The sequence below is a fragment of the Lathyrus oleraceus genome, chromosome 6, assembly GCF_024323335.1.
Source record: "Lathyrus oleraceus cultivar Zhongwan6 chromosome 6, CAAS_Psat_ZW6_1.0, whole genome shotgun sequence".
Taxonomy (NCBI): Eukaryota; Viridiplantae; Streptophyta; class Magnoliopsida; order Fabales; family Fabaceae; genus Lathyrus; species Lathyrus oleraceus.
Genome location: NC_066584.1, coordinates 514,839,421 through 514,911,509, shown reverse-complemented (window position 1 = coordinate 514,911,509; position 72,089 = coordinate 514,839,421). Strand labels below are relative to the sequence as shown.

The following is a 72,089-nucleotide window of genomic DNA, read 5'->3' as shown; positions in this document are numbered from 1 at the left end:
TGTCAAAAGCACGCTTCATCCTTTGCTGGTACAATTGCCCATGACAAATGGCTGCTAGCCTCTTTTCCTCAATCAGGCTCAACTCTTCATATCGGGTCCTTACCCATTCAGCCTCTTGCAATTTCACGTCCATCAGGACTCTCAAAGAGGGAATCTGAACCTCAACAGGTAATACAGCCTCCATCCCATATACCAACGAGAAAGGAGTTGCCCCAGTAGATGTGCGTACCGACGTTCTGTACCCATGCAAGGCAAACGGCAACATCTCATGCCAATCTTTGTAGGTTACCACCATTTTCTGCACAATCTTCTTTATATTTTTGTTGGCTGCCTCAACCGCCCCATTCATCTTCGGACGATAGGGAGAAGAATTGTGATGCTCGATCTTGAATTCCCGGCACAGCTCTGCCATCATCTTATTATTCAAATTAGAACCATTATCAGTAATGATCCTCTCGGGAACCCCATATCTGCAAATGATGTCTCTCTTCAGAAATCTAGCCACAACCTGCTTCGTCACATTCGTATAAGAGGCTGCTTCAACCCACTTGGTGAAGTAATCGATAGCCACTAATATGAATCTGTGCCCATTCGAAGCTGTAGGCTCAATCTTTCCAATCATATCAATGCCCCACATGGCAAACGGCCATGGAGACGACATTAAGCTCAACGGATTTGGAGGCACGTGCACCTTGTCAGCATAAATCTGGCATTTATGACACTTCCGCACGAAATTAAAACATTGGGCCTCCATCGTCATCCAATAATAACCCGCTCTCAGCAGCTTCTTTACCATTGCATTCCCACTGGCATGGGTACCGAACGATCCCTCATGAACCTCTTTCATCAATTGGCTTGCTTCTGCATCATCAACACATCTGAGCAAAACCCAATCAAAATTCCTCTTATACAAAACCCCATCCTTATTCAGGTAGAATACCATGGCTAACCTCCGCAGAGTCTTTCTATCCTTCTTAGATGCTCCCTCAGGATACTCTTGCGTCTCAAGATAGCGTTTGATATCATAGTACCACGGCTTCTCATCATCAGATGCTGTATCGACAGCAAACACATAAGCCGGCCTATCCAGACGTCCCACTTCAACATTGGGAAACTGATTCCACCTCTGCACCTTAATCAAGGCGGCCAAAGTAGCCAAAGCATCTGCCAAAGGATTCTCCTCTCTGGGCACATGATGCAACTTCACCTTGGTGAAAAACGTCAACAATCTCCTCGTATAATCTCGATACGGAACCAAATGAGATTGATGCGTATACCATTTTCCGTTAACCTGATTTATCACCAGAGCTGAATCTCCATATACGACAAGGTTCTTGATCCTCAAATCAATTGCCTCCTCAATCCCCAATATGCAAGCTTCATATTCAGCTACGTTGTTGGTGCACTCAAATGTTAGCCGGGCAGCAAAAGGAATGTGGGATCCTTTCGGCGTAACCAAAACAGCACCAACACCGCTTCCATTCACGTTAACGGCCCCATCAAACATTAGAATCCATTCGGATTCAGGGTCAGGCCCCTCCTCCGGGATCGGTTCCTCGCAATCTTTCGATTTGAGAAACATGATGTCCTCATCAGGGAATTCAAACTTCATCGGTTGATAATCATCAATAGGTTGCTGGGCGAGGTAATCAGACAATACACTCCCCTTAATTGCTTTCTGAGAGGTGTACTGAATATCATACTCGGTCAAAATCATTTGCCACCTCGCAACCCGTCCGGTCAATGCTGGCTTCTCGAAAATGTACTTGATTGGATCCATCTTGGAAATCAATAAAGTGGTATGAACCAACATGTACTGCCTTAGTCGGCGAGCAGCCCAGACCAAAGCACAGCAAGTTTTCTCGAGCAGTGAATATCTTGTTTCACAGTCGGTAAACTTTTTGCTCAGGTAGTATATGGCATGCTCTTTTCGACCAGACTCGTCATGCTGCCCCAATACACACCCCATAGACCCCTCGAGGACTGTCAGGTACAGAATTAATGGTCTTCCCTCCACAGGAGGCATCAGAATCGGAGGCTCCTGCAAATACTCTTTTATTTTTTCAAATGCCGCTTGGCAATCATCATTCCACCTGACCGTTTGATCTTTCTTTAGCAACTTGAAAATTGGTTCGCACGTGGCTGTTAGATGAGATATGAACCGTGAAATGTAGTTCAATCTACCTAAGAAACCACGAACCTCCTTCTCTGTTCTCGGTTCAGGCATTTCTCTTATTGCTTTTACTTTTGCAGGATCAACCTCGATTCCTTTCTCACTTACAATGAACCCCAGCAATTTACCGGACCGCACTCCGAACGTGCACTTGTTCGGATTCAACCTTAGTTTGAATTGTCTCAGCCGGTCAAACAACTTGGCCAGATCAACCAGATGCCCCTCTTCTGTTTGGGACTTTGCTATCATGTCATCAACATAGCATTCAATTTCATGATGAATCATATCATGAAACAAAGTCACCATGGCTCTCTGATAAGTAGCACCGGCGTTCTTGAGACCGAATGGCATCACCTTGTAACAAAAGGTACCCCACGGTGTAATGAACGTTGTTTTCTCCATATCATCTGGCGACATCTTGATTTGATTATAGCCAGAAAAGCCATCCATGAAGGAAAACACCGAGAATTGAGCTGTATTATCTACCAACACGTCAATGTGAGGTAATGGAAAATCATCTTTCGGACTAGCTCTGTTCAGATCTCGGTAGTCCACACACATTCTCACCTTCCCATCTTTCTTCGAGACTGGCACAATGTTCGCAACCCACGGCGGATAATTAGTGACAGCAAGGAAACCAGCATCCCACTGCTTCTGCACTTCTTCCTTAATTTTCATTGCCATGTCAGGTCGAGTTCTGCGCAACTTCTGCTTCACTGGAGGACAATCAGTTCTCAATGGTAGTTTGTGCACAACGATATCGGTATCCAACCCTGGCATATCCTGACACGACCAGGTGAAGGTATCCACATACTCCTTCAACAAGGCTACCATTCTGCTCTCGACTCGCCTCTGAAGCGGCTCCAATTTTCATTCTTTCCTGACCTCGGCAGTGCTTGGAATAACAACCTCAACCCGCTCCTCGTGCGGCTGAATCACCTTCTCCTCTTGTTTAAACAACCTGGCTAATTCCAGCAGATCACAATCTTCTTCGCCTCCTTCTTCGGCATGATTGCTCGGTTTGTCGAAGTCATATGAGGTGTAACCAAATTGTTATCAACGAGATCCGGAGCATTATTTTTGAAGTTGGGACGAGACAAATCAAAAAGGAAAAATGAAAATAAACATTGCCATTTTTATTTGTTTTTAAACTGCAAAAATAAATGAAAAACAGGGAACACCGCTTTTTGACTGAAAAACATCCATTTATTTATGATGCAGAAATGTTGCAAATGTAAACATGAGGTGGCCCTTACAATGGACCATTACGTGTCGGGCAACACGTATGGCTTTCATGCAGATAAAATCAAAACAGAAATCATTACTCTTCAGGATGAGTGACAGTGCTGATCTGTTTAAGCCTTCCAGCTTCCTGGTACGCACGGCTTTATCCAACCACTGAACTTGCAGTCATTGTCAGTCTCTCCACCTACTGCACAGGCGTGATCTGAATCTTCAACAATTGCACTCACCATCGCCTGACCATGTGCCGGCATGGGATTGGCATTAACGTTGGGAGATGGAGCGAAGTTGATTGCTTTTGAATCCACCAGGTCTTGGACTACGTGCTTAAAAGCTTTGCAGTCCTCTACACCGTGCCCGGGAGCACCCGAATGGAATTCACATTTGACATTTTCATCAAAATTAGCCGGCCTTTGATCAGGTCTCATAGGCGCCAAAGTCCTCAACTGTACCAGCCCCATATCTTTCAACTTCTTCAATAGGAAAGAGTATGTCACAGGCGGCCTGTCAAAATGCCGATCACTCATTCTTCTCCTGACTGGATATTCTACCCTCTGAGACCTTTGCTGGAATGGCTGACGCTGCTGTTGCTGCTGTGTAGGCTGATTGCCAGCAGGAATAGTTACCGCAGCGGTGTGCTGGTAGTAACGACCCCTACCGTGTCCTCTCTGGGCGTACCCAGCACTCGATCCACCCTCATCCTTGCACTGGTCATTACCAAAGAATTTCTTCGGTCCAGACAACGAAGCGTTTCCTTGCATGTTCCCCATCTTCAGCTAGTCTTCAATCCTCCTCACCTTTTCGGCAATTACTTTCTGCTCTAAGGCGAACTCTTGCATGACACTGATCAGTTCTCCCATCCTCTCTTTCAGCTCGAGAATATCTGCACTGGGAAGTTCCATGAGTCTGGGCGTATTGCGTCTGGTGTAATATCTGTGAGGTCGGGTTGAGTGCAAAGGTACAGTTCTACGAGCGCGAGCAATGATTCCTGCAAAACAGCAAACAGGTTAATATGCATGAATGCAACGTCTATCCATATGAGGAAGATTCTGTCTTTTGATTCTGGTTTCATCGAGACAGATAATATTTCACCAATAACGTTTTGACATTCAGATGTCTCTCAACCAGATTCTCAATCCATCATACTCCCCATATGGCTAGACGTAGATTTGGTGCAGATGAATGCAAAATGAGAATGATGCAGATGTATGCAATGCACTGGGCCATCCTCCAAGTCATCTAATCATCTGTTGCTCTGAATCACAGCCCTGATTTCTGAACTGATCATAACCATCTGAGGAGTGTACAATCATCAATCAGACCCACGGGTTCCGAAATAAACGGAAGAAAGATACATCATCATCATCATCATCAGTCTCTGAGCAGACACTCACAACCATCTGAATCGGCCCGGGGAATCCTGAAATAAACTGATCCCCACTGATAAATATCTCGGCCCGGGGAATCCTGAAATAAACGGATTCCCACTGATAAATGCCACGGACAGCACTCCGGCGTCTCAAAAATAAACGGCCATAAATCCGACTTATAAATATGACTCGGATCCACGGAACAAAAATTCACCATCTGAGTCACCATCAATCACCAACAGTCACCATCTGTACCTGTTAAAATGATCATTCCCTCCCCACTCACGGGTGTCATCTAGGCCAGGGTAAAGTCGGAAGAAACGCAGCATAAATAACCTTTCGCAGAATACCATCATATACACACCCGAAGTATGTAACGATAATATCCCACCAGGGTCTGAACTGCTCGTGATGTCAATGTTCCGCTAAGTGGCGCCATACCACCCGCTTCCCATGCATCACTCTATTCCTAGGTTTCCTAGATTTCACTCATAGCCTGGGTATTGGGCCTTTTACCTCGAGTAACTCCCACCCCAAAACAGTGGAACCACCTGTACAGAGGACGGCAACAACATGATAGTATGATGCATGCAAATATTTATGCAAATATATACATACTGGTTAGAATAATAAATGCAATAAATCACACAACAAGCAACCTAAACTAATCCTAGAACGCTAGGAAGGACTCGCTTAGGGAAGATGGACCAGCACAGGTCGACATCATGCGTCCCCAGCAGAGTCGCCAGCTGTCGCATCCTGTGAAAAATCAACCGGCGAGCCTCGAAAATAAAAACACACAGAGCCGCCACTAAACGTTATTTATCCCAAGATAGGGAAAGGAAACGCTCAGAGAAACCTGGAAAGGAACATGGTCTCGCGACCAAAGAGACAGGGTAAGGGAGTCGGTTACGCAAGGGGAAGGTATTAGCACCCCTCACGTCCGTCGTACTCGACGGGATCCACGTCCTAGAATAAAGAAAAGGTTGCTAAACATCACACACACACACGGGGAACGCAGGTGGGGTTAAGAGGAACGAGCTCGATAAGGTATCGCACCTTATGCCTACATATCTTGTCTGGAACAAGAATCAGAGCCACTGTAGTTCGGCTTACTCACGCCAAACAACACAAAACAACACAAACAGATGGCAAACATGGAGCCCGACAACCACTGGATGGAATTACGTCAGCATCCGAACCAAAACACACAAAACGGCAAACGAGGAGCCCGACTGCCAATCAATGGTCTTACGTCGGCATCCGAGCCCAAACATACAATAGCATACAACAAACAAACAAACAAAAAGGAAAAAGTTTGCCCGGAGAGGTCTCGCACGACCCCCTGCCTACATACCTCGTCTGGAACGAGGATCAGGGCGATGTAGTTCCCCTGAAAGGGAATGAATTGCTAACCAGAAACCGGGGAAAGACACACGACTAGGGAGCTGAGACTCGAGCCTAATGTTGTCATGCATCGTTCACCTAAGTTCGGTTTTCTATCCTACTTGCATAAGCAAACTATTCCTATCCAGGAAAGAAGCCAGCACATAAGCATACAGAATAATTCAAGCATACATCAAATGAGAACAAGCATCTCAAACAGATATCCACACAGCACGCACTATAACCAAACAAGTGGCTCACACAATAGGTTTGACTGCCGAAGCGAGTCGTCTGTACGGGCTGGATTTGCTCTTAACCTTGCCATTACGAGGCTAAGGTGAAGCAGATGAAAGGATGAAGTGAGGATCAGACCTCACAGCTCTTATCCCTAACCAGGGAGAGCATCTGACAAATGAGCATGGGTCCAGAATAGGGGAACCCTTCTATACTCAGTGACTCAGACTCGATTGTGCACTGCACAGATCTTGGGCTTTTGATCTCAATGCTACAACCATGTAATGGGAGCAAGGAGAAGACTCACAGAATAGTGGGGGGTAGACTGCATACCCCTACCTTCCACCAATTGCCTTATTTAAAGGACTTTCACCTGCTTAGGCACAAAATTAAACAAACACAATCATCGCCTCTTAAGGAGGACTTCAGACATTTATTTGCCCGGCCCGGTAACAGCCGGGTCTCCAGACTACATGAAGTCGAGAGGACTTACCTCAATGCAAGTTGCTTAAGAAAAGCAAAGCAAAAGTTCACAAGGAACTGAGCAACTAAAAGTACCTGGAAACAGTCAAACACAGTTAGTATTCAGACAGACAAAACTAAACAGCAAGTATCAACCAATTAATCTATACAGATCAATGCACAACAAAGCAAGCTCAAAGCTTAATCCCAAACTTCACAACCTACAAAACAATGTTATGTTAGTGTACAAACATCAAACAACATCAATTGCATTTAACTTGATTCATTCTCCATGTGCATTATGCTTTTGATCCTGAAAAATCAAGCAAACATTAGCAACAAGACCACTAGGCTAAGCCTAGGGTCCAAAGGCAATAAAAATTCCTAAACAGCAAGGTATCCACCAACCAAACTCAAATTAAAGTCAAACAAGAGCAAACATCATTGGTCTCACGTTTATATCATTCATCATGCTCATGTTATGCACAAAACAATCCACATTGGTTCAAGTGAAGCACCAAACATGCAAACAGAACTATTGCATTCAAATTCACATCAAAACACTTCCAAAAATTCTCAAATAAATTACACCTAAACAGGGGATATTCAAGGACTACCATGTCAAATTTGAGCTCAATTGGGCAAATGGAACCATGTCAATGAAAATCAACAAAAACAGACACAATTATAGGCTCCAAATCACAACATCAATATATACATCCACTTCAAAAATTCATAACTCAATGAAAACAAAAAGAAATGGATGAGACCAAAACAGGGAGGTCCTAACATGTGTCTACTACAAGCATATCAAATTTCATGATTATACAGTACAATATGAGCATTTCTCAATCAATCTACCAACCTATGTCACACAAGCTTGCACAATTGGCCAACAGAAATGAAAAATAGCAATCAATTTGAAAATGCCACCTAAAATTCCACAAAAATTCACATAGCATCTTAACATGTTACTCAACCATCATGCAAAATTTCACATTAATCCAACAAGTATAGACCAATCAGAAAAATCCAGCAAATTGACATCAAGAGGTGTGACACAAATTGTCACACCTAAGTTCTAAAATTCATAACTCCATGGCCAGGTATCAAAAATGCATGAAATTTACATGGAAATAAACCTCAATGAGTCAACATTCATCACAAAAATTTTCAGACATTTATTTTATGATATGTGCATTTCACAATGGAATTAGTCAAAGGTAGCAAAAATGGACATGTATGAAATAACCCTAGGGCAAATACTATTTACACCAAGCACAACTTTGACCAATAGGTCAAAAAATTCTACACAAGTCAAGGAAGTCAACACAACAACTCTCACATTTTTAGGAATTTTCTACATTTTTCTATGATTTTTTAAAGGTGTTAGCAATTTTTTATGAATTAAAATGAAATTAATTAAATTAATTAAAATGCCAATGGCATTTTTGTAATTAAAGCTGGCGCGGGAGGGAAACACCGGATTTGAATTTTCAAACACATTTTTGGATCAAACAGCACAAACTTCATCGTTCCAAACCAACATTTTCCAGATTTTCAGAAAAACCTCAAGAACACGCATCCCTCAAATCCTAACCAAAACGGACAAATGGACATCCGTTGGAACCGTTACAACATGTGCAACACGAATATGAGCTCCAATTAACCTAACAGTTCTTCTATCATGCAAATCGACTCACTTAGGGTTTGTGTTCATAATTTCGAATCGCGATTTCTCTCCCTAGGTTCATCCATTTCTAAAAGCAAATACATCATGCTAATCTACGTTCATCACTCTTCAAAACGCATATGAATAATCAACAAATCATGAGGTTCGAATTTTTGCAAACCTGTAATGGCAGTGTTAATTCTTGTATCCTTTGCGTGTGAAAGTCCAAAACAGCTCGACTAGAAGCTCCAGGAAGATGAAGGATGTGCTCAAGTTCAATTGATGTTGCTCCTATTGTCCACAATTCGGATTTGCCATGGAAGATGCTTCTTGGAACAGTCACGATGCAAAGCTTGATTGATGATGAAAAGCAAAAACAGTCCTAGCACATGATGATACAAGATCACAGCAAAAAGAAATTCGAGTTTTGGTTCAAGGATGATGAAGTTTGGTGAAATTGAAGTTCTTGAGTTCTTGATGAAAATTTGAGAGAATGAGAGGTTTCTAGATCTGAATTTGGTAATTGTGAAATTCTGTTATGTTTAGAGAGTGATTAGACTTATATATGTGACCTTAATCCATGCTTAATCCATCAATTAACCAAATTGGAGTGTTAAGTGAAAATGGTTAGTTTACAAGAGAGGGTAAAAATGGAATTTCACCATGCCAGCTCAATGACACCTGTTGACAGCTCATGCAAACTCTAAATAACATGTGTGATCCATTGCCACTGGTCCCATTCTCATTGGATGCTTATTTCTCAATTTCACTATGTGGTAGCAAAATGTCCAATTTTAACCATTGCACTTTTCAAGCCAAACTCCAAACTACATGCCTTAGCCATGAAATGATGCTTCCAACAAGTTTAAAATGCCAATTATGAGGTGTAGCAAAAAGTCCCATCTCAAAATTCCAATTATTTTGAGAGTTGGACAATTTTGCCCCTGGTCCAATTCAGCTGTCCAGTTGAAAAATGACTTTTTGCCTTGGCCATTTTTGGACAAATCCAATTATGCACCCTCAAAGTACATGTCAAATGGAGTTTGTGCATATAAAGAACTTGCACTTTGGACAAAGTATGTGGAAATTATGGCCTCCTGATTACAGGTCATTTTTGAATTTCACTGAGCCCTAATTTTCCAACCATACATTGGATTTTCAAGTTCTTGGACTTTTTGGAAAGGTGAGAATAAGATCTACAACTTTCATGTTGAACAAATTTTCATTTGAAGCTTCCTTGGACACGTGGTCTTGAGGTCCAAAACTTTCCATTTTTGGAAACTTCAGTTACAAGTCACTTTCTATTTTTGGCAGTTTTTATCCTGACTTGATTTTCTTCAGTTTTAAGCTTTGCAATGTCATTCAACACTTGTTCCAACATGAATGAAGTGTATCCAACTCCTTTCCACCTCCAAATTCACCAGATCATGTACAGTTGACCACAGTTGACTTTTCATCTGACAGATGAATTTGGCAATGCATAGATCAAATCAAGCCCCAATCTCCAACTGAAATGGCTCAAGGGTGATACCCTAGCCTCAACAAACACAATACAATCACATTATGAACCCCACAACCATCATAGACCCCATCTCCTGACTAAGCCCTGCTTGGCCCAATGCAGCTGATTAGGGTTGACCAGTGGTCAAAACCCTAATCCCAAGGTATCTTCTTCAATCTTCTGATGACATCCAACCATGATGATGATGATGTATCATTACAATCAAGATGAAGACCAACATCCATTGGAGAATCATGAAACCCTAATTCATAGCCCAATCCTCAGATGGCCAATGATCAGTCAATAAACCCTAGGCTTGCACTTTTGACTTCCTCATCTCCTGATCAAGACTTGGGAAGATAGCTTGCACAATGTAACCACATGATATGCAATATGCAATGCCTAATGCCCTAAAATGATATGCAAATATGTTAATGCTAGTCCCAAGAAAGGAGGGCAAATTTTGAGGTGTTACAATAAGCAATTCATATTATTTTCAATTTTTGTCCTTTAGTGCTTTTATCATGGTTTTATTATATGCGTGTTCTATATGCTTATTTACCATGTTTGACTAATATGTTTTAGAGTCTGAAACATGAGGAGTATTTTACTGATTAAATTTATGTGAATTGCTTAGATATTTTAATTGTAACAAGAATTAATGTGTTATTTTGAAATCTTTGTTTTGGAAAGAAAAGTCTTGCTACGAAAGTAGTATCGCCGAGATACTGTTTACACGCCAAAAGGATGGAAACAATATCCGACCTTGAAATTAAATTTTTTAATTTTGAGATAGTGAAAGCATATTTAAATTAATTGAGAAATTATTTTCAACTTGTAAAATAATTTTAAACTTAATATTTACATTGTGAAACCTGGTATTTTGCGGGTTTAAGGTCTGGTGACGTGCCAACGAAAGTTGGCGTTACTAATAACTTAGTATTTTTTACATATAACAAGATTCTCATTATGATTAGGTGTTTCATTTTATAAAAATAAAATTGGTAAATACAAATCATTGTTTCGGTCTCTTACATTATTATTGGATTAAATTCATTATTTCCTTTTTCGCACAAAAAACAAGTTCTTCGCATAGCCTTAGATACACATAAAAGCAATAGATAATGATACTTATCATTTGGTATCAGTGGATATGATAACTTGTTATACTACATTTATATAGTCGTATGTTTGCGGCCTATCAAGTATTTAGTGTCATTACCAGAAATCAAAATTTTCAATATTGTAATTTTGTTATTTCGCCATATAGACTAAGGCAAATTTTATGCTTTTAATAAAATTTTCCTACTTTCAGTTGTATGTGAAAAACCCAAAGCACCAAGAATCTCGCTCAGTCGATTAACAAAATTAAGCACTACCACCATGTAAGGCGCTGATTATAGCAAATTCAGAGAGAGATGGAAGAGAACGATGTCCTAGCTCGATATTTTCCACCGAGTAAGTGTAGCGGTAAATTCATGATCATCAAGCTATGGATAAGCTAGAGATCAAATAACAAGAGTTGCCACCGCGCTTTTATTGTTTCCAAGGGAAAAGGGAAAAAGTACGAACAAAACCCAAAAAGTAAGAAGTTTTCAAATCAAAACTAATAAAATGTCAGAGATTACAAGTAAGGGGGTTGGTTACACAGAGGGAAGGTGTTAGCACCCAAAGTGTCATAGGTACTCCTAGGGAGCCCTTTTTGTGTGCATATGTACTTGGTATAAAGTTCAATGACATCGATCCAGAAGCCATTAGACTTTGTTTATTCCCATTATCCTTTAGGGATTGAGCCATAGCATGTCTACAGTCCCTCCCGTCAAATTCCATTATGACGTAGAATGAGTTTAATAAAGTGGTCCTAGCTCGATATTTTCCACCGAGTAAGTGTAGCAGTAAATTCATGATCATCAAGCTATGGATAAGCTAGAGATCAAATAACAAGAGTCGTCACCGCGCTTTTGTTGTTTCCAAGGAAAAAGGGAAAAAGTACGAACAAAACCCAAAAAGTAAGAAGTTTTCAAATCAAAACTAATAAAATGTCAGAGATTACAAGTAAGGGGGTTGGTTACACAGAGGGAAGGTGTTAGCACCCAAAGTGTCTTAGGTACTCCTAGGGAGCCCTTTTTGTGTGCATATGTACTTGGTATAAAGTGATGTTTACAAACAAATAGAATGGGGGGATGAGAAAAGAATTCATTAATTATATTTTCGTGTTTAGCAAGACCTTCGGTCTTGTGCCTACGTACCAACATAAAAATGAGGGATCAAAACCTCGTAGTTCGTGATACAAATTTCAAAGTGGATGCATTGCTTTTAACAAAAATTAAGTTTGAAAGGCACAAAGGCCTAAAAATGTTTTGAATGAGTTAGTTCTTTTTGGCTTTTTGAAAGTTTAAGTCAAGTATAGTTAAGTTTATTTACAAGTTTGATTTAAGAAAAGAAGTTTGAAAATGCAATGGCATAAGGCCAAGGTTTCTATCTTTTTTACAAAGTGGTCAAAGTTTAGAACAAAATAAGTTCAATCAAAGAAGATTTTTGAAAAGGGAGGGAGAGATTTTGAAATTAAAGAAATGGGGAGAAGATAGAGAGACTAATCCTAAGTACAAAATTAAAAGTTAAGAGTTGAAAAGATTTAACCAAATGGGTAGCAATCCAATAGACAAGAATGTCAATAGAAATCCAGAATTCCCTTGGACTTTTAGAATCAAGCAACACACAAATGCACAGTTATATTATCTTGAAGAGCAATGAATCAAATAAAGATGGTCACATCCAAGCTTATCCATTCCATGATCTTCTTCAAGGTAGCCCATGTAACAGATGAATTTCACAAGTCACGGGTTCAAAATAACAGCTTCACAATGATCATGTTGCAGATGAACTTAGAGAGATCTTGAATGATGTATCAGATGAAATTTCAAATTGCAAGCACTTGGTTTATCAATAAGTTGGCATTGGCCAAGTCCTTTAGCATAGGAATGTTGCCTAAGTTCTAAGTCCATTTGTCCAAGATCATGCCAACAGTCCATACAAAAGTTTTTTTAGGGTTTTTTGTTGTTATTATGTACATTATTGGTCAAAGACCATACAAACAAACAAAGTATACACAAACAAAATATATCACACAATATGGTCCAAGTGGACAAGGTGAAAATTGCATTAACATAAACAATTAGAATGATATGAACAATGGCAAATGTATAAAAGCTAGACTTAAATGACATTAAAGTAAATGGCTTGAAATTAAAAGTTAGTAGTTAATAGGTTAGAAGTTAGTATTGTTTTGTTTTTGCTTTTCATTCTTAGACATTCTTTGGAGAACACTCAACCCACTTATCACAAGCATGAATCCTTGAGCCAAAACATCTTCCAAAGAAAGGAAAGAAGGCCAAGTTTCCACACAATACCATGAAAGAGGGGAAACTTACAATCTCACTAACTAGAATGCTATGTGTCATACCCCAAAATTTGCCCGTTGATATTACAAGGCATCTTTCAAGGCATTCCGACTTATTCTGCAAGGCACTGATCTTAAAGGAACAAAAGCCCAGCTCACAACAGACCCAATCCAGAAGAGGCCCAAACTAGCTTGCTCGCTAGGCGAGCAATTCCTTCGCCTAGCGAAGCTTGCGATTACCAGAATGGTTGGGCTTCATCCTGAGCCCATTAGGTCATAAACTGCATGCTCGCTAGGCGAGCAAATCCTTCGCCTAGCGAGCCTTCGCTACAGACTCGCCTAGCGAAGCTTGCGAATATTATAATTTTCGGGCTTCAGTCTGAGCCCATTAGGTCACCACTACCACTATAAATACCAGCTCTTCAGCCACGAAAATGGACAGAGGCAAACGGAGAGACCAAGACGGACAGAGAAGGACAGAAACCCTGCTAACCCGGAGAATTCAGAGTAAGGAAACCCTGAAGGCAGCTCATCCGCACCGAAGCTACCGCCGCCCAACTCAAGCCGACATCCAGAGTGATCAGTCCCTTTCAACATTGCAATCCAACATCGCAATTGCACACAGGTTTGCGTATCACCACTGTTTTGCGTTTCCAATCGATATTCTTTACATACATGATGCATTACGATTAAAGTTTTGATATGTAATTTGATTTCACATGTGAATCTAAATATGTCTGAATATCCTGTATAATTGTCTATGCTATGCCTGTAATCCAATGCCATGAAAGTTCAGGTTTCCGGAGATCATGCTGCCATCAAATCCACAACCCGTGGCCACTCGCTAGCACATCGCTAAGCGAGCCTGCAGCGAGCATTCGCTGAGCCTTCGCTAGGCGAGGCAGGAGCGAACGAAGCAGTGGCTGTTTTGTTTCTTTGCTGCGGTGCCTTGTGTTTGTCCGATCAATGTTCATGATAATTCTGCATTATTTGGCCTGATTTAGGGACTGTTATGTTGTGGTGCAATTGCCAATTGTATTTTACCTCGATACTCTAACCCGTGTGTTGAATTGTGTAAAGGCTACATATTCTCGAAGAAACGGCTGGCCAGGTGTTCCACCTTATGTGTGGGATACCCTTATGGAAATTCACTCTGGATTACTCAATTAATTTTAATATAGTACTTTTAATGTATTATTGTTAATGTATTGATTTTAATGTGGAGATTCATCATAATTACCTAATTAACTTTAAAATATGGACTTCAAATAAATGATATCGGACCTCTCTTTGTTACCCCACGATTACGTAATACGGTCATGTCCCGCGAATATGGGGATACCCTTAGCAAAGACCCTTCGGTTAAATCATCATAAAATAAATCATGGTCCCTCGGATGTTGCCTTCGAAAATACGATTTTGTCCCTCGATGACCCTTCGGTGTAGCCTATGGATAAATGATGATAGTCCCTTCGAATGCTAAGGTATCCTCACAACTGTTGCCTTCAATGACCAGCCGATGACCCTACGATGACCCTTCTACATCCCAAGGATAAAACTACTTACTTCTCAATAGTAAGGACAGTTTTACCCTCACAAGGATAGGAAATACCCGGAAAGACCTCGGACAGGTATACTCTTAATTGCTCATTCATAACTTAAAATATTTTTCACACCTTACACAACATCCCCCTTTTTTTAGAAAATCACCACTTATCATACATCCGTACTAGGATCATTGCCGAGTTATATTTTTCTAACAACTTCCAAAAACTAAACGAGATAACCACTTTGTATACATTCATTCGAGAATCATTCCAAAGTTAAATTCTCTTTTTTCCAAACATCTTCCATACCTTTCTCAAACACTTTTTCAACCAAAGAAAACATAAATGATTGAGCAATTAAGAGCTCATGGATAACCATGGATACAAAGGGTGCTAACACCTTCCCTTTGTATAACGTACCTCCCGAACCTAAGAATCTAAATTAAGGTCTTTCCTGTTCTTTTCCACCTTTCCTTATGGGATAAAAGAAAAGTCGGTGGCGACTCTTGCTAACCGCGACATTGCGATTAAAAACACAATAAAGTCAGTTCATTGTATGACACTATGCCTTTTATGTCACAAATTTAGCGCTATGTTAAGCAATCGTAATTGGACTTATGTAGAAGTCACAACTATTTGAGACCGGGAAATAGAATTTTAGTGTTAATGCATGTTAGAGACATAGTATTATGAACTATGCTCATGAAACATACCACACACACACAAAATATGCAAAAGGTGTGGCCTAATCTCATCCATACTCATGTTAATTTTTCTATCAACTAGCATTAGGACTTTGAGATATCATAGGCCAAATGAGATGAATGCATAAAGAAGGGGAATGAGATGAAGAGGGAGGGGAATAGATGAAATCTCAAATTGATCAAAGGAGGACGTTTACCAAATTAATATCATTCATTCAGATTTGGGAGATGGAATGTACATTCCATCAATCCCCTAAATCCAATGATATTAATTTGACAAAGTCAAATTAACCTTGATCAATGCCCAACAACAAGAGTCAAACACCAACAAATCATCACAATTGGTCAACAAATTTATTTGACATTTATTCCAATTAAATACTACAATAATATATTTAAATTAAATATGGTTTATCAAATTCCTAAAACCTCATCAAAACACCAAATAAATGGCTATGAGATTTACCATAGGTCAAACAAGGTCAAAGGACCTTGGAGAAAAAATTTCAGATTTTTTAAAGACTTCAAATTATTTTTAAATAATTAAAAACAAATGAAAAATCAATTAAATCATGAAAAATATTAATAATGATCCAAAAAATAATTTTAATTCAAAATATGAAAGAGGAAAATATTTGAAATTTTTTGGTGAAACTCTCATATTTTTTGGATCAATATTAAAATTAATAGGAATTAATGAAAATAAAGCAATTAAAATGAAATTCAAATAATCAGAAAAAACGTGGACCACTTGATCTCCCTCATTAATTGAGGTGGCAGATCAAGTGGTCACCAGCGCGCGTTCCATGATGCGCCTGAGTCAAACGTCCACACACTTGGTAATTAAAATGCACACTCATGATTAAAACAATTTAAATCAATCCAAAGGCTCAGGACCACGCCACATCATTGCCGGAGGAAAGCGCCGATCGTCTTCTCAGGCGACCTTGGTCGGACTGGTCCATTCATCACCTTATCAAAAATGAAAAAGAAGGTCATGATCTGAAAGAAAAAATGGTGTAGATCACGAATATCACCTCAATTTTAACTAACTCCTCACATATATAAAGATATGAGGAGTTGAAATTTGAGGTATGTCAACTGAGTTGCTTCGATTTGACCTCTAAGCAACTCAATGGTATAGGTCAAAAGTGATCTATAATGTAGCCTCATATCACATGCTCATAAAAGTTGAATTAGCTCTCACTCCAAACATCAAAGTTGAAGTAGACATATTTAATTTGATTATTAAACTTGGAAATCTTTTATCTCATAAAAATGGAGTAAGTTATGGCCTCGGGAAGTTGACTTTCAAATTAGGGTTTAGACAAAATGACCTATAATGTTTCAACATAGAAAATGATTTTCCAAGCAAAACTAGATCTAGGTCTCAACATGAAAGTTGTTTGGAATGTCATTTATAGTATGTTTGCTCTTGGAATCATTTTCATATGGTGAAAATTGTAGGAGATAGGGTCTAGGGAGACCCAGTTTTTATCAGATGAATTCATCTGGCCAACTACCATCAACCTTCTTGCTAACCTTCAATTCTCTTGACTTTATATCTGAAGACTCTGCAACAGAATATCTAAACCTCAACTCTGAAGACTGCAGAGACATATGAAGACTACAAAGATATATAAAGATAGAAAAAATATATTTGAGCTCCAACTCTAAAGACTCTGATCATGTTCACTCTGATACATGCTCAACATGCCATCAGATTTCAGCCAATCAGAAACTTACATTGGAAGTATTCAAAGTGTAGTATAATTATTTTTAAGGAAATAATGGATTATACTCCAAGACTGCTATGGAAAGGATAAGAAAATTGACTACCTTTAACTCCCACAGCTGGCACGAAATCTCCTGTGATTTCCCCCTAACGGTATCATCTTAAGTACTATATAAAGGCCCCTTACAACTTGTTGATACTACAATGAGATAGAACAATACAACCTCCATACTACAACACTCTCTTTTTGAAATACTTTTCACTATCATTATTGTGAGAAATAGTCTCCATACAAGAGTTGTTGCTCAAAATTGTGTGGTTGTGTTTCATTGTTCTCAAAGTGTATTTATACTGCTTATCTAGAAGCATTGAGTTAAACACTTGTAATTTCTTGAAATTATTTGTAATTCCTCAAGTGACTTGTTTAGGTATTTAGACTTGAGAGGGCTAAGAGATTGCTAAACTCTTAGACGCATTTTTTTGTAATATGTTGAGATTAGTGGATTAAGTCCTTATTGAAGGCGAAATCACCTTGGACAGGTGGATTGGAGTAACTTTGAATTTCAAGCGAACCAGGATAAATTCTTTGTGCTGTTAATATTTATTTTATGTATGTGGTGCTGCAAAAGTTTTTAATTACTATGAAAACAATTCAAACCCCTTTTTCTTGTTTTTCTCTACCTTCAGTTCATACTTGTTACAGTAGAATATGTGTCGAAATGGATTGATGACATTGCCTCACCTACAAATGATGCACGAGTAGTTATCAAGTTGTTCAAGAAAATCATCTTCCCAAGGTTTAGAGTCCGTAGGCTTGTTATAACCGAGAATGGATCCCACTTTATCTTCAAATAGTTTGAAAATCTATTAAAGAAATATGAAGTGAGGCACAAAATTGCAACCCCTTACCATTTGCGGACTAATAACTAGGTGGAAGTCTATAACAAAGAAGTCAAGACAATCTTAGAAAAGAACCGTCTCCACCTCAAGAAAGGATTGGACAGCTAAGCTTGACAATGCACTTTAGGCTTATATAAATGCTTATAAAACACCCAAAGAAACCACTTCATTCATACTTGTCTATGGGAAGTCATGTCATTTTCCGGCGGAACTATAACATAAATCATATTGGGACATTAAGGCCCTTAATATGGATTTTAAAGTTGTAGGCGAACAAAGGAAGTTGCAGTTACATGAGCAGAAAGAACTTAGGCTTAACGCTTATGAAAATACCTGATTATGCAAAGAGAGGACAAAATGTTGGCATGATAAGCGCATCATCAGAAGATAATTTCATGAAGGAGAACTTTATTATTATTTAATTCCAGGTTGAATTTATTCCATGGGAAACTATGCTTGCGGTGCTCGGGACCATTTCATATCAAAAGATTAATGTTGTTGGGGGAAGTGGAAGTCTAGAGTACAACCACTAGATCATTTATAATGAATGGTAAGAGGCTCAAATACTATATGACTAGAGAGGACTTTGAAAGGAGCGGTTGCTTCACTTTGAAGGCACCCTCTAGAAATTGAGAAGTGAAAAGTCAGGTTAAATGAATTTAAACAAAGCGTTGTATGGGAGGAAACCTATGAGTTTTTCATTATTGTTTTATTTCTTTGTTTAATTAGGACAATAAAGATATTAATCATCGTGAAAAAGGTCAAAAAATCAGGCATCTAGTGAGCTAAGAGAGTATGGTGACGGGTAAGAAAAGGAATAACGGTCGTCATTACCCTGATATTCGTTACAATTTGAAATTATGTGATGGAAACACGTTTAACTCCTGAGTTGTTGACGGTCCACCCATCATCATATGATGACGAATTTCATCCTTTCAAAATTTTCATTTTAAATGGATCTTGTCATTTACACTGCTGTCGGACAGCCCGTCAACCACGCTGACGCTCGTCAGCAGTGATGGGTGTGAAACTCATTGTCTAGAAAACGTAAAACTCCACTAAACCTTCCCTTCCATCACTCATAATCAATCTCTTTTGCCTCAAAAACCAAAAAACACTTTCTCTTCTCACTTTCAAAAACAAAACTTAAAAGAAATTTCACTCTCTTCATTCCCTTGCAAGAACTGAAGACCACCATCCTCACTCACTTCACCTTCCTCACATTTGCATAAACTCCATTAAACCTCGACCTCCATTATCCAATTTTCAAAACCATCACCATTCATCAATAAACCTCCATAAAGTTACCATTTTTCTCAAAACCAAAAATCTCATTTTCCACCCCGATTACGAATTTCAAAACTTATCACCTCTACCCACCAAAACCAAAGTTCACCATGCCTCTAAGGAGAATAGATGTTGTTGACTTCACGGGAATAAAGTTCAAGAATGATAAGCAGTGGGAGAGATTCAAAAAACTTGCTCAAAGGCGTATAATGCCCACCAGGTATGTTATGAATCCTGCCTTAGAACTCTGGGTTTGTTAGATAGTGTTAATTGGATGTTCAACCAGATTGGTTGGAGTTTTTTTTAATCTGAAGCATCCAACATATGATAGGCTCACACTTGAATTTTTTAGTTCCTTTAAGCATCAATATGCTATGAGAACTAGAAAATGTTTCGAAACACCGAATTTTCAGCTGTTTAATCGAGACTTTCTTTATAATCAGAATGAAATAGGTGTTTTCCTGCATTTTATTATAGCAGGTGTCTCCATCGAATGGGTTCCCACATATGGACCCTAGACATTTGATTTTGGCATATTTTGGCAGTGGTTGACCAGAAAAATCACCCACAACATGGAAGGGAAGAAATATTCCCGCATTCATAACCCGACCATAAGATATTTTCAAAAAGTCCTTGTGCATATTTGGTTGGGGTGATAACGTTGGTAATGTTAGCATGAAAGAACTTTACCTTACTTATTGTGACCTTCATTCTTACCATGTGCATACTGCAACATTTATGCTTGCACAAATGGGAAAATGGCTTGAGAGAAGAAAGGAGATATTATGGTTGGCGGCTTGATTACCTCCATATCCAAAGCCTTAAGCCTCAACGATGAGCTTAGCCAACTGCAACCTATTGTCGACAACACAGCACTAGATTTAAACTCATGTCTTGCACATAAGCTAATTAGGCATAGAGACATTCACTCGTATGTCCTCATGATTAGAAACAAAAGCATGAAAAACATGGTGTTGTTAAACCCGACAATCACCAACATACAAAGATGAGGAAAATTGGCTTTATATATTGGGTATTAATGTCCACTCGTATGCTAAGGATTTTTTTGATACCGATATCGAGATGGACCAGAGAGATCAACTCTATCCACCCCATGTGTCACCACCCTTTCCCCCATCAGCAACACCAACCCCAATCTCCTCATCCACAACTACACCATACCCAAGCCCCTCCTCATATGCACTATGGTTTTCTTGCATACACCCAATACGATTATCAGAGCAACATCGAGTATGAGTTTAAAGATCTACTTCACGAGGTTGTCGAATTGCGGGTTGGGCAACAAGCACGCAATGATAGGGAGGCATTAAGGGATCACCGGAACAATGTTACCCATCACATGGTTCGACGAATGTTCTCCTGAATGGTCAGAAATGTCGGCATGCCATTGGCCAGCTCCGGTAGTGATTGATCTCGCTCCAGGTATTATCCTTCCTTTCTTTTACTTTTATATGTTATCATTGAGGATAACGTAGGATTTAAGTGGGGGGGGGGGGGATTCCCGTTTTCTAGTTTAAGATTTCCCCACTTTCTAGTTTAGGACTTTATTCTTATTTTGTAGTTTAATTATTATTGGTTTGAGTCATTTCCATGTGTTGTTGTGTCTTTTATGCGTGTGATTTTTGTTTGTGTTTTCTGCTTACCCATGGTTTGAACCGATTTGAAAATTTCATGAAAAGGCCTATGATTGGTATTGAACTAAATAAGTATATCGATTCCAAAGGAGAAAAGGCTAAAGTTAAGGGCATCAGATTTTTTTAACAAAATCGTTATTGTCCCAACACTTAAAGCCTCCCAAATTAGATATCGATTTAAATCCTCTTTGTAACATAGACCCTAAGTCCTTTTTGAAGTAATCTAGAAGTAGTTTATTTATACAGTCAAACATACTTTTGATTTGCACACTAAGTTTTGGGAGTTGATGAAAAAAATTAAAAGTTGAAAATAAAGAAAAATAAATAAAAATAAAAAAAGGGCAGTAAAAGGAAAATGCTCCTACTAAGTTAGGTAAACATCGCCCGGTTACTCAATCCAACTGTGGTTGAACCCCAATGTCCACACACACAGAAATTATACTTAAGTTATGCTTATGATAAAAAGTCAATTTACAAACATGAATGAACAAAGAAACAAAAATTCCTCGATTTTTCCTTACATGTGTGTGATGATTATCTTTATGTTTATTTCCTTAATTGGATAACAATCATTTTTATCGTATTAATTAATTCAATTTTAGTAGTTACAATGTCATTTCATGTTCCTTTTATTTCAATAAGTATAATTTTTTACTTTGAATTGCATGGACTAAATGATCGACATCGATTGCAAAAATAAATGAAGAAAAAGCAAGGAAAAATAAAGAAATGGAATTTGTGACGGGCACCATGACGACCGTCATGCCCCAAAAGAAATCAGATTTGAAAACCATGATGAGTCATCCCGTCAACCTTGATAACGCCCATCACGGGTCTAAATTTTAGAATCCCTGATTCATATGTCATGACGTGTAGATGTTTGATTGGCTGCATTTTATGGTAAAACACTAGCTATACTCTGATGTCTTGACTGATGTCATGACATGCTTTGTAGATGTTTGATTGGCTGCATTTTGTGTTAGAACATCTAACTGTACTCTGATGTCTTGACTGATGTCATGACATACTTGAGTAGTATGCTGCAGGTTTAGCTAATACAGGATTTACTAAATGTCAAACTAAATGTTGTGACATTCATCCCTGTCAGCAGATACTGAGATATAAAATAGTTGGTTGTCTGATATAACTCAGTATTTATTTCAGTCTATTTATCAAGGGAATAACAGACCTGGCATAAGGCCTACTGTCTGAATGTCAAACTGGATGTTATGACATTCATCAGTGACAGCATATACTGAATCATAGGCAGGTTGGTTTTTCTGCTTCAGTTCAGTATTTATTCCAGTCTGTTCTTCAGAAGGATAACAGACCTGGCATAAGGCCCATTGTGAAAATGTCAAACTGGATGTCTTGACATTTATAATTGTAAGTTGTTACGGAAGTATAGACTGGTTGGTCTTTTACAGTACAGCATTTAGCACAGTCTGTTTTCAGGAAAATAACAGACTTAGCATATGGTATATGTTCTGGACGTCAAACTGAATGTTGTGACATTCATTCCTGACAGCATATGCTAAAGTGTAGGATGGTTAGTTTTTCTGTTTCAGTATTTTTCTCAGGCTATTTTTCAGGAATCCAACAGCTGAGCTAAAATTCAGGAAACTAACAACTGAGCTACAATTAATGAACCTAACAAATAGCCTATTTGTTAGCACCCTAATGTGTGGAAATTAGGTTAACTTGCTTAACCTTAATTTTAGGAAATACAAGTACAAGGCCCAAATGCTGCAATATAAAAGGATGGCAATCCTTCTTTCAGAACTCGGGGATTTTAAAAGCGTGAAGCATTTATTGTACCATTGTTCTTCACTGCTGTATTTTATGTGTGTCTTGTATTAGGTGTATCTTGTGAGCCAAGCAATTATCACTTAGATGATTGCATTGGACTAGGGTGTTCATTGAGTTGTAAGTGTTGTGTCACTCTAAGCTTTTAAGCGTGAGTGTTGTGTATCTTGATTAAAGCTGTGAAGCACAATCAAGAGTTGTTTGAAGTATAACTTCACCATTAACTTTAATCTAATTAAAGGTTGTAATCACTGAGGTGATTGAGGGGGAGTGAGTAGGAACTCTGGTCTTAGTTTAAGATTGAAATTGCATTGGGTAGGTATTAAGTGATAGGATTAAATAGGTGGTTTAAGGCTTGAATTAATACTGCTAATAGTGGATTTCCTCCCTGGCTTGATAGCCCCCAGACTTAGGTGTGTGTGACACCGAACTGGGTAAACAATTCCTTGTGTTATTTACTGCATTTTACTTTTAAGTTCTGCATAATTTTTGTCTGCGCAGAATTGGATGTCATAACATCCCGTGTGACATCGAAAGTCTGTTAACTAGAATTTCAATTGGTATCAGAGCAGGCACCCTGCCTGTTAATTTCTGGGTGAGATCTAGGGAAGTTACTTTCTAGTACCATGGACAAGGATGTAGGATACTCAAATAGACCACCCATGCTGGATGGTTCTAACTATGATGACTGGAAACCTCGTATGATAGCCTTCTTGAGGTCTCTAGATAGCAAAGTCTGGAGAGTTGTCAACAAAGGATGGGAACATCCAACGAAGACAGGTAAAGATGGAGTCAGTATGCAAATTCCTGAAGAAGAGTGGGACAAGGAGCAAGAGACATTAGCTCTTGGAAACTCTAAGGCCTTGAATGCACTGTTCAATGGAATAAGTAAGAACATCTTCAGACTAGTGCATCACTGTGAGTTGGCTAAAGAAGTTTGGGATACCCTCAAGATAACTCATGAAGGTACCTCCAAGGTGAGGATGTCTAAACTTCAGATGCTGACCACCAAGTTTGAAAATCTGAGGATGAAAGAGGATGAGACTATTCATGACTTCCACATGAATATTCTTGAAATTGCCAACACTTCTGGTGGCTTAGGTGAGAAAATGGCTGAAGAGAAACTTGTGAGAAAGATTCTCAGATCATTGCCAAAGAGATTTGCCATGAAGGTCACAGCCATAGAAGAGGCTCAAGATATCAGCAATATGAAGGTTGATGAGCTTGTTGGTTCACTCCAAACCTTTGAAATGGGCTTATGTGAGGATGTTGAAAAGAAGAACAAAAGCATAGCTTTTGTATCAAATACTGAAGAGGATTCAGAAGAAGGAAATATTAGAGGTAATGATGGCCTTTCAGAAGCTATAGCCATGCTTGGTAGACAGTTCAACAAGTTCATAAAGAAGGTTGATCAACAGGGCAAACCTAATGTCAAGAACTCCTCATCTGACATCAGTAGAAGATCAAAATATGAAGAAAAGGTCACCCAAGGCAAGGGAATCCAGTGCCATGGATGTGAAGGTTTTGGTCACATTAGAGTTGAATGCCCTACCTTCCTTAAGATGCAAAAGAAGGGGTTGTCTGTCACCTGGTCTGAAGGAGATTCTGAGAGTGAATCTGAAGGAGAATCTGCTAAACATGTCACTGCACTAACTAGTGTTTGTGCCTCTGATGATGACTCAAGTGGAGATGAACTTACCTTTGATGAACTTGCTGCTTCATATAAAGAGCTATGTGTCAAAAGTGCAGAAGTATGCATTCAAGGAGAAAAATAGAAGAAACTCATCAAGGAGCTGGAAGCTGAGAAACAGAAGCATCTGACAGTCATAGATGGCCTAAATGGTGAGATAGCATTGCTGACATCTAAGCTAGAACAAATGACAAAATCCATCAGAATGCTGAATAAAGGAACTGACACCTTGGAAGAGATCCTAAAGGTGGGACAGAAGTCAGGAACCATGTCTGGTTTAGGCCTTGTTGAGAAATCCTCAACTGAACTCAAAAGCTCAAAGGCTGAAGTTCAGAAGTTCAAGCAGAAGTCACCACCAATGTCTCAACATCAGGGAACCAGGAGGAGTAACCATCAGAAGAAGAAATCTCAGAGATGGAGATGTCACTACTGTGGGAGATTTGGTCACATAAAACCCTTCTGCTACAGGCTGCATGGTTATCCTAACCAGTCCCCTCAAGTCAGACCTAAGCAGAAGGCATCTAAGCATAATGCCCCCATTAAGAAACAAAAATGGGTTGCTAACCAGACACATCATGTAAGACCTAAGCATAAGGCATATAAGCATAATGCCCCCATCAAGAAACGACAATGGGTTGCTAGGTTAGCTCATACAGCTCTAAGGGCATCTACCAGAGAAGACTGGTACTTTGACAGTGGCTGCTCAAGACATATGACTGGTATGGAGAATTTATTGGTGGATATACAACCTCACACTACCAGTTATGTGACCTTTGGTGATGGTGCTAAAGGAAGAATCAAAGGTGTGGGTAAGCTGGACAGTTCTGGAGTTCCAGAACTGAATAATGTGTTGTTAGTAAAAGTACTAACTGCTAATCTCATCAGCATAAGCCAGCTGTGTGATCAAGGGTTCTATGTTCAGTTCACTAAGGAGCTATGTGTTGTGACGAATGGAGATAATCAGGAAGTTATGAGAGGAGCCAAATCCAAAGATAACTGCTATCTCTGGGAACCTAAAGTCTCAAACTACTCCACAATTTGCTCCCCAGCCAAGGAAGAACAGGAGGTGAAGCTGTGGCATAGACGTCTTGGCCATATTCATTTAAGGGGTATGAAAAAGATCATATCCAAGGAAGCAGTTAGAGGAATCCCAAAGCTGCTTATTGATGAAGGTAGAGTTTGTGGAGAATACCAGGTTGGCAAGCAAACCAAGATGTCACATCCTAAGCTGGGACATCCTACAACATCCAAAACTCTGGAACTTTTGCACATGGACTTAATGGGACCTATGCAGGTTGAAAGTCTGGGTGGAAAGAGATATGCCTATGTAGTTGTTGATGAACATTCCAGATACACTTGGATAAGCTTCATCAGAGAAAAATCAGATGCATTTGATGTCTTCAAAGATCTGTGCATCAGACTTCAAAGGGAAAAGGATAGGTGTGTTGTCCGAATTAGGAGTGACCATGGGACGGAGTTTAAAAACTCCAAGTTTGATGAGTTCTGCGCATCTGAAGGGATAAGTCATGAGTTTTACTCTCCTATAACTCCTCAGCAAAATGGGATAGTTGAAAGGAAAAACAGAACTATTCAAGAATCTGCCAGAGCTATGATTCATGCAAAGAAGCTTCCTATGCACTTTTGGGCCGAAGCTATGAATACAACTTGCTATGTTCACAATAGAGTTACCTTGAGAAAAGGAACCTCTTCCACTCTGTATGAAATATGGAAAGGCAGAAAACCTACTACGAAGTACTTTCATATCTTTGGAAGCAAATGTTACATTCTTACAGATCATGAACAGAGAAGGAAAATGGACCCCAAAAGTGATGAGGGTGTATTCCTAGGATACTCAACTAACAGCAGAGCCTACAGAGTGTTCAACTCCAGGACCAATGTCCTGATGGAATCCATAAATGTTATTGTGGATGATAAAGAGGAAGGAGTCAATGTCATAGAGGATGTTGGAACATTCCTTGATACTTCAACAGACATACCAGTCAAGTCTAAAGAAGTACAGGAAACTCCTCCTGAATGTGGGGTAGATGCATCCAACAAAGTGCCTTCTATCAGAATTCAGAAAGACCACCCTAAGGATCTTACAATAGGGGATCCCAATAGTGGTGTGACTACCAGATCAAGGGAGAATAGCTCAAATTCCTGTTTTGTATCCAAGGTTGAACCAAAAAATGTGAAAGAAGCCCTGACTGGTGAATATTGGATCAATGCCATGCAAGATGAACTGGAGCAGTTTAAAAGGAATGAAGTATGGGAGTTAGTTCCACGACCTGAAGGGACTAACATCATTGGTACCAAGTGGATTTACAAGAACAAGTCTGATGAGAAAGGAGTAATCACTAGGAATAAAGTAAGACTAGTGGCACAAGGGTATACTCAAGTTGAAGGGGTTGATTTTGATGAGACGTTTGCACCTGTTGCAAGACTTGAGTCAATAAGATTACTGTTAGGTGTGGCCTGCATTCTGAAGTTCAAATTGTTCGAAATGGATGTGAAGAGTGCCTTTTTAAATGGCTACTTGAATGAAGAAGTCTATGTGGAACAACCTAAAGGGTTCTGTGATCCTAACCTGCCTAAACATGTGTACAAGTTGAGGAAAGCTTTGTATGGGTTGAAGCAAGCTCCTAGAGCTTGGTATGAAAGGTTGACTGAATTTCTGACCTCTCATGGGTACAGAAAAGGAGGGATAGATAAGACCTTGTTTGTGAAGGATGAAGATGGCAAAATCATGATTGCCCAAATTTATGTGGATGATATTGTCTTTGGTGGAATGTCAGAGCAAATGGTGAAACATTTTGTTCACCAGATGCAATCTGAGTTTGAAATGAGTCTGGTTGGGGAATTGACTTATTTTCTTGGAATGCAAGTTAACCAAATGGAGGATTCTATGTTTCTCTCCCAAAGCAAGTATGCCAAAAACATAGTTAAGAAGTTTGGTATGGATAATGCTACGCACAAAAGAACTCTTGCACCTACTCATTTAAAATTAACCAAAGATGAAGGAGGTCCCAGTGTTGATCAATGCTTGTATAGAAGCATGATAGGTAGTCTACTATATCTAATTGCCAGTAGACCTGATATTTCCTATGCAGTTGGAGTGTGTGCTAGATACCAAGCAGAACCCAAAGTGAGCCACTTAAATCAAGTCAAGAGGATCCTCAAGTATGTCAATGGGACTTGTGACTATGGTATGCTATACTCTCATGGCTCTGAGCCTGTCTTATCTGGGTATTGTGATGTTGATTGGGCTGGGAGTGCTGATGACAGAAAAAGCACATCAAGAGGATGTTTCTTCTTGGGAAACAATCTCATATCATGGTTCAGCAAGAAACAGAACTGTGTATCACTGCCCACTGCAAAGGCTGAGTACATAGCAGCTGGAAGCAGTTGTTCCCAACTGGTGTGGATGAAACAGATGCTGACTGAGTACAATGTCTCTCAGAATGTCATGACATTGCTCTGTGACAATCTCAGTGCCATCAATATTTCCAAGAATCCCATCCAACACAGCAGGACCAAACATATTGACATTAGACATCACTTCATCAGAGATCTGGTGGAAGACAAAGTGATTACCTTGGAACATGTAGCCACTGAACTACAACTTGCTGACATATTCACAAAGGCTTTGGATGCTACTCAGTTTGAAAATTTAAAGGGCAGATTGGGAATATGCCTTTCTGAGGATTTATAGCAACCAATGATGTTTGGAATGTATTGTTTAATATTTCTAATTATTAAACAATTGAAAGTGTGCTCTGATTGGTCAACAAATCATAGCTATTTCATTTGCTGCAAGTGAGTTAACAAGATGTTAAGGGGATATCCCAACATGAGACAGCCTATGTACCTGCTGAAGTTCATGCAGGAGTGGTTCAAGATGTCATACACAAAGTCATGGCATCTGATATGCCTGCTGTGAAGACAGAGTGTGTCTCTACTTGATCAAAGCTGTGAAGCAAGATCAAGTGAATGTTGTCTTGATCAAGGCTGGGAAGCAAGATCAAGATTGGGTTTCTGACAAGTCTGTGTAATTTTGTTTTGTTGTGGTATGTAATTTTGCTTTGGCAACATTTTTGACAAAAAGGGGGAGTAATAACACCTGTGCCCCAGGACAACAAATTTGATATTGAAGATCCTCTAATCCAGAGGTTGTACTGCAGCTTGATGTTCAACTCCTATGTGTGATGACTGTGTGTGTGCTGCTGTTAGAAGTTTTTATTTAACTTCTATGTGTGTTGAGTGTGTTGCTGCTCTGAGTGTATTAGCTAGGTTAATTTCCCTGCTAGATGTGTGTTTTCCGCTGCTGTGAACTCTGTTGTGATGCCAAGTTGTTTTAGCCAAAAATTTGCCAAAGGGGGAGTTTGTAGATGTTTGATTGGCTGCATTTTATGGTAAAACACTAGCTATACTCTAATGTCTTGCCTGATGTCATGGCATGCTTTGTAGATGTTTGATTGGCTGCATTTTATGTTAGAACATCTAACTGTACTCTGATGTCTTGACTGATGTCATGACATACTTGAGTAGTATGCTGCAGGTTTAGCTAATACAGGATTTACTGAATGTCAAACTAAATGTTGTGACATTCATCCCTGTCAGCAGATACTGAGATATAGAATAGTTGGTTGTCTGATATAACTCAGTATTTATTTCAGTCTGTTTATCAATGGAATAACAGACCTGGCATAAGGCCTACTGTCTGAATGTCAAACTAGATGTTATGACATTCATCAGTGACAGCATATACTGAATCATAGGCAGGTTGGTTTTTCTGCTTCAGTTCAGTATTTATTCCAGTCTGTTCTTCAGGAGGATAACAAACCTGACATAAGGCCCATTGTGAAAATGTCAAACTGGATGTCTTGACATTTATAAATGTAAGATGTTACTGAAGTATAGACTGGTTGGTCTTTTACAGTACAACATTTAGCATAGTCTGTTTTCAGGAAAATAACAGACTTAGCATATGGTATATGTTCTGGACGTCAAACTGAATGTTGTGACATTCATTCCTGACAGCATATGCTAAAGTGTAGGATGATTAGTTTTTCTGTTTCAGTATTTTTCTCAGGCTATTTTTCAGGAATCCAACAGCTGAGCTAAAATTCAGGAAACTAACAACTAAGCTACAATTAATGAACCTAACAAATAGCCTATTTGTTAGCACCCTAATGTGTGGAAATTAGGTTAACTTGCTTAACCTTAATTTTAGGAAATACAAGTACAAGGCCCAAGTGCTGCAATATAAAAGGATGGCAATCCTTCTTCCAGAACTCGAGGATTTTAAAAGCGTGAAGCATTCATTGTACCATTGTTCTTCACTGCTGTATTTTATGTGTGTCTTGTATTAGGTGTATCTTGTGAGCCAAGCAATTATCACTTAGATGATTGCATTGGACTAGGGTGTTCATTGAGTTGTAAGTGTTGTGTCACTCTAAGCTTTTAAGCGTGAGTGCTGTGTATCTTGATTAAAGTTGTGAAGCACAATCAAGAGTTGTTTGAAGTATAACTTCACCATTAACTTTAATCTAATTAAAGGTTGTAATCACTGAGGTGATTGAGGGGGAGTGAGTAGGAACTCTGGTCTTAGTTTAAGATTGAAATTGCATTTGGTAGGTATTAAGTGATAGGATTAAACAGGTGGTTTAAGGCCTGAATTAATACTGCTAATAGTGGATTTCCTCCCTGGCTTGGTAGCCCCCAGACGTAGGTGTGTGTGACACCGAACTGGGTAAACATTCCTTGTGTTATTTACTGCATTTTACTTTTAAGTTCTGCATAATTCTTGTCTGCGCAGAATTGGATGTCATAACATCTCGTGTGACATCGAAAGTCTGTTAACTGGAATTTCATGACGGGAAAGTAGTCATGCACCATGACACCCGTCATGATGTCCAGTTTCATATTTTTCTGCGTTTTTAGTTGCAGTTCAGCCCCACTTCTCCACGACTTGCCCATGATTCTACATAATTTATGGAGCATTTGAAATGTTAATTTCACTATAAATAGGCATGTAAATCATTGTAAAGCTATCCAAGCACATTTGAAATATATTTACTTTAAAGTTTAGCATTAAAATTTTGCACTTTGAGTTTTATGCAATTTAAAGTTCTTAAGTTATTGTCTACTATCTCTACTGCAATATGTTTGGATCAAAGTCTCCCTTCATATAATATTTAATTCCATAAGAAATTTCCATTATTTCCAAGTTTAACTCTTTACTGCTTTTTATCATGAATTAATTATATGCATGTTTTGTATGCTTATTTCCATGTTTGAGTAATCTATTTTAGAGATTGAAACATGAGGAGTATTTTACAAATTGAGTTTATGTGAATTGCTTAGATATTTAATTGTAACGAGAATTAAAGTGCTAAAAGTCAGGCTACAAATAACTTCCTCTGAGGGACTCATATTTCCCAGCCTATTTAAACTCTTCACCTAGGGGACTTAGAGTTTCCTCAGGCATGACCAAATATAGAAATCTCTCCCAAGAGGCGCGACCAAAATTTAGCCTAAGAGACTTAACTTTAAGTCTTATCTGAGGGCTTGATAGAAGTCTCACCCAAGATGTAAAACTCCCCGTCTGAGGGACTTATAGTCTCATTAGTCAGACTACATATAACTCTGCCTGAGGGACTCAGATTTCCCAGTCTTTTTAAACTCCCCGCCTGGGGATTTGGAGTTTCCTCGGGCGGGACCAAACATAGAAATCTCTCTCAAGAGGCGCTACGATGTCTATCTTAATAGACTTAAATCTAAGTCTTATATGAGAGCTTGATAGAAGTCTCATCCGAGAGGTCCAATGCCTTGCCTGAGGGACTTATAGTCTCATCAGTCAGACTACATATAACTTCGCCTGAGGGACTCAAATTTCCCATGGTATTTAAACTCTCTGTCTGGGGGACTTAGAGTTTTCTCGAATGAGACCAAACATAAAATTATAAGTCCCACCTAAGGGACTTACAAGTCTCATTAGTCAAACAATATAATCTCTCCTAAATATCATGAACCCCTAATCGGTCTAGCATGTCACACATATCATCAAAAAACTTAGGGCCTCGAAATACTGCTTTGTTCCATGGTCTAAAAACACTTTATCCTATATTAAAGACCTCGTGCTTGAGGAATTGTGTATTGTTATATTTGTAAAAGATCGGTAGGGGGCGGGAGTTATGCCACCCTCATGAAGGGCGAAGATTGTATGTCTCCCTCAGGGACGTATCGTCTCGCCCTAATGCTTTCCTCTCGCCTAGTCATGGGAAACGTGGGATAAGGCGTTTCATAGATAGAGAGAAGTCATGGTCAGTAGTTTATCCATGTCTCCCCATGAAATAGGGCTTCAACGGTCCACCATTGACTGAGTAGGCGGTGACCCTTCCCAAGTAAACCCTAGACTCAATGTCGCCATAAAACCACCATACAAGGCTTCTCGCCGTCGTAGTAAGTCCTAACCACCACAAATTGTTATAAACCTACTAATATCTCTATATACCTCTACCCTTACAGGAATAACACGCACACTTGTATTTTTCTGGACCAATATAGTTTCCATTTTTGAGAATAGGTTGGACCATATATTATTTCATGATATTGTGTTTCTAGAGTCATAAGCCTTGTGTGTATGTCAATTGACTCATCAATTTGTGTTTCTTTTTGTACAAATTTACATATGAATTTAATATGGTAATATTAATGTTTGGTTTTTATATACTTTATTTAGTTGATTACGGAAGATGGAGAAAAGAAAAGAAAAAAAATGATTATGTAATACTCTTATTCTTGTAAATTATAAATCACATTGCACACAAAAAATTATCTTAAATTGTAAATTGTTTTTTATTTAAGCAAAATACCATTTTTCGTCCTTTAACTTTATCTCGGGGTCCATTTTGGTCCATCGGTTTTAAAATGCTCAAAGTTTATCCTTTAATTATTCAAAAAGCACCACATTAGTCCTTTCTGTTAGGTCTGTTAGTCAAAGTCAAATCCAGGATCCATTTGGCATACATGTGACGCTGATGTGACATATGCTCATTAAAAGGTTACCAAAAGTTTTGCGCAGACCCAAATTCGAACCCTATTGCACTTAGTTATTGGACACACTACTTACCACTAGTTCACTTTGCCTTCTTATTTGGGTTTACGCGTTAAATATAATTGAACTTGTTTATGATTCATTATAAAATTAGGGTAATAATTTGGGGGTTCTCTTCGAAGAATATGTTCTTCCAATCCAAGTTTGTAGCTAAAGAACTTGAATGACTTTGTATATCTTACTCATCACCGATCCTTCTTAGAGATGTATGGTTATGACATTCTATTAATTTTTGTCATAGTGAAGCACCAAAAATATTTTAATGCATGCACCTTTGTTTTTCATTCTCTTGTAATGGCGTCTCTACTCCATCACATGAATTGTCTCATGGTCCCTTCATGTACCCTCTTTTTGTTGCAGCTTTGTCAAAAGCACTAATAACAAAGTATGTTGGCGCCTCTATATGCAAACTACCCTCTATCTGAAAGTCCTCTTTGTGCATGCCATCATAACACTCCCCAATTTCAAACAAACCTTAAAATCGCATCACATCATTAGTATTCCTGGTATTGTCCTCAACAATTTTGCTGTTAGGAGAAGGTCTGTTTTGTTGCAACCTAGTAAACTCATATTGAGTTCTAGTAGGCCGATTTGATTCTCTTCCAGTTGTCTGCATAACAAAGCTCTTAAAATCATCTATGTGAATATGATGAATCTGAACATAATGCATCTTGTTAAATTATTGAAAAACTTATGATTTGTTAATATATAATTTACTCGTAAAACAAACAAACAAACATGATGTAGCTTAGTGGTACACTCCTCTCCAAATAACCATGGTGGTCATGGTTTAATTCTTGTTGAATACAAAATTTTAGGATTTTTTATTTGAAGAAGATGATTGTTCATTACCAACTCAGCTGTCACGCATGCATAAATAAATGTAGCAAAATAGACAGAAAGAATTTATGTGACACTGTCTGTCTGAACAATTAAAGGATCAACTTGAAGGTTTTTAAAATTGAGGGACTAAAATGAACCCCAAAATAAAGTTAAAGATAAAAAAAAGGTATTTTGCCTTTTATTTATTATGAATACATCATTAATTTTTTTTATTTAATATTTATTTTCCTCATTATTATTTTTAATTATTTTTGTGTGTCATTAATAAAGTAAATTTCATAAAATTTTATATAATTTCTCTTTTTTTATATAAAAATAATTATATTCTTTAAATAATATTAATTGTCAAAACATCGTATAATTTGAAAGAAAAAAAAGAGTAGTTTAACATACGAGAAATAAAAGAAAATGAGGATAAAAAAGAAATACATATATATTTTTTGATAGGTGAGGTAGCCCATCTATGATATTTGATACTTGAGTTAAACGGGTATAAACGGTTAGGTTTAGGTTCTATTTGGTAAGCCACAATTTCGAGCTTATAGCTTATAAGTTCATATAACAATTTAGATCTGTTTAATAACAATCTTTTTATCATGAACTTATAACTTATTTTACTAGTTTATACCTTATTTTTCAGACGTTATTTCAAATAGCGTTTTAGTTTATAGTTTATCATCTTTTCTTCAATTTTTATCCTTATTATTTTAACAAAAACCTTTTTGTAACCTTTATAATTTATTTTAGTTTAAAATAAAATAAAATATATTAAATATCTTTTATATCATTTTACATTATAAGTTAGTTTAATCGTTAATTTTATCAAACACTTCAATTAGCTTATCAACTATCCGTCATCAACCATCTACTATAAGCTATCGGTCATCAACCATCAGTCATAAACTATAAACTAATTTATCAATCAACCGTTATTTTTACCAAACAGAGTCTAATCTTCTACGACAATATATATATATATATATATATATATATATATATATATATATATATATATATATATATATATATATATATATATATATATATATATATATATATATATATATATATATATATATATATATATATATATATATATATATATATATATAGAGAGAGAGAGAGAGAGAGAGAGATTAATTACTATACACTGTCAGTGTAAAAAGTTTTACACCGTCGATTCATCACCATCATCCGTTGTATTACTTTATAGATTTTTAAAATAAAATCAAAATTTCTTTTAATATCCAACGTCTATAATTAATTGACGGTGTAAAATCTTTTTACACTGTCAATGTATTTCAATTAAACTCATATATATATATATATATATATATATATATATATATATATATATATATATATATATATATATATATATATATATATATATATATATATATATATATATATATTCTTATATTATAAATCAACAAATTGACTTATGAATTTATTATGGTAATATTAATGTTTGTCTTTTTACACCATATTTAGTTGACGACGAAATATAGAAAAAATAAAATTCAATAAAGTGATTATTTAATACTCTTTTGTTTTAAATAAATTATAAATCACATGCAAAAAATAGTTCTAAATTATAAACTATGACTAAATAATTAATGTTTTATATTTTATTAGAAAATATTTGTTTTAATGAGAGAAATATTTAAATAATTATGCTTTCTCTTTTTTTAATTTTTTTAATTTTTGCAGTATGTATTCTTCCAATCAACATGGACAGAAAGTAATTTGTTTGAGCACGATTTATATTTTTTAATAAATAATTATTACTTTTAATTTTATCCTGAACTAAATTGAATTTCACAATTTTATTAAACACTAAAATGAATTTTCATTCTAAAAATTAATCCTTTCAAATTGAAAAAAGAAACATAGGATAAACGATTAAAAAAGATAGAAATAGTTTCCATTTAATAACCGTTAATTAAATATTTAGTATGTGATTGATATTTATTTATTTATCTATTTATTTAAAGGCTATGTCAGATATCGTAAAAAGTCTTTTAAATTTATGAGATCAACATATTTAAATAAATATGAATAATTTTATTATTAATAATATTATTATTATATATTTTGATTTTTTTTTTAAAATAGTGAACAATATCATAAGTTATTTTCATAAGTTTCATAAGTTGGTTTCATAAATTTTCACACAAAACTTACGCTTATTTGATAAGTCAATCAAAAATAAGTTTTAGGCGCATTAATTTTTTAGTCTATTTAAATTTTAGTTGGATTACTTTTTTATATATATATATATATATATATATATATATATATATATATATATATATATATATATATATAAATGAAATAGACTTTTTAAATAAGTTAGCATGCCAACAACACCTTCGAGATGGCTAAATTTAGGCCAAAAAAAATTATGACAAATTACATGTTAAATTTAGATTTTAATTATCTTAATATATCGGACTTAGGTTTAGTAAAATTTAACTCAACTCAGCCTATTCTCACCCTAATAATTAATTATTTATTTATTTTCTTTCAATTTTTATTAAAGAACTTATATTATTTTTTAAATTCACATCTTTTATCATCCTTTATCTTTTTTTGTTCTCTTACCAAACTATTAAATTATTATCTTATTTTAATAGAAGATTCTACCATTACCATTGAATTAGAATCTACATGAAGGAAAAAGAAACAAATAAGTAAAAATAACACTATGAATATTCATCCTCATTAATGTCACATTTTACACCTTAAATATTAGAATAGATCTAAATGTTAATAGGTTAAAATTCACTTGAAGAAATTCAAAACTACAATAACTAAGACTATTATTTAGAGACACAATCATTTAACTATAAAGTTTTTGAATAAATTTTCTTGGACCGGAGATTAAAAAAAATTATTCGAAAACGCCGTTCAAGACAAAATGTTGTCTAGTAGAATTATTTGAAAAAATTTATGGTGATAAGTGATGGAATGTAATATCATTTTATTTTATTTTATTTCATTTCATATCGTCGTCGTTTCATTCGATTTTGTCAATCCACATAAAACTTAATACAATTTCTTTAATATGTATGTTCTTTAATACAATTTCTAAAGAAAAATAATAATTTTTTGACATCATTTTAGGTGTCCAACGTCTTCTATATATTATTTTATTTTTTAGTTAGAGGATGTGATAAGTATGCATAATATTCTAAGTCACTATCTTCTCAAATGAACATTTGGATGATCCGTATTTCAATTTTAGGTGTCTAATAAATACGATTTTATTTTTTAATTATTTTTTTCTTTTTTATTGTGTCAAATAAATAGTTATAAATAATATATTTTTATATGGTGGACGATGTTGAATTTTAGATGTTTAAATATCACTTCTCATTTCAAAATCATAAGTTTTTAAGATGAAGGGAAGCTCCCTAAATCACATATGTAAGAAATATAGGTTGCGTTTTTCATTGATATGATTGATACAATATATACCTCAAACGTAACTTCTAATAATTCTCAGACAATATTGACATCCCCGTAGTATTTTTTTTTATGTATTTGCATAGTCTAAATAATATTCTCTATAATGTTTACACATTCTAATACATCCCCGTAGTTAAAACTAGAGTTAAATAAATGTTGAAATTATATCTAAAATCATCAAAGAGTTGCAACGGATGTCTCTTTGTGAAGATGTTGACAGTTTGATATTAGGAGGAAATGTGCAATACTCATACTTTACCATGAGCAATTTTTTCATGTTGATGTTGAATTGAATTGTCTGAGAGGTGCAATGACGTTGTCACAATAAACTAAAGTAGTTTTTGTAATAGGACAATGTAGTTTTAAAAGGAGAGTTTGAATCTAGTACAGTTCAGACACAACATTAATTACTCCTCGATATTCGCCTCTGCGTTCGATGGAAACAGGGTATATTGAGGTCTTGCAGGCCAATAGATCAAATTATCACCAAGATACACATAATAATCAGTGATAGACCTTCTTGTGTTTGTACATCAAGCTCAATCAGCAGTTGTGTAAGAGATGAGCTTGTCGATGGAGAATGGTGTAGATGAAGGCCGAACTTAACACTACCGTGAATATATTAAATTATTCATTTTGAGATAAACACGAGTTGTGTTTTTGGATCATGCATGAAGAGGCATACTTGTTGAAACATATATGGTCTTATAAATGTTAAGTATTGTGATGCACCAGCAAAGACTGCGATATTTTGTTGGATCGTGATAGGGGTTATCTAAAGACCCATTAAGGTTTGTCTCGATGTTCACTAATATAGGTTTTGACTTTCAAAAGAGCATCACGTTCAATAATCTCTTATGCATACTTTTTTTGTGAGAGAGAAAAAGACCCACCGAATGTTTTGCAAAAGATATACCTAGAAAAAAATTCAATGGACCGAAATACTTCATTGTAAATTCAGAATTCAACTTGGACATAATATACTCACGAAGTGAGTTAGATGAAGTAGTAAGGATAATATCATCCATATACATAAAGATATAGGTGATGTTATTGCCATGGTGATAAATAAATAATGAGTTATTAGAAATGTTGTGAGAGAATACAATCATAGCGACATAATTACTGAATCGATGATGTCATGTGGGTAGTGCTTGTTTAAGTCCATACATAAACCTCTTGAGCAAACACCCATGGTCCAAGGGTAGATGATGGTGGAATCCGTGGGATTGGTGCATGTAGACGATTTCATCAAGATTTTATTGCAAAAAGACATTTTTCACATCTAATTGATGAAGGCACCATAATTTTGACAAGACAACACTAGACACTCAGTGAATATTTTACGACTTGACAACTCATAATGTTTATATCTCATATGAATGGTTGTGTAAACCAATAATACACATGATGTTGACCTAACTTGTTACTTATTTCAAGAGGTAGAGGGAATTAAAGGCTAGCAAAGACATTCAAAGTCTCAAAGACCGAAATATGAAGGGTCTTATTAATAGAGTATTTTAATCGGTGAATGAAGGGAAAGCTTTTTATTTTGAAGGATGATGTGTAATAAGTGACTCTTTTTCCGGCTTAATGCCACATATTATATTGTCCCTTTTCAATACTCAACGTGATTTTGATGAAGTTGATAATGTTGGAGATGGCATAAGAGATTAAGGAGGAAGAGTAGATGAATTGCAACAAGTGTTGAAGAGTTGTTGTTGTCGACGGTGATGGGAGCAAAGGAAAGATCCGAAACTTACTATATCATATAAGAAATATGATATAACTATATATATATATGAAACATATCGCCTAATGATTCTCGTACAATAATGACCAATCACTTTCAATAATTATTATACACTCAATTTACATTTTGTCTAAATAATACTCTTTCTATAATTTCAGTTTAATAATATCAATTTTTGTGTAATGAAATTCCTTCTTAAAAATTAGCTTAATAATATCAAGTTTGGTGTAATGAAAATCCTTTAAAATTTACTATTGTGTTAATAATTAATAGTTATGTTAGTTTTCATGTTAATGTTAGGCTAGTTTTCAAGATCAAATCCAAGACCTGTTAAAGATCTCTTAATTCTATTAACTCGGGAGGGAATTAATAATAATTTCTAAGCAAATCTATAAAAAAAATCACTTAAAAAAATTAGCCAAAATTCACCATGAAAGATAAAAAAAAATAGAGAATTTCTTAATGCGACCTTTGTATTTCTAAACATCACAGGGAAAATACAAAAATGCTTCCTAAATCTGAATGGACCATAAGTCAATAGAAGGTTGACTTAATGTGAAAAAAACTACGGAGATTCGTCTACGTAAACATTATGGATATGCATCTCCGAGCGCTGTTTGTATATAATGTGCCAAAACCCTTCTTTTTTTCTCACTTGTTAAAAAAACAATTTTTTCTCTAAAATTCTCAAAATCACATTGTCTCAAAATCAATCAAGTAACATCAAAGTTTCTTCAATCAACACCAACTACATCAAAGAACTTATCCAACTACATGATATTTAAAAATTCCTCACTTGTAAGTTTTTTATTATTGTAAACTTTTAATTTTTGTATAAATTTGTAGAAATTGATGATTAGGTATTGAAATACATAGTTTATGCATATTTGATAGTTGATGTATTATGAGAAATGTGTTTCATAGTTAAAAGTAATTATCAATGTATTATTTTTGGGGTCTTGGTGGTATTCAAGAGTGCTATTGACAAAAATGAAAGTTGCAGGAAAATTCGGAGATGTATCTCAGTATTTTTTCAATGTTTGGATTCCCAGGAATTGGAGACGCATCTCCGTATTTTACCAGTCTCCATTTTTTATTTTTCTTGTTTGTAGGGTTGCTTGTAGTAATTGTGTGACACTTGTTGGGTTTACTTACATGCATTACGGCTAATAGAGACTATAGACTGAGACACAACGGGATTGCACAACATGCATTTGTTCGGAGGAAAAAAAAAGTCAGGTTTCACAGGCTCATGTTCCCTCTAGCCCGATTGATGCGGAGGTGTCGACTTCTGGAATTCATATATCTCCATCTTCTTTTCCCCATACGAGACGGGTGTCATCTAGTGATGCGTCACTACCTCCATCTTCTCATATGCGACAAGTTTCACCTACTCAGACAACAGAGGTATCCGAGTCACCGGAGGTATCTCAATCACTAGAGGCATCAGTGTCACCCCAGGCACCTAAGGGGCCTCAGACTGATGAGACAACATGGGTATTTGGAGAATACCTATTAGAGTTGTCATTGTTGCCTCTTTACCTGAACCATATTGTCAGACATATCTGCGATGGAGAGGTAAAATTAGTTGGATTCATTCTTTTTAAATTACATTTATTATTATATTACAAATTTCTGACTATGATTTATTTTTCTGTATGACCATGATTCGCTGAAATTTATTAACCATTGGCGGAAGATTATTGGCTTGCATCAGCCTATTGACGAGTGGTTTCAAGCTGCTTTACAGCTATCTGGGATGAAGAACTTATGCAAGATCGATTATATTATTGTCAACCACGGGATGCTTAATGCAATCTTAATGAGATGGCATACTGAGACCTCATCATTTCATCTACCACTTGGTAAGATGTCTATCACACTCGACGATGTGTCGTGTCTGACACAACTTTTGATTAGGGGAAACTTTTAGATCATGAGAGATTAGACATTTGATTTGATGGTAGACTATTTGGGAGTTAACCCAGACGTTGCCTGGAGGAAGTTTGAAGCCACCAGAGGGGCTCATGCTAGGTTTCGATTCCTGGAGAATGTATAAACAAATGAGTTGGTTAGAAAAGTAGACTGCTGGTGACGAGGAGCATGTGGGCAGCATAAAGCGTATGTTATGAGAGAATACATGTTATATTTGGTTGGCATTGCCGTTTTTATGGACAATAGTGTAACTTATGTTGATGTCATCTACCTACGATACTTCGAGGACTTTGAGTGGATCCATGAGTCCAACTAGGGGGTGTTTGTTTGGTCTACTTGTACTCTTGATTATCTGAGAGTTGCAGATGGAAGACAAAGCATGTGACAGACAACATCACACTTTTGACGGTAATATTTATTGGTCTTTTAGTGTTTGTGTGTCATTTTCATTATATTTTTGCAATGCCCCTACTAATGATATGTGTTTTGCAACGCTTTTCAGGCTTAGATCCTCCAGCACTTCTCACGCATCTTCGGCTGGTTGTGTGGATCGAACTATACTGAGGATATGTCGTGTTCTTCTGTATTTGTCCCGCTCAGAGGAAACTAGGCGAGAGACTTGTTTTGAGTGTATCTTGACTGCTTGGTAGCAGAGGACATGCACTTTAACACATATGTCGATCACCGTGAGATGCAGCCGTTTAATGACCTAGTCTTATACTCCTGATGCTTGGCTTGTGATTCACGTCTGACATTTTCTCATTTACCTGAGCGCGTCATGCGTCAGTTCGGCTTCCCCAGACTATTCTCACGCCATGTTGTCTTTGTTTCTCTCGCTATGACACGTAGAGATATGGATGTCATGTTTGATTATCATCTTAGTCATCTGATAGCAGAGGAGGCACGAAGTACCATAGTTAAGAGCGACTAGAGTTATGTAGACGGGTACATAAGGTGGTTCTTCTAGGTGTAACATTCATATATGGTGCAAGCTGCTATAGAAAATTCATTAAGGTCAACTCATCGGGAAACACTAGAGGAGGAGCATGCTAAGTTAGATCATGATCATGGTGTGTTGCCTAGACGTCACTGTATTGTGGAGACTACGCAGACAAGTATTAATACATGTATCTTTCATGATGGTTCTGAAGTAAGGGGGTCCTAGATGTCATTATAACAGAGACACGATAGGCACTAAAGTACTAACAGCGTCAGAGCACGAGGGTAGATGAGGTCAAGGAGATTGAGTCCAACATGTGCAATAGTTAAAAATATTTGTAGTTTGAATTTATGTTCGATTGTATTTTATTTTTACTTATTTCGACTTCATTGTACATTTCAACTATATTGTGTATGTCATGAAGACTTATTTTGACTCTGAACTTATATATGTCATTTTTTGCATAAATCATAAAATTAATCCAATTAATACTCATCACATAACAACTTAACATTTATAAATCATTTTCATCTAATCAATCATAAAATTAACTTAAAGTGCATTGTTTTACGGTGATGCATATCTATAAACCTTAAACGGTGATACATATTTGTAAACCTTAAACATTGATGCATCTCCGGATCAATAAATGTTTAAAATAAACCTTTGAGATAGGGATGCATGGAATGTGTTTTAAAATATTTCAGAAATGGATCTTCAAATTCATGTTTACAAAATATATTGGTGTGCCTCAATGGAATGCATCGGATGTAGTTTTAAATATTTCAAAGATGCATCTGCATATCAATTGTAACATTAACTTAAAACAAATATGCATCCAAAGATACACCTCTAGAATCTAAAAGGCATTTTAAATTTTCCATAGGATGTTTTTCCACCCTATAGAGTGGGATAAGAAATCCCGAAACAATAAAGCAATGACAGCATTCACGAGCCTGCTGCCGCCAAACTCCTTGCTCTTAGTTATATCTCAAATCTGTATACCCGCATTGGAAAGACTAAGTGCCCACATGTTCTAACATCTTCAACAAAAATATCCTAGTACTGTCACTCAAAGCAATACTACAGAACCAAAGAACCTGGAAAGCATGGTTGCTCTTTGTTTAAGCTTTCACTTGCAAAACATTTTTTACTAGATGCTGAACAAAATATCATATGACACTCAATTGGGTGCTTATTTCTTCGGCAAACACGGGCTAACATTATCAACACTAAGATAAATCAGCAGATAGAACCAAAAGGGATTTTTGAGAGGAAAAAGCTCACTTAAAACGCTAAACCATATCATGATATAGTCTTACATAAAATTGGGCTCATTAAATCATCACCAAAGGAAGAAAATTCAGAATACACAATAAAATACAGGGACAGAATATGGTTATACAATATAGGCAATATTTGTCCCTAAGCATGGTCAGACCTGCCATCGTCCTCGCTGGTTTCATCAGCAGCGTGTCTGAAACATCAACGACAATCAGAAAAAGATTATTGTTAATGCTTTGAATTCCAGCTAAACCAACTACTGAGATGGTGATAAAAATATGAATGTTTTATGAGTAGAGGCTAAAGAATGACATCAGAAATGAATCAAAACGAACCGCCAAGATGATGTTAGATTCCTAGCTTTTCTGTCCAATTGAAGATTTTCCAAAGCATTTGATGCTTGAATTACATCTTCGGGAAGTTCTTCATTGTCATATCGCCAATTGTACTCATCCTTCCTGTATGCAGACCCGGAGGATCCTCCTCTTCTATCTGAATGCTTAGAGTGTAAATTAAAGGAAATCTCCAAGCATAAATTACTATAAAGCTAATCACAAAAAATACCCACCAGATGCTTGAGATGAGGGAACAGCCCTGCAACAAAACAAATGGGTTACTTGAAAATTTTCTACTGAGAAAGATAGAGTTGTAATAGCACAAATAAAAAATTTAAATAACAAGTAATATATGACCAACTTGCAGAGAAATAGAACACTCTTGTAACAATAATTATCATGAAAAAAAAAACACTTTCTAAGAAAAAAGTGCTTTTAAGTTTCTAAAAAAAATCATAGCATGATAAACAATAGAATTTCTGGTTATTTTGAAAAGCTACAGAGTAGCATCAAAAAAATAAAAACTATAAACTACTTCTTAAACTATACAAAGTATCTTCGACAATAAAAATAAAACAAAAAATAGCTTCTGTTTTACGTAATGTATCTAAATAACAGATATTATTATTTTATACAACTTCAAAAACATTTTTAAGCTTAAACAAATGATACTAAATACAGTTATGTACCTTCCTAGTGGAGGTAAACCACCAGCCACAGAAGATGAAGAATGCCTTCGTGTGTTCCGTGATTCTGAGTTTGGCAAAGGCTCAGTTTCTGAAGTAGTGAACCTCCTACCACTAGCCCTTGCTTGGGATAAGTTCTATCATATTCACCATGCAATCAATCAATAGTCAGTATACATTTGCAACAATTCTAATAATTGTGGTTTCAAATCATTTATTTATCAGAAAGTACTACCATCAACAGAAAGTAGCAACTCATGTATAGTTCTAAGCAAACAACTGAATTCTTATTTGTCTTTTTATATAGTTTTGTGTCACGTGGGGTGTGTATAAACATTCAGTACAACTCAGTCAAGGATCCCTAAATCACCAGAAAATTAGGTTGTAGTGTATGGGTCATTCAATCAAGAAAGCCTTAAACATGTCATCTATACTTTAAAATTTCAACATTTTTCAGATTTACAAAATATATCACTTCATCCTGTTCTTTATATCGCTGCCTCCCCAATCTTAACCACAGTTAATTATTTTCCTTCCTATATCTCCTAATATAAAGTTTCATAGTCTCAAATTACAACACTTCACCTCTACGATACTAAAAATCATAATTAACCCAACCTATGGATCCTACTGCATTTTGACATGATTCCGATTGTAATAGGATTTCAAGCTAGCCCAACTTGAGTTATCACACTACATGCAACACGAGACAAAGGTGCAAGGAGAACGGTTCAAAACTATAACATTAAACAAGGCAAATACTTTCTAGCTTGGAATGCCAACAAAAATGTTTTGCTTAAGTTCGATCATACCAACAACAACAACTACCAAGCCTTATCCCAGTAAGTGGGGTTGGCTACATGGATCAATTTCCTCATTCTATCCAAATCGTTAATCAGGAGATCTTTCTTAATAATTTCTCTTATAGTTTTTCTAGGTCTTCCTCTACCTCTAGTTGTTTAACTCTTCTCCATCTGGTCTACTCTCCTTACCACAGAATCTTCAAGTCTTCTCTTTACATGCCCAAACCACCTAAGTGTGTGTTTGAAAGCAAAGTCATCCACTGCCACCTCATGTTTAAGAGCTTCCCACCATGATTTTTCTAAAGCTACAATTGTTAGGTTTTAAAAACCGTAGGGTGGTGCCATAATTTTTCAGAATTCCAAACATAGGCCAAGTCTATTTTTCACCATCTTTTCTACTATAGTTTCTACCCCCAACAAACAAAATAAAACTGCAGTATATGCAACATTGATTCCATTACTAAACAATCCAAAACCCATCATAAGCACAATGCAGTACAACCTAGAAAGCTCAGATAAGAACCGGCACGGTAACAAAGAATTAAAGAGTGGCGTGATGAGTGCAACTAAATGAAAAACCTCAAATTTCAAGAATCCTTCAAGCACATCCAAGAGCACAGGGCTGTCTCCATTTCTATTAAGATCATATCCATTTTTGCTACTAAATTCTTTCAACTCAGACTTCCAAAAATCTTTCTCCTGCAAGAAAGAAAGTATGTCAAGTCAAAAGCAACATAATAACAGAAAGAAAAAGAAAAGAAAAAAACCAACAAGATAATAAATACAACGATAAAATACAAAATCGATTGATTACCAAATTACATTCTGGAAGATAAACTTTTAGCGAGTGAGTGAGTTGTGCCCAGTCAAGGTATTCACATACCAGTGCAGTAAGAAGTCTACCTGCATGGTTGAAGAATACCAAAAAAGAATTAATAATAGTAAGTAATGAAGCACATTTCACACTAGATCAAAATCGAGCATTACAAAAACATGACCATCTCCAAACACAAATCCCCATAACTCATAATTCGGCAGAATAGAATTCACGAATCAAAATGCAGGGGGTCGGATCCGATACAACAAATGTATAGGAATATATAGTAATAAATAACTGAATTCAAGCAATTAAGCAAAAATAACATTATCATAGAGCATATAAACACAAAATGAGTATGAAAATGGTGAATTAAGAATAAAAAAGGGAAAACAAAAGGGGTTACCAGAAGGAGAAGCGTGAAGCTGTTTAGCACGATCGTTACAGCTACCTAACAATGCAGGAGGCAGAGCTTGATCCTTTTCAATGACACGATCTTCTTCTTCAATAGCTTCAAAGACACTAGCTCTTAATTCAGCCTGAAACAACAAGAATTGAAGAACCCTAAAAATTGAAAATTGGATCTAAATAAGAAAACCCTAAAAATGAAAAGAGAGAAGAAAAATACTCGGATCCTAGCGAGAACGCCTTTCTTCTCGAGAGTGCGAGTGACGAGGGTTTTGAGGTCCATCATCTCTCTCGTGTAATCGTCCATTGCTTTCAATTTCCAGTTTCCAAACTCTTAGCTCTCTTCTTCTTCTTCTTTTTCTCTTCTATTGCGCCAAATCCCAATTATTATTTATTCCATTTTTATGTTATTTATATTTTTTTATTTATTATTATTACTATTACTTTTTAATAAAGTGTTACTCTTTTTTTTTCTTTTTAACTAACTCTTTTATTACTCTCTTTTTTAGACTATATTTATTGTCAGGGTGCGAGTATGAGCGGTTTTGACCATAAAAATCATCTGAACCGCAAGAGAAAAAAGTATGTGGTTCAGTTGATTTTTAAAAATAAAACTAAATCAAATCAATATGGTTTGGATTGGTTCAATTGGTTTGATTTGTTCGGTTTTTTATAATATTTTTATTGAGTCATACATACACCTATAGAGAACAACATAACTTTGTGTTTAGTCATTCATACATTATTAAATAACATCAAAACTTATCTTAGACAAAAACTTCGCATTTAATATACAAAAAATTAGATTAGACAAAAGTGGAATAAAAAACATATATAAAACAGTAGCATAAAATAATATCAAAGACATTATAATAAAACATGAAAAACATGAGATGAGAGATTAGAGAAGATGGAAAAAAGAACATAAAAGATGTGGGATTGAGAAGAAAGGTGCGATAAAAATGTAATTGTAAGAGAAAATAGTAACATCAAAAATAAAAAAGAAAGAACATAAGAGATGAAATATTATAGTATAAAGGCAAAACGTACATAGTAAAAAAGATGAAAAGAATGTGCGATACTATTAAAAAAGATTTAAAAAGGTTGAAATTGAAACCTAAGTGTGAATAAGAGAAAAATGTTTTTAATTGTAAGGTTAATGCATACTAAATTTGAGTTTTGGGTTGGATGTGCGATAATTGAGGTTTGGGTTGTAACATAATGCGGTTTGGTTTGGTTTAGTTCGGTTTGAAAAATACAAACCGCAAACCAAACTAAACTGTGCGGTTTTGTTAAAAATGGTCCAAACGCATCCGAACCAAATACGGTTTTTTGCGATTTCGGTTTGATTTGATTTGATTTGCGTTTTTCTATTGAGTTGGTTTGGTTATGAACTCTCCTATTTATTGTTAGTCTCTTGACTATTTAACAGAGAGAAACTCTCTATTATTTTTAATTATATTATTTTTACATAATTTAAAGTTAGGTTAGGTGAGACAAGTTTGTAATTATTTTAGTGTATCTTTTACTTAATTCATAAAACTTAGTCATTTTCATATCAATATTTTTTTACTTTATTTTTATGTGGTTAAAATATTCTAAAAATAATTATTAAAAGTAATGCTATAATTATTTATTATTTTATTATATTTTTTATTGTACAATTGTTGTCTTTTAGAATTTTTTAGTAATTTTCGCTCTTCATATTTATTTATTTCGTATTTGATGATAGATATTTATAAATATATTTTATTGAAGTTAATTTAATTGTTAATAAATATAGATGATTTCAAATATTTTAAATTAGAGATTAATTGTAATACATTGTCAGTGTAAAAGGGTTTTACACCATCACTTAATTATAGACGTTGAATATTATAAGAAGTTTGACTTTTATTTTAAAAATCTATAAAGTAATATGGGTGATGGTGATGACCCGACGGTGTAAAACTTTTTACACTGAAAGTGTATAGTAATTAATCTCTTTAAATTATTAATTAATTTTATGATTTATATTCTATTTTTATCTTATATTAAAAAGTTGTTAAACATTAAAGATAATTTTGTAATTTATTATATATACTTACTTATTTATTATTATATCCCTTGTAACTATATGTTTGACTTAAATGTATTTTTGATCTCTGTAGTTTGATAAATTTTAACATTTTGTCCCCCTATTTTAAAAATAGTTTTTTTATTTCGTTGATCTTCCTCCACTTTTGCATATGTATCAGAAATTTTTATCTAAATAACCTATTTTTTCAAATAAATATCCAAAATAACCTACTTTTTCACCTATTTCCCAAACTAACACACTTTCAAATAAAAAATCTTTCTTCTACGTATTTGTACAATGTCGCCAATTAGATTGGCGTATGCTCTTATGTGTTGTACACAGACGCCAATTGGATTGACGTCTCCTTTGTTTTAATGTTTGAAAGTGGATTATTTTGGAAAATAAGTGGGAAAGTAGGTTATTTTGGATATTTATTTGAAAAAATTGATTATTTGGATAAAAATTTCTACTTATCACTGATGATTATGATGGAAAAATATTAATAACGTGGTAATGTTTATTGGTTTAATCTAATTTTAAATGTTTTTTATTATTTTACAAAATAAATTTATACTTTTTAATTATGATTTTTTATAAATTAACTAATTAAAATTCTTTAAATAAATTTATGGGTCCAAAACCCATTAAGTTTCAACATGGGCCTGATACTCAAGATGACAATTTAAGCAGCATGAAAAAACTATATAAACATTAATGACATTTTATCAAAAGTCAAAGTAGTTTCACAACAACACCTTTCAACTACAATCCAATATGATAAACATGACCAACCACACTTTCAATTTTAACCAAACTTTTTTGGAACTCTTATATGTACAAATCAATTAGAAAAAGAAACTATCTATTATGAGGTTTGATATAATATTTCTCAATTGCATATGTAAAAAATTGATAAAACTTTGAACAGAGACAATGCAGACTTTTCAACATCTTCTTCTTTTGGATTAAGCTGCAGCAAATTGCATAATTTATAACTCAAAATCATCATATTCTGCATTGTGCACCTTGTGAAGCCATTATAAGAATGCATATTTATGTACAACAATTTTTCCAATGCAAAAGAGGACAATGTATGCTCTTTGATAGCATTTAAACATATGCAACAAGCCTTTAAAACATATAACTTTGTTAAGTTGAATAGACTCATTTTGCAATGAAGAAAGCAAACCACAATGATTGTCAATCAAATTATTATTTTTCATGTCATTCCACTCATAACTTAAGATAGTTGCAAATCTGAATGATATCTTTCAAAGTAAACAATAATGTACAAAGAATAGACAAGCTTCTGCTGGATAACAAAGCATTAAAGAGGTTGATTGAAAATAAACTTCATTTTCTTAATTCTTTTTCTTAATCCCATGAACATATTACAGGTCGAGATACTTAACAGATTAAGACGTGATGATGATAACCTTAAAGCATGAGATGTTATCCTCATCACCATTAATGGTATTGGGATGAGGAACACCAACAAATTTTTCACCAATTATATAATTTTCACTTCATAACTTAATACATATTATATGTGAGATATGTATCACAAGGCACTTTCACCAAGTTTATTAATCATTAACTCAGGGTTTTGTTTTCCATATTGACTTGTGTGAATTGGAAAGATGTTTAAGTGACTTGGGTATTGGGCTTCATGCTAAACTTCATGGGTTTTGGGCTCTATCATACCCCAAATTTGCCCTCTTTTTTTCATTTTTCATCTGGCTTTTAGATTGTGATTCATCTACTCACATTCATGCTAGTAACATATGTATTATCCATTCATATTAACATTTGCAAACATCTTCCTAAACTCAAATGTTTGTGGTTGTTTACACCTAACCAAATTTAGGGTTTTTCCTGAGGCTCAAAGCCTTGGAGATTGCATTCATTTGGATTAAAGTTTTAAACCTTAAGGCTCAAAGCCTTGGAGATTGCATCCTGGTATTGCTGGTGCATAACCTTAATTCTTGGTTGTAGGCATCCTTTTGTTTTGGATGGTTAAAACCTTAACTTCATCATTGGCTTGATTTTCTTAGTTCATATCATTGATGGTTCTTGTCCATATAGTTTGGTTTGTGGATCTTGTGATTTGGCTTGAAACCTTAATTGAAGATGTTAACATTTGGTAACCATGATAATCTTGTGATTAACCTTAATCATAGATTCATGTCATTTGTGGACCTTTTGGTTTGTGACCTTGGATTGGGTAACTTTTACCTTGATCTTGTGATTTGGCTCGAAACCCTAATTGAGGATGCTCATAATGGTTATTCACCTTTTGCCCCTTGTTGAGCCATGAAACCCTACTTTTGGTTGTTTAACTTTTGTCAATGGGGTTGATCTTGTAAGGCCCTCATTCGTGGATTTTGACCAGTTGGTCATTATGGTTTGATTGCTTGACCTTTGTTTGATGATCATTTTGACTTAATGCTTTGTTTCATCCAAGATTGCTCTTGTTTGCATTCATAGTCATAGTCCATTGGTTCTTTACTTAGGGTGCATTCATGGGCTTAAGTTTGTAATGCATTGATTCATCCACTTTGATTCTTAGTCATTGCATTTATTTGATTTGGATTGAGGTTCATACACTCATTGTTCATGGTTTATGTCCCATTGCAAGTTGTCATTCATACATTGCATTGCATTTTTAGATTCATCACCGCATGACATGTTTTTACCCAAATTGACTTTTTGGTCAACCAGTTGACCAAAGTCAACAATCAAGATGGGAATCTCTAAGCCTAACACATGACATTTTTATCTTAATTGACAATTACCATTGAATTGCTCTAGACCATGGCGTGAAGTTTGATCCATATAATCATGTTTTGGTCCATTTGAATTAAAGTGATTTATGTGGAATGAAGGCATTGAATATGTTGTCATTAGGCCATTTGATATAACTTTCATAACAAGTTGCATACATTTGGTCCAACAAAGAGGTGAAAGTTGATTTGAACTTTGAATCATAGGTTTGAATTGAAATCACAATTTAGGTTTTTTCCATTAAATAAGCATGTTTACATAATAATCATAAGAGATATTTCATTTATAACCATGGCACATAATCATCCATGAACCTACTTCTTTACAAGCATACCACATGAGTCAACCCTAGTGACTATTACATTGCATCACTTGATACATGGCTTGAATCAAAAACCAAAAAGGACATCTTGCTTTGAACTTGGCAGCCATAATCTAAATGCTTCCATTGAGCTCACTTTGGGCTTGCAAAAACACATTTTTTCATTCAACCATTCATACCTATAATAACTTAACAAAATTTGCCCTAACAGAAAGACATAACTGACACTCAACTAACTGATTTTGCAGTTAACTCAATGAGTTTAATCCAACTAACTCCAAACCTCATATAACTAACTCTTAACCTCAACCCAAGCCTCAATTAAATCCAAACCTCATATAACTAACTCCTAACCTCAATCACACAAAAACTTTCACTCTCATCACTCTCTTCTCCCTCATCCCAAAGATCTCTCTTTCTTCATTGTTGCTCGAAGCTTCACAATAAAGCTTTGAAACAATATGAGCCGAAACTCTCTACATCTCCCAAACTCTCTCTCTCTCTGCTCACACGCAAGCAAGAACAATAATTCAACTCACGCAGAAGAAGAACGAAACAACAACAAGAACATCACAACAACATAGAGCAACAACAGCGATTTCCTACAAGCTAGTGAAGAAGGAGAAAAAGAACGGAGTATAGTAGAAGAGCGTTACCTGCGAAGCCGGTAACGTCGTCGAAACTGCGCCAGATTTTGGTACATGATCTGCAAAACTCACTTAAATTATTGATGCAATTCACTCATGAATAAACTTTACTCCATCTTTCATATCAAGTATGCGATTCAAAATCGATTATCGAGATCGACCTAAACGTTGGATTCCGTCGTGCCTGAGCTTCAATATGATTCCACGGCCGTTGAATTCGAAGTGAATACGATGCAATTCACAATTGCGTTTGCAGGAAGCAATTTTGAGTGCGATCGAAGGTTTCCATGGCGTCTTGAAGCACAATTTTGAGAAGTGATTATCGCAATTGCGTTTGAAATAGATGATTCAGGGAGTTTGACTGAGGGTTGAGGGAGCGTTTGAAGGTTCGATTGAAGGCTGAAGGTCGAAGGTGCGATTATGGTGATCAGCTGAAGGCCACAAGCTCGTGCAATAGGGATTTTGAAATTGGTTTTGACTGTCCTTGCAATGTTGTTCGCTGATAGCATTTTGATTCTTCCATGAAATCTCGGTTGGGCCTTGCAAACTTAACCCAACATGTGCTTTCTGCACCCATTATACATGTTCTCACCCCCTTATCCTTATTTCATTGTTTTGGCTTTGGGCTTGACGTTTGGCCCACACAAGTTATCTACTGACACCCCCTACCAGGCGCAACACCCCTAACATGTGCTTTTATGTTTTTTCCTTTTTCTATTTCTAGTTTTTCTTGTTGACTTCTTTTTGATATTTGTTATTTTTACTTCTAAATTTTGAGAAAAAACATGCATAACCAAGACCATAGAAAGATATTTTAGTTTAGTTAATTATCATTTTTGAAAATAATTAAAATATTAATTAGACTTTAGTGTTGTTTTGTAGAATTTAATTGAATTTTAATCCATTAGTGCTCTGTTAGAATTTTGATCCAACTCTTAGGATTAATTGTTTGAATTGGTTTTCTAACCATGAGCTTGCCATGTTCCCCTAGTTTATGACTTGTAAAATCATTTGATCAATTGATTAATCTTTAGGTATGTTATGTACTTGATTCTGATCATTTCCATTTTTATTGGTTGTGTTGATCAAATGTCACTTTGATCAACCAAATCCTTTGCATTGTGCGTAATTTCTCAAGCCTATTCAAGTGATCAAAAGACCTTTGATGACTTGATTGTATTGGATCTCAAGAGCTCAAGACCTCAAGATCCAAGATCAAGAGTTAAAGACTTCAAATCGGTACAAGATCTTCATATTGCAGACGGAGTGGACTACTTCTCAAGCACAACAAAGGTCAACACTTGTCAACCATGATTCAAGTTATGTGACATGAGCCTTAAGCAATATATAAGGAGTGAGAATGGAGAATTCCTTAACTCATTATAAATATATTTGGGTACGGGACAAATGACTCAATTACTCATCTTATTCACCTTTATTCATAGACTTTAGCACAATTTAAATCAAATGATTGTCAAGTATCTCTTCACAAGCAACATTGCAACAATCAAAACCTTCATTAACACTTGTTATTCATGATAAGAGTTACATGCCATGAGCCTTAAGTAACAAAAAATGATGAGAATTGAGCATTCCTATCCTTGGGTACATGATGAATAACCCGGTTGCTCAAGGTATTCACTTTTGTTCATATACTTAGTGTAATTCGAATCAAATGATTGGCAAGTCTTTATCATAAGGAGCAACAAGGAGAGTCTTCCTCGGCAACTTGAAAGTTATGATGAGAATCACATGCCATGAGCCCTAAGTATTAAAGAAGGAGTGAGAGTGGAGAATTCCTTAACTCATTATGAATATCTTTGGGCACGAAGTAAATGACTCAGTTGCTCATCGTATTCACCTTTAATCATAGACTTTATTGTGGTTCATATCCAATGACTACCAAGTCTTCTACATCTATCATTACTATCCCTCATCAGTTTTATATTGTCCCCTCTGCGGAACCAAATACCTTATCCCTTTGGATTCCATGTGTACTTTCTTGGGCCAATAACCAATACCCACCTTTGAACCAAGAGTTGTCTGTCTCGTCGACAAACATTTCATTCCTTTATTTTTGACCAATATGTTTGTTTACTCTTCGGTTCAGATTTTATTCCTTCATGGATTCAATATATCATTTTCTTTTGGTTTCAGATTGTTTGTTCCCCTACAGTGATATATTGTTTCCTTGGACCAAACATCATATTCCTTTGGGTCCCATACATATCCTTTTAGGATAAATAACCAGTGCCTACCTTGTGAACCAAAAGATGTTTGTCTTGATGTCAAACATTTAATTCCTTTTATTTTCGACCAATATGCTTGTTTACTCTTTGGTTCAAAGTTCATTTACCTTTATGGGTTCCTATGTCACCATTGTCTTTTGGGGCAGTTATACTTTTCATCACTTCTTATCAAATATATCTTTCCTTGTCAATTTCTTATTGTCCTTGTTCCGCATTAGTTCCACGAACTACGGAGCTCTGACTTTCTCATTGCACAGTGGGAATACGTAGGCACGAGGATGCGAATCCTTGGCGAGCACATACTAATTATTTCTTCCATCTTAGAGCATCATCCATATCTCTCATGATTCATCATCTATTCTCAATCATAATCATTCATTTAAGTGACATATTATCTTTCTTTGAAACCAAATGCCCTGCTTTCTTTGGATTCCATACTTACCCTTTTAGGACAAATAACTAGTGTCCACATTTGTATCAAGAGTTGTTTGTCTTAATGTCAAAATTTTATTCCTTCTTTTTTCGCCCAATTCTTATGTGGTGAAAATTTTATTCCATTTATGGATTCTAATACACCATTATTCACTACCTTCATTCATTATTTTTTATATGTCACTCCATTCACTTTCCATCATTCATTATTCACTACATTCATTCAATATCTTTTTATCTTCCTTCATCCCATGTGATATATGTTGGTGTAAGCCCTAGAGACCAATACTTTTGGTACTTGTATCGAATTATTTATTAATAATAAAAGGCATTTTCTTTATTATGATTGATTAATAAAGTCCCTGGAATAGATAGTCTGATTAATGTATTAAGTGTGACTTAATCATGAGAACACATTAAACATAAGGACACTATTCTTAAAGTATCCGTAGTCGAGCTTTAGTGTGAAGTGGGATAACATTAAAGCATTAAGACTATTATGTTTGTAGACTGATGATCACATCTCATGGATCATGGATAAAGAGTTATCAAGTCTTAAACATAGGTATGAATATTAGGAGTAATATTTATACCGGATTGACCCGCTATGAGAATACTATATAGAAAGTTATGCAAAGTGTCATAAGTTATTCTCATGGTGATAATAGTGTATACCACTCTTCGACCTGAAACCACTATGGATCCTAGATGTAGAGTCGAGTGCTTTATTGCTGATCCAACGTTGTCCATAACTGGATAACCATAAAGACAGTTGATGGGTACTCCACAAAGCATGTTGAGGGACATGAGTGTCATAGATGGAATTTGCCCATCCTGCGTAACAGGATAAATGTCTATGGGCCCAATATTGAACTGGACAAGGGTGACAAGGTTTATACCTTGTGTTCAATATAGACATAAGGGCAAAGGGGTAATTATACACATAATTATTATCACAGGAGGTTTTGTCAGATCACATGACATTTTCGTGTCTTGGGTAGTAGTGATGTGTTGCTAGATACCGTTCATTGATTATTATGTTAAATGCGTGATTTAATATAATTGTCAACGTCACGAAAACCTACAGGGTCACACACAAAGGACGGATTGATGAGAAATAGAGTAACTAAGGAACACCGTAAGGTACGGTGCACTTAAGTGGGAGACGAAATATGGTAAGGTACCAAATACTTAAGTGATTTTGGCATATTATGAGATATGGACCAAAATACACTTAAGTGGGATTTTTAGCTTGAAGCCCACACAAGTGGTTCTATAAATAGAACCCCTTGGGTAGAAGCATTGTCACTCCACTCAGACTGAAATTCAAGTAGAGACTTGGAATTTCGTTTCCCTCTCTCTCTCACTCAAAGCCTTCATTCATAACAGCTAGCACTGCGATTGAAGGAATCCGTTCGTGTGGACTGAGTAGAGACGTTGTCATCGTTCAACGTTCGTGATCGCCACAAGAGGTAATGATTCTATCACTGATCATGCCCATTCGTAAGGATCACTAAATGGAGAAATTTTTAAATTCCGCTGCGCCTTGGATGGCTATTCTCCTTCAGTGGTATCAGAGCCACTTACGAAACCATGAATCTGATAACTGTTTTTGTTCTGTATTAATATGATTAAAGACAGAATGAATCAAAGATTAAATTGAGATCGATCAAGTTACATATATGTGATATATGTAATCCTGATGCAAAATACATTATATATGATATAGTGTTCTCGTTTCGTTCATTCAAACACTCAATGATTGTTTTCCTTTGAGCGATCAATGGTCATTTGCTTCTTGATCCGACATTAGTATGGTGAAGCAAAGACGTGTTGATCAATCATACTGAATTAACAATCGAGATGTATTTGACGGTTTGAAATTGATGCATCAGGGTTAGTGACGGCACAAGGGTTGTGTTGTCAGAGAGTTATGCGATTGGGGTTTGACTGCACAAGAGTTGTGCTTTCTAAACACTTTTTGGAACAATGTTAACCGGTTAACGCGTATGGTTAACCGGTTAACGAAATACGAAATAAAAATTTTTGAGTTTTTCAACAGTGTTAACCGGTTAACGCATTTGGTTAACCGGTTAACGCAAGGCGGAAAACAGTTTTCCAAGACATTTTCAAACAGTGTTAACCGGTTAACGCATTTGGTTAACCGGTTAACGCAAGGCAGAAAACATTTTTTTTTAGATTTCAAACAGTGTTAACCGGTTAACGCATATGGTTAACCGGTTAACGCAAGGAAATTTTCACCCGTTCGGCTAACTCAGTGCTTTAAAAGTATCAAGTGTTGATACGAAAAGCGACATCGATTTTAAATGAATTGTTCATTAAAATGTGGTGATCGGTCGTTGAGATTTAATTTGATTTTAATTAATTAAAGGAATTCATAATAATAATAAAGTGTTTATTATTGTCTTGTGGTGATCGGTTATGGCCTTAGTCTTCCTTTATTTTGTTTTTGGTTTTAAAATACGACCTGCGTGTCGTGCCTCTCTCTTTATCTCCCAAATGTAACTTCTTTTCTCATCTCACTCCCTCGTATGTAAAACGAGTTTATTTTGTAATGTAATGATATGAAGAAAGCAAAGAAGTCAGTGCCAAAGGAAGACAACCTTGAAGATCTTGCTTGGAGAAGCTTAGATCGTTGTAGGTTAGCTTAGGTTCTCTCATTGGCTTGGGAGAACAATTGCGCTAGGGGCCATAACTGTTTCATTATGTATGTATGTTGATGCATGTGAATGTATGTTGATGCATGTGAGAGACGGTTTATATGATAAACAAGCCGGTGAGATCAGAAAATTGCAATTCCCTCAAATTAAATATTAAGTTTATGCTTTCCAAGTTTTAACACTCATCAAGACTAGTAATGGATAATGTAGGTTTCGCCTACGCGAGGTGCATGATCTATTATATTAGTAAGGTGCGATGGGATAATTGTAATATCCAACTGTTAAAACAATGGGTCAAACTTAACTAAACAAATTATAATAAGATTATATATATGTTTAGAAGCAAGAGTTGGGAATGATTCATATGATGGATTGGAATAAGGAGTTATTCACCCAACTGAAATTTCCGAGAGTTGTATGAGATACAATTGGAAGGAGTTCCTACCTAAATAACCTAGTTTTGTGTAATCCGCCTACGCGGACTTAGAACGAAGTGAAATATGGATCTTGACCCACTAGAAAATCTTCCAACGGGATTTTCCGAATCAAGTGATGAGGGCCATTTGTTTTGAGTAAAATAGTGAGAGCATATTTAATTAAAGACCTAATTAAATATGTCATTGATACTTATATTTTCATTAATCCTTGTGTAGATTACCATGACAACAAACACCTCTAACAACATATTGCGATCAAACCTTAACAAGGAAAAATTGTTTGGGACAAATTTCCTGGATTGGTACTGAAACCTGGGGATTGTCCTCAAACATGATAAAGGGAAAGGCAAGGAAGTTGTCATACCCAAACCCACTAGTGCTGCTTTAAAGCCTAGTGGAGGCATAGAAAAAGAAGGCACCTGCTTCCATTGCGGTAAGACCGGACACTGGAAGAGGAACTGCCAAAAGTACCTGAAAGATAGGAAGAATGGAGTAGAGACTCCAACTTCAGGTATTTTTGTTATTGAAATAAATTTGTCTACTTCTGCATCATGGGTATTAGATACTGGATGCGGTTCTCACATTTGTACAAATGTGTAAGGACTAAAAGGGAGTAGAGAATTGGCAAAAGGTGAAGTCGACCTACGAGTTGGTAATGGAGCAAAGGTTGTTGCCTTAGCCGTAGGAACTTATGAATTGACTTTACCTAGTGGTTTAATAATTCAGTTAGAGAACTGTTATTATGTACCTGCAATTAGCAAGAATATTATTTCCGTTTCTTGTTTGGACAAGTTCGGTTTTTCGTTCATAATAAAGAACAATTGTTGTTTAATTTATTTGAATGATATATTCTATGCTACTGCTCAAATGAACAATGGATTATATGTCCTTGATCTTGAGATGCCAGTTTATAACATTAATACTAAAAGGATGAAACCTAATGAGTTAAATCCAACTTACCTTTGGCATTGTCGATTAGGCCACATAAATGAGAAACGCATTTCCAAACTCCATAAAGATGGACTCTTGGACTCTTTTGATTATGAATCATATGAGACATGCAAATCTTGTTTAATTGGAAAGATGACAAAGTCTCCATTCACAGGAAAAGGTGAAAGAGCTAATGATCTTTTGGCCCTCATACATACTGATGTATGTGGACCACTGAACATACCAGCCAAAGGAGGTTTTCAGTACTTCATCACATTCACTGATGATTTCAGTAGATATGGTTATGTGTATTTAATGAAACACAAATCAGAGTCCTTTGAAAAGTTCAAAGAATTCAAGAATGAAGTACAAAACCAACTAGGTAAGAATATTAAAGCTCTTCGATCAGATCGAGGTGGTGAATATTTAAGCCTAGAGTTTGATGACCATCTGAAAGAGTGTGGGATCCTGTCCCAACTCACTCCTCCTGGAACACCCCAATGGAATGGTGTGTCTGAGAGAAGAAATCGAACCCTGTTGGACATGGTCTGATCCATGATGAGTCACGCCGATCTTCCAAACTCCTTTTGGGGACATGCGCTATTGACAGCAGCTTACACACTTAACCGTGTTCCATCCAAAAAGGTTGATAAGACACCATATGAGATATGGAGTGGTAAGAGACCACATATGTATTACATGAAGATTTGGGGTTGCGAAGTTTATGTGAAACGACAAATTTCAACTAAGCTTGAGCCCAAATCTGACAAATGCTTATTTGTGGGGTATCCTAAAGAAACAAGAGGATATTACTTCTACAATCCTTCTGAGGGCAAAGTGTTTGTCGCTCGAACTGAAGTTTTCCTAGAAAAGGATTTTATTTCCAAAGGAACCAGTGGGAGGAAAGTAGAGCTTGAAGAAATTCAAGAATCACAAAGCATTGATACACCTATGGAGGAATTAGAGCAGGAAACACAAGTGGTTGTGGAAGAGCAACCTGCTCAAGTAGAACAAGACCAACGTAGGTCAAGCAGGATACGTCACCTACTTGAGAGATATGGATATCTCATAACAGATCAAGGTGATGTATTGCTCATGGATCAAGATGAGCCTGTGACCTACCAAGAGGCCATAAAATCCGAAATAGATTCCATGTACACAAACCAAGTTTGGACCTTGGTAGAGCCTCCTGTAGGAGTTAATCCTATAGGATGCAAGTGGGTCTTCGAAAAGAAGACTGGCATGGATGGTAAGGTACATACCTATAAGGCAAGACTGGTTGCAAAAGGATATAAACAAATTCATGGTGTTGACTATGATGAAACCTTTTCACCAGTTACAATGCTTAAATCTGTTCGGATTTTACTTGCTATCGCTGCATATCATGATTATGAAATATGGCAGATGGATGTCAAAACTGCTTTCCTTAATGGGAATCTTCTTGAGGATGTGTACATGACACAGCCTGAAGGATTTGACATACCAGAAGAAGCCCATAAGATATGTAAGCTACAAAGATCAATCTATGGATTGAAGCAAGCTTTCAGAAGCTGGAATCTTCGTTTTGATGAAACGGTAAAACAATATGGATTCATCAAGAACGAAGATGAGCCTTGTGTCTACAAGAAGGTTAGTGGGAGCATGATCGTGTTCCTGGTGTTATATGTAGATGACATATTACTCATTGGAAACGATGTCCCTACCCTGCAACAAGTAAAGACTTGGTTGGGGAAATGTTTTTCTATGAAGGACCTAGGTGAAGCAACCTATATATTAGGAATCAGAATATATAGAGATAGATTACGAAAACTGCTTGGCCTAAGTCAGAGTACATACATAGACAAAATGCTGAGACGCTTTAATATGCATGATTCCAAGAAAGGATTCATACCTATGCAACATGGCCTGTGTCTATCAAAAACACAATCCCCTTCAACTAAGGAAGAAAGGGAACGCATGAATAAGATTCCATATGCATCTGCAATAGGATCTATCATGTATGCCATGTTATGTACTCGACCAGATGTCTCGTATGCTTTAAGTGCAACGAGCAGGTACCAATTTGATCCTGGTGATGCCCATTGGGTAGCTGTCAAGAATATCCTTAAGTACTTGAGAAGGACTAAGGACTCATTCTTGATATATGGGGGTCAGGAAGAATTGGTTGTAATTGGTTACACCGATGCTAGCTTCCAGACAGATAAGAATGACTTTAGATCGCAATCTGGTTATGTGTTTTGCTTGAATGGTGGCGTTGTGAGCTGGAAAAGTTCAAAGCAAGATACAGTTGCTGATTCTACAACCGAGGCCGAGTATATTGCTGCCTCAAGTGCAGCAAAGGAAGTTGTTTGGATCAGGAAGTTCATTAGTGAACTTGGCATAGTCCCTAGCATTGTGGATCCCATTGGTCTCTATTGTGATAACAATGGTGCTATCGCACAAGCTAAGGAGCCTAGATCTCACCAACGATCCAAACACATACTTAGGCGTTATCATCTCATTCGAGAGATAATAGATAGAGGAGATGTGAAAATATGTAAAGTACATACACTTGAAAATATTGCTGACCCACTAACAAAGCCTCTTGCGCAGCAGAAGCATGATGGCCATACTAGATCAATGGCATAAGGCGTATGCCTGATTGGCTTTAGTGCTAGTGGGAGATTGTTGGTGTAAGCCCTAAAGGCCAATACTTTTGGTACTTGTATCGAATTATTTATTAATAATAAAAGACATTTTCTTTATTATGATTGATTAATAAAATCCCTAAAATAGATAGTCCGTTTAATGTATTAAGTGTGACTTAATCATGAGAACACATTAAACATAAGGGCAATATTCTTAAAGTATCCGTAGTCGAGCTTTAGTGTGAAGTGGGATAACATTAAAGCATTAAGACTATTATGTTTGTAGACTGATGATCACATCTCATGGATCATGGATAAAGAGTTATCAAGTCTTAAACATAGGTATGAATATTAGGAGTAATATTTATACCGGATTGACCCGTTATGAGAATACTATATAGAAAGTTATGCAAAGTCTCATAAGTTATTCTCATGGTGATAATAGTGTATACCACTCTTCGACCTGAAACCAGTATGGATCCTAGATGTAGAGTCGAATGCTTTATTGTTGATCCAACATTGTCCGTAACTGGATAACCATAAAGACAGTTGATGGGTACTCCACAAAGCATGCTGAGGGACATGAGTGTCCTAGATGGAATTTGCCCATCCTGCGTAACAGGATAAATGTCTATGGGCCCAATATTGAACTGGACAAGGGTGACACGGTCTATACCTTGTGTTCAATATAGACATAAGGGCAAAGGGGTAATTATACACATAAATATTATCACAGGAGGTTTTGTCAGATCACATGACATTTTCGTGTCTTGGGTAGCAGTGATGTGTTGCTAGATACCGCTTACTGTTTATTATGTTAAATGTGTGATTTAATATAATTGTCAACGTCGCGAAAACCTACAGGGTCACACACAAAGGACGGATTGATGAGAAATAGAGTAACTAAGGAACACCGTAAGGTACGGTGCACTTAAGTGGGAGACGAAATATGGTAAGGTACCAAATACTTAAGTGATTTTGGCATATTATGAGATATGGACCAAAATACACTTAAGTGGGCTTTTTAGCTTGAAGCCCACACAAGTGGTTCTATAAATAGAACCCCTTGTGTAGAAGCATTGTCACTCCACTCAGACTGAAATTCAAGTAGAGACTTGGAATTTCGTTTCCCTCTCTCTCTCTCACTCAAAGCCTTCATTCATAACAGCTAGCACTGCGATTGAAGGAATCCGTTCGTGTGGACTGAGTAGAGACGTTGTCATCGTTCAACGTTCGTGATCGCCACAAGAGGTAACGATTCTATCACTGATCATGCCCATTCGTAAGGATCACTAAATGGAGAAAATTTTAAATTCCGCTGCGCCTTGGATGGCTATTCTCCTTCAATATACTCTCTCTTTGAGTCAAATACACTATTTCTTTGAGCTCCATACACACTTTTTGACCAATAACCAATGCCCACATCTAATCCAAGAGTTGTATGTCTTGTATAGACATACACTTTCTTTTGTGTCCTTGTAAGTCCTTATATAGGGAAATACCCTTATTTTTTTGCCATGTGTCAATTTTCCTCTTGGGTTCAGACATACTTACCCCATGGGTTCAAACCATACATTTATCATTCTTCTTTCATCTCCCACTATTAGCTATATGAACTACGAAACTTTGAATTCCTTATTGCACTATAAGGATACGTATGTATGAGGGTTATAATCTTCACCGAGCACTTTATCTATTCCATTCTTTCCCTTTATTCTTTCGCGAGTAATATTTAGATATCACACTCACTCGAGCAAAGAACAATCAAAACGGTTCTCGTTGAGTACAACGAATGTGAAGGGTGTTAATACATTCCCCTTGCATAACCGATTTCCTTACCCATTTTCTCTTTCCCCCGAATTTTATCGACGTTTTCCTTTTTTTTTCAGGAATAAATAAAGTTCGATGTCGACTCTGTTGTATCTTCGAGCGTACGATGCGTTCGGGTACATTTCCGCTAACTTCGAGCTCATAAATTTATTTAAAGAATTTTAATTAGTTAACTTCTGAAAAAATATAATTAAAAAGTATTAATTTATTCAGTAAAATAATAAAAAAATATATTTTAAAATGGAGAAACTAAATATTAAAATCCATCAAACTAGGGACTAGGGAGACCAAATGTGCATTTAAAAATTATGTTATATATTATTTTATCATTTAAGTGTATTTTTTTTTTTGGCATTTTTTTATTGTACAATTGCTGTCTATTGGATTTTTTTTATAATTTTGGCTCTTCATATTTATTTATTTCTAATTTCGAATTTGATGATAGATAATTTATAAATATTTTTTATTGAAGTTAATTTATAAATATTTTTTATTGAAGTTAATTTAATTGTTAATAAGTATAGATGACTTCAAATATTTTAAATTATAGATTAATTTTATAATTTGTATTATTCTTATCTTATATTAAAAAGTTGTTAAAAATTAAGGATAACTTTATAATTTATTATATTTATTTATTTATTTATTATTATACTCCTCTAACGAGATGTTTTTATTAAAAAAATTATATTTATTTTAATTTGTTTGTTTTATTAATTTACTATAACATTTGTTTTAATTCAATTTAATTATTTAACAAATAGTAACCTTTCTCCCACTACTAGCAAAAAAAAATTAACCTCTTTTCCACTATTAAAAAAAGTTGTTATGTCTCTTAAATATTTTGCTGCCAAAATTAAGGATCATTTTCTAATTTATTATATTTATTTACTTATTTATTATTATACCCCTCTAACTGCATGTTTAGAAAAAATTATATTTATTTTAATTGTTTATTTTATTAATTTACTATAACATTTATTTTAATTCAATTTTTAATTATTTAATAAATAGTAACTAGAAAAAAGTTTAACTTCTCTCCCACTACTAAAAAACAAACTTCGACCTTTTATGACACTAATTATTTAATTCCACGTATTTTTCTTTTTTTAATTGATTTTTTTAGTTAAAACTATTTTTTAAATTAAAATTAAAGCATTAGTTCTTTACTTTCTGTGTCCATTTCACATTGTTTTATTTGACTCTAACTATGGATTTGAAACATAGAGTCATGCAAATTAAATAGGGATTTTTCTATCCCATCTTATAAGAAATCGTAAATATTATTTAGATTTTGGAGATATATCTTTGGACACATCATACATCGTTTTTATGATGCACCAAACGAGTGTCACTTCAGATTAACACAAAAAATTATTTTGAAGATGCATCTTCGAGTATTTTCAACAAATATATTGATAGTTGAACAATCCAGTGAATTTTTCGGAGATACATCTACGGAGATTTGAGGCGGAGTTTTGAAATTTCGGTGACCTTTGCATGTCTAACATTTCCGGAGATGCATCTCCGAAATAAGTTGATAAAACACTTTCCTGCATGATCACACAATCATACCTATTTTCTACTCCAAAGTCTTATCAAGAACCCTTCCATTCTCAATCCATATCTTTCACTCTAAATCTTCAATCTTGTGTTTCATCACATCAAAGGGAGTAAAAGAAGCCCGAATTCTAGGTAAAAATCATTTATTTCAAGCCTCATTGCTCACATTAATCGTGTTTTTTGTATGAAAACGTGTGTTTGATCAAAAGATATATTTCCGAAGTTTGTATGAACTCATTCAGAAATGCATCTCTGATATTTGTCTGCTCTTATTTTTTCAGCTCTATTTACAGTATTAGTACTTATTGAGTGTTTTATTGTAAATTTTTTCATTAGATATGATGTACCCCGATGTTTTCCCAAACATATTGTGTCCCTGGATACCAAATGTGTTGCTGTGAAGACGGAAGATGTTGGCAACCAATTTAAAAATGAGTAAAAGTTTGAATTTTGTGATCATACGCTTTAATAGATTCGTACGGAGTCCTCCAAACTACGACTTGGCGTGGTAATCGGAAGGTCTGGTAATGGTTCAGATAGAAGAGGTAAATTTATGATAATGACATGCGAAATAAGTGAAAAATATAGACATAATCTCCAAAATTTTAAACGAGATGACACTTGTTCAAAAAATTGTTAATCTTCCTTTAAGTTACGTGGTTATATGTTGGCAGACAAGAAATGAAGATTTAATGTCATATGTGATTTACATAATCATGACTCGTGTGAAAAGTTAGTCGGTCATCCAATTGTGTCGCCTCATGCCGGAAGAGAAATAATGTGTTTCAGATATGACATTGAATTTGGTGCAACCAAAAAACATACTTGCAACTTTGAAACATAAAAGACCCGAAAATATCTCAAATATCAAGCAAGTGTACAATATATGGCACCAAACCACCAGGGCGCTGAGGGGGGTAGAATTGAAATGCAACAACTCTTGAAATTGTTGGATGATAACAATTAAGTGTCTAGGTACTGAATGTGCGATAATGGAGTAATTGTTAGAGATATATTTTGGACTCGTCATGATTTCATCAAGTTGTTCAACATGTTTCCTACTATGCTCATCATTGATTGAACATACAAGACCAACAAGTACAAACTTCCATTATTGGAGATGGTTGGTGTTACTTCTACTGAGAAGACAAATTCGGTCGGGTTTGGATTTCTAGAGAGCGAAAAAAAGAAGAATGTTACTTGGGCCTTAAAGGTGTGTCGGATAATGTTGAAGGACCAAGAACATATGTCTAAAGTAATTGTTAGCGACTACGATACTGCTTTGATGAATTTGGTTGCAAATGTATTTTCTACTTCTTATGCATTACTTTGTAGGTATCACATAACACAGAATGTGAGAAGTTGGGTTAAACCCACGGTAGGGACGAAACAGATAAAGGTCGAAAATGGAAAAAATAGTGAAGGCGGGTGTGGTAGTGGAAAAATTGCATGTAATATTATAGTAAATTCTTCTACTAAAGAGATATATGTCGATTTCGTTATACATTTCAGAAAAAGTATGCGAGAAATACTCATATTTGTTGAAATATGTTGAAAGCACAATTTTCGACCAGGTGAAGGAGAAAATTGTTTGTGCATGGACCGATCAGGTTAGACACCTTATAAATGCAACAACAAACTAAGTTAAGTCTGCCCATGTTACATTGAAAAATTGATTGGGAAATAGTGTGGATGATTTGTGTAAGTTCTGAATGCTAATTATGTGGATGCTTATTTATCTCATTTATTAACTTTTATATATATATATATATATATATATATATATATATATATATATATATATATATATATATATATATATATATATATATATATATATATATATATATATATATATATATATATATATATATATATATATATAATTAACATAAATTTAATCACTCATGTTTTTATGTTAACAGTCTATACTGTTAATTACTTAACAAAAATGTAACCACCCACACAAGACATTAAACATATGTTTGAAATAATATAAGTCATATGCAAAAGTGTATATAATGTGACATCAAAGGAAAACATCATTTTGATTGTAGCCTCAAGTAAAATATCATTTTTATTTATTTTTAGTGGGATGACAACTCATTCAAGATTTATTATACCAATAAGTATCATTGAGAATTCTAGGTATTGTTTCAACCCAAATGATCCATTGATTTAATTTATTGTTAAATCAAAGTTTATTATTTGGGATGAAACACCAATGATTCACAAGTATTTCTTTGAAGATGTTGATAAGTATTCCATGGATATACTTAGAGTATATATTCCTAGAGGTTTGAATCTTCCTTTTGGAGGAAAAGTTTTTGTCTTGGGCAATTGTTTCAAGGAAATTTCTTCATGTCATTCCAAAGAGTACAAGACAAAATATTGTAGTACATGCTAGCATTAATTCATCATATGTCTGGGCTTTCGAGATTTTGTTAGGTTTTAACATCGATAAAAAAAGTATGAGGCTAAAACCAACATCTTTGTGTTAATATGTCAATAAAATGAAAGAGTTCCCAATTTGAATTTTAAAAGTTGGAGAAAGTATTAATGGGGAAACTGAAATTCAAATATCATATGACCTATTGATCGAGAATTCGTTTGAACATATTACTACAATTGTTGATACCACATATCCATCACTTTTGAAGAATATGAATGATCCTACATTTTTTTCAGAATAGGGCAAATTCAGCACCTACAAATGATATTGTTGATATGTTGATTAATTATATAATATCATTGATTTCAAGTGAAGACATAATATACGAAGTGTTAATGATCCATGTTCCCTAGGTGGAAATAATAATAGTCATGATGATATTCACACTCTTGAATTTCTTAACACCATTATGAGACTACCAAACAATGAGTTAAAACTATAATTGGTGTTCCATTAATGTTCTTGAGAAATATTGATCAATATATAGTTAGGTTTATGTAGTGATACTTAAAATTATCCATATTGGGAATTATGTGCTTGAGGAAAATGTCATATCACAAGGTAGTTATCTTAAGTTTGTCTTTGAATCCATCTAACCAAAAAATTTCATTCACATTTCAACTTAAGTAATTTTCAATTGTTGTCTCTTTTGTGATGACTATCAATAAGAGTCGAGGGAAATTTATCAAATGTTGGTATATATCTTCCAAAATCTATCTTTTTACATGGACAATTATATTTTTCTTGTTTCAAACGTTACTTCATGTGTTGGGTTAAAGATGTTTATCTGCGAGGATGAAAAACATGTTTTCAACAAAATTTATAATATAATTTACAACTAAAATCATATAAAGTTTGAGATAGAAAAATTATACATACACACATTAATATCTATAACAATGTATTTTTTTGGATTTATTTTAGTTTTATGAAAATTACAAAGAAATCTTTTAATATTTGATGTATGTAAACTATACATATGAATATTGATATATATCATGATGTATTATTTTCTTATTTATTTTATATTCTATTTTCTATTATTATTTAGTCATTGAAACAATTAACTTCACGAGTATAACACATATTCAATTACTAGTTAATAAGGTAAATTATTGTAGTGTTCGTTATTGATTGTGTCGTTTAGATTAATGATTGAAGAGAAACAAAACTTCAGGAAGTTAATGAGAAACAAACAAATAAGGAATTATCATAAGGAGAGTAAAAATTTATGCCAAAAAATACGATTTTTTTTAAAATAACCATCTTTTTGAAATTAAATACGAAAATAACAAAGTTTTCAGAAATTTTTTCAAAATAACCATGTTTGGAAGAGGATGCGTCGGGGGAGTTGGCGCATCCCTTAAAATTTTAGGGCAGGCGCCAGACGTATTGGCGCCAATTGCATTTGGCTCCTAAAGGAGGAGCCAATGAAATTGGCGCCTGCATATACCCCTAAGGGAGGCGCCCATGGGGTTGGCGTCCTAGTGACTCCCCTAAGGGAGGCACCCATGGGGTTGGCGCCTTAGCCTCCACCTAAGGGAGACGCCCTTAGGGTTGGCGCCTTAGTGTTTATTTATTATTATTTTTTTTAATTATATTTTTTTATAATATTTTTTGTTTTTAATATTTCATATTTATTATTTAATACATAATAAATAAAAATAAAAATAAAAATAAAATGACTTCATTAAATATATAATAATTGATTACATTAGAATGACCAAAACCCTAATGACCCGCCCGATTATAACGTCCCCCGGTTCCACATCCCGGTGCGTTAGGTTGTCTCCTAGGTCTCCCACGATTTTCTTGAGGTGTTTTTGATCTTTGTGTGCTGACCTGATCGAGCGATGACTGGTTGGAAGGTCCGGCAGAGGTTCCGACGGTATTCGACAAATGTGTCATCATTTGCTCCCAATATCCGGAGGGGCTGTGGCCAACGGCGCTTCCGTAATGGACTTTGGTGCCCATGTCATCGTAGTTAGGGCGTTGGGGTTGGGTGAATTGGGTGAATTAGGGACGGTATAGTTGCCCAAATTGGGTCATTGAGTCGTTTTGAAAACGAAGCAATGGTTCTTGGGGCGTACTATAGTTAAACAGTGGTTGGGTGTTAAATGGTGGGGGGCTACGATGACGTGACCCATATAAATCATCGGTGCTATAAACGGTTGTGGTTGCGGGGTTTGGTTCTTGGTTTTGTGTTTGGGTGGGTGGTATGAAGGGATTGCGACGTTGGATGGTTCGTTGTTGGGTGGTTGGCATGAACGGGTTGCGATGTTGGGTGTTTGGTTGGTTTGAGTATGTGGTCGGTTGATGTTGTGTGGTTGGTTGTTGGGTTTGGGTGGGTTCACATTGGTGTTGGGTGGTGAATTGATGTGGGACATACGATGACGAAGCAAGTTGGTGCGGGTCCATCAAATACCGCGACTCAGATACGAATTGCTGAGTTGTTACAGACCTAAACCATGCCATATATTGTTGAGTCGGTCTTACACCTTGGATGACTGGTTCGTTCAGGATGTGTTGTCGTCGATTTCTCCATTGACGACACATGTCTTTTGCAAAGTCTCTCCAGTCAGAATAATCCCACTGTGCATCGACCCTTTTTTTATACCAATTCCCCAAACACGTGGGAGACTCTGGAATATGTTGTAGCATTCCGAACTGCAATTTGACCTGGTCACTTTGGTGCATTTCAACTGTAGTGAATCGGATAATTGGTGTATTCGCTGTCCAAACTACAGCATCGTCATGGTTCACATCATGATCCAGACCCAGATATGGCCTCCATACAAACTGGAAAAAAATAGCAAATCGTTAGATGAAAAATAATTTGAGAACTATTTTAAGATTAACTATAGTTTGGTAGGAGTATTACATCATCATGTCCAATGTGATCCAATAGATTTCGATAGACTACAATAGCGTGTTTCAGACACCTATTGTAGTTCATTCCCCTTACTGACCACCTAAGATAATAAAAAGAAGTGAAAAATATTATTTACTGTTAATTTAAATAATAGATATAATTAACTAAATGGTGAATGGTAAAGTGGTAGACTTACTTGGTTGCAAAGGGGAACACGAATGGACGCTCATTTTCTGGGGCGAGCGACGGCATCCTAGACCACCCCTAAACTTGAAGCAAATAAGCACATGAAAAAAAAAGTACAGGTATTCTTTTTTGCATTTTTACACAATGCACTATATAGATGGGCCAACACAGCTGAACCCCAACTATAAGTGTTTACCTTATTGATGTTGCGTAATAAAGGTAAATACATTATATTCACATAATTACCTGTACTTTCTGGAAACAAAAAGTTACCAAATAAAATCATAATATAACACCGAGCTTTTATTATTTTCTCATACTCGGTTGAATCTTCAGACAGTACTAGACTGTTATAATATTGTCTAAGGTATTTTAAATTTATACCTTGCCCCCTTGCTTGACTGGATGTGTCTCCCTCAGTTTCGTCGTCTAACAAAGGGGCACCCAGTAATTCATTGCATATGTTGTTGTCTTGGTTAACTTTCCAATTCACTGCCTTTCCATCTATACGAAGACCCAACAACATGTACACTTCCTCAAGTGTGACGGTACACTCACCAATCGGAAGGTGAAATGTGTGGGTCTCGGGTCTCCACCTCTCCAACAAAGCCAGGATGAACTTGTAGTCCACCGAGTACGAAACAATGTTTAGGAGATTTCCAAATCCACATCCTTTAATATATGGTTCTATTAAAGGATCGTGGGGTACATATTCATGTACACGACATCTAAACCGCTTCGGATCCTAATAACAAAAAAATAAAAATACAATTAGAAGAAGAAATACATTCTCAAGAAATATGTATTAGATGTAATCCAGAAATAGAAACTAAAAAGAAAGAGATTTAAAAGGTATAACACAAAGAACATATGTATTACAAGTAATCCATAAATAGTAACTAAAAGAGAGAGATAACATACAAATGCCGAGATATTCTCGATTGTGCCTTTGTGTTCATCGCCCATAGTTAACAAAGACATGATTCGATTTTGCAAAGCTTAAGTTTGTTAGATGAAAGAAATGTGGTAGAAGGAAAGAGTGTGATGAAGATGGTTTGATAATGTTGATATGGGAGAGTATTTATAGATGAATAAGTGAGTAGGTTTAGAAACCATAAAGAATTATGATTGGTTGCATGCAAAGGCACATGAGGTTAAAAAACAAGTGAATGACAAAATTGAAAGACAAATGAATGACACAAAGTGAATGACAAAAGTAGCATAGAAGGAATCTAGTAGGCGCATGTGAAGAAATCACATGCAATAGGAAGAGGAGCCATTACCTTTGGCGCCTACATGTGATTTTTCACATGCAAGGAAGAGGCGCCCTTCCTCTTGGCGCCTTAGTGTAAGGCATTAGGAAGAGGCGCCATTCCTAGTGGCGCCTATGTTCAATTTAAGGAAGAGGCGCCCAACCCTTTGGCGCCTATGTTACTTTATGGTGCCAAGGGAATGGGCGCCTATGTTTACTTTATGTTTAATCTTAGGGCACATTAGGGTACATTAGGGCACAGAGAAATAAGAGATTCTTTGATTCCCTGTGTATTGAGTATTCTTTTCACTCTTCCCTCTGTGTAATCTTTTCACTCTTCCCTTTGCGTGCAAGTATAGTCAAGTCTGTTTTCACTCTTTTCTCTGCGTGCAAGTATAGTCAAGTCTGTACAGACTATTATGAATTTATTAATGCATTGGCCAACTATTTATGTTGTGCGGTTGAACAAGATTTACAAATCATTTAGTTCAATTCCATTCAACACAATGTCTTCCACACAACAATATATGATCAGTGCACATGTTGACGGTGAAATATTTGATCATCAGTTGTTCGGTTTTTGTTTTCGAGACACACAAGTGACT

The 72,089-nt window shown here is 35.7% G+C and overlaps 1 protein-coding gene and 1 long non-coding RNA gene across 2 annotated transcripts; both read right to left on the bottom strand.

Moving 5' to 3' along the window:
- Nucleotides 1-43,093: 43,093 nt before the first annotated feature.
- On the bottom strand, nt 43,094-46,562 carry LOC127091424 (protein TONNEAU 1a). The gene is made up of 8 exons (XM_051030058.1): nt 46,382-46,562; nt 46,160-46,292; nt 45,751-45,839; nt 45,516-45,635; nt 44,137-44,270; nt 43,681-43,706; nt 43,448-43,604; nt 43,094-43,305 (listed from the first exon to the last, which is right to left on the bottom strand). The coding sequence occupies exons 1-8, from the start codon at nt 46,466-46,468 to the stop codon at nt 43,254-43,256; spliced, it is 798 nt and encodes a 265-aa protein (XP_050886015.1). The 5' UTR covers nt 46,469-46,562; the 3' UTR covers nt 43,094-43,253.
- A 2,359-nt stretch (nt 46,563-48,921) lies between these two features.
- Nucleotides 48,922-52,620, bottom strand: LOC127096485 (uncharacterized). The gene is made up of 2 exons (XR_007792717.1): nt 51,983-52,620; nt 48,922-49,190 (listed from the first exon to the last, which is right to left on the bottom strand). It is a non-coding gene; the product is annotated as an uncharacterized LOC127096485 (long non-coding RNA).
- Nucleotides 52,621-72,089: the final 19,469 nt, after the last annotated feature.

Bases quoted from the DNA above. Each gene is read 5' to 3' on its own strand.
- LOC127091424 (XM_051030058.1), bottom strand. From the start codon at position 46,468: ATGGACGATTACACGAGAGAGATGATGGACCTCAAAACCCTCGTCACT. The intron at 43,707-44,136 runs GTACATAACTGT...GTTTTGTTGCAG, and splicing joins GGTTTACCTCCACTAGGAAG to GGCTGTTCCCTCATCTCAAG. The intron at 43,605-43,680 runs GTGGGTATTTTT...CTAAGCATTCAG, and splicing joins TCCCTCATCTCAAGCATCTG to ATAGAAGAGGAGGATCCTCC.